This window comes from Haemaphysalis longicornis, unplaced genomic scaffold, assembly GCF_048455015.1.
Source record: "Haemaphysalis longicornis isolate Haplotype H1 unplaced genomic scaffold, Haemaphysalis longicornis Haplotype H1 scaffold_12, whole genome shotgun sequence".
Lineage (NCBI taxonomy): Eukaryota > Metazoa > Arthropoda > Arachnida > Ixodida > Ixodidae > Haemaphysalis > Haemaphysalis longicornis.
In genome coordinates, this window is record NW_027526225.1 from 51104742 (window position 1) to 51171378 (window position 66637).

General features: G+C 48.2%; 2 protein-coding genes and 2 long non-coding RNA genes across 4 annotated transcripts; 2 read left to right on the forward strand and 2 right to left on the reverse strand.

The window, feature by feature from the left end:
• Positions 1–431: 431 nt before the first annotated feature.
• Prp38 (pre-mRNA processing factor 38) lies at positions 432–29208 on the reverse strand. Its single transcript, XM_077693253.1, has 6 exons — positions 29015–29208; positions 28787–28946; positions 22741–22862; positions 14029–14114; positions 11478–11594; positions 432–1088 (listed from the first exon to the last, which is right to left on the reverse strand). Exons 1-6 carry the CDS (start codon positions 29142–29144, stop codon positions 483–485), a joined length of 1221 nt encoding a protein of 406 aa, XP_077549379.1. The 5' UTR covers positions 29145–29208; the 3' UTR covers positions 432–482.
• A 144-nt stretch (positions 29209–29352) lies between these two features.
• LOC144161965 (uncharacterized) lies at positions 29353–32484 on the forward strand. Its single transcript, XR_013320549.1, has 2 exons — positions 29353–29477; positions 32337–32484. It is a non-coding gene; the product is annotated as an uncharacterized LOC144161965 (long non-coding RNA).
• A 1294-nt stretch (positions 32485–33778) lies between these two features.
• Positions 33779–37065, reverse strand: LOC144162637 (uncharacterized). The gene is made up of 2 exons (XR_013320732.1): positions 36843–37065; positions 33779–34356 (listed from the first exon to the last, which is right to left on the reverse strand). It is a non-coding gene; the product is annotated as an uncharacterized LOC144162637 (long non-coding RNA).
• Positions 37066–38650: 1585 nt separating this feature from the next.
• Positions 38651–44615, forward strand: LOC144162638 (uncharacterized). The gene is made up of 2 exons (XM_077693255.1): positions 38651–40575; positions 43658–44615. Exons 1-2 carry the CDS (start codon positions 38921–38923, stop codon positions 43959–43961), a joined length of 1959 nt encoding a protein of 652 aa, XP_077549381.1. The 5' UTR covers positions 38651–38920; the 3' UTR covers positions 43962–44615.
• Positions 44616–66637: the final 22022 nt, after the last annotated feature.

Sequence of the window (66637 nt, forward strand, 5' to 3'; positions counted from 1 at the left end):
ATATCCCACTGTCATATCTATTGGCGGTGGCTTTATGTATTGACACAAAAGTAGCTGGTAAATCATCACTATTTACGTTTTCCTAATATCTCGCCTAATCATTTAAAGTTTGCTTTGAAATATCACTGCTGTTATTGGGAGACAGCAGCATTTAAAATTTTTGTTTGTAACTTGATTTGATTGTCGCTTTCAACTACTAAATCTTTTTTTCTCACTCAATTGATAACCGGTTCGCAAACTGGTTCAAGCTGCCGAACTGCTTCGCGATCCGCTTCAGTTATGGTTCGGGTTCAGGCGAATTCATTTTGTTCCGGTTCAGTTTCGGTTCGACAAAACCAAATTATTTTCGTTTGACACACTGTCTTCTAAAGTGAGCACAAGCATAAAAGCCCTCCCTGAAATTTATACTAACGAAACAAAACAAACAAAGCTTTTTGGCATGCACACACATTTCCAGAACTTTACTGTCAACAGAAAACAAGTCACTTGTTCGACTTCCTCTTCTCCCCTTGGTCTCGGTGCCGGCGACTGTGGTGGTCTCGACTCTCTTTCTCCCTATAGTCTTTGTCCTTTTCCCTGTAGTCCTTGTCCTTATCTCGGTAGTCCTTATCCTTCTCCCGATAGTCCTTATCCTTCTCCCGGTAATCCTTGTCACGGAAATCCTTTTCCCTATAATCCTTGTCCCTATGGTCCCGGTACTCCTTCTCCCGATAGTCCCTATAGTCCTTGTCCCTTGCTTCTCTGAAGTCCCTGCCTTCCCCACCCCTAAAGTCCCTAGAGTCCCTGAAGTCCCGCTGCTCCCTGAAGTCCCTCTGTTCCCGAAAGTCACGCTGTTCGCGAAAGTCCCTCTGTTCCCGAAAGTCACGCTGCTCACGGAAGTCCCGCTGCTCCCGTAAGTCCCGTGTGTCACGAAAGTCCCTAGCTTCCCTAAAGTCCCTGCCCTCTCGGAAGTCGCGGTGGTCCTTTGGCGGAGCCTTGTCGCGGTGCAGTTCCCGGGTGTGCGTTGAGCGACTGCTTTTGCTGCTGGGAGCCAACGCGTGCTGTGACTGTGATGACCGGTGACGGTCCTTCTTTGCATCCACAGGTGCCTGTAATCATAAAAGTGTGTTTCATTAAAATTCTGTCCAAAACTCACTCACCAGTTTGGGTTGCTCGTTCCGAATCAGCTTAAAGGAGCTATGAAGAGAAAACAAAAGTTTGTTTTATTCGAAAGATTAGGTGTTTCATAGTACCCCAAGCGCTTTCCCGGAAGCAAATGATGCTTTATTCACTGAGAAATAAGGCAATTTAAGCCAAAATTTTAAATCTCCCGCTAAAATTGCACATTTCATCACGTGAACAATGGCGTCATATGAGCCGGTCCATGAAACAGATACTTAGTATGTCGACTCCATATCGCACCCACACGCGGGAGTCGACCGAGACGGCGGCCATTTTAAAAATACTAGTAAAACCTAGTGCACCCGCAGCCCTAGTCATGGAATCGCCTGATCCGAAGAACAAAACTCTCGCCGAGGAGCTCGGGCTTGCATTTAACAACCTCACACCACTTGAACGCTCAATGCTTCTAAGTGCACGAGCGGCAAGAGTTGTGGGATACGCGGTGGACGGGAAAGCGACCATTCCGCGATAGCCACAACAGACGAACGCCCAGCCGTCGGCACCGCTGCCTCGTCAGCCCCGTCGCGACGACTGGTACGTATGTGCCATATTTTCAATTTCAGTAGCAGTATCGCTTACGCCAGTTGGCCGGTGTCGTGTATGGAAAGCCGTTCGCTCGAGCTCTCTGCTCCGACCAGAAAGATTCGAGCGTCAATGCGCGATGTGTATGGCAATTTTTTTCCCCAAGGTCAGAGCGCTTCGGCGGCGATTTGACGAAGTCGGCGACGAGCGCCAGCATGTCCGGGTCCCTGCCGTAATCACTTCCTCGGAAATGAAGCGAGCACACTCGTACTTCCTTTAGCTCTCTTTCTCTCCGTTTGCAAAGTTCACAAAACGTAGCCACTTGCTTAGCCGAGGTTCGTCGTTGGGCAGCACATGAAAGGAGATCTCACCGGCGGGGATGTCGCACTCCCTCGACGATTTTCCCGTACTACATGGGCATTTCAAAACACAGCAACGAAATTTCATTGTAAAGTACTCGAACAAACTGAAGTTTTCAGTGGTTGTAAACTGTAAAACGAGCTCATAACGACAGCAGCAAGCCAACACGACCTCCATACCGAAACCTGTGCGACGAGTGGCACTATCTCGTTGCTGCTCTGTGTTCCTTACTCCACTTGTTTCTATTTTTACCTTTGCTGGTTGGCGATATGACGGCCAACCTCCTGTGAAGGGATTACGATACCAAGCAAGGTCGCGGCTGTGCGTGCTGGGACGGTTCGTTGGCCCCGAAGAGCCTTGAACCCGAAAATTCGTCTGCGCGACGGTGGCGACGGCGAGATGTCGAGTTCGGCTGGCGGTAGTTTCGTACGCATTGGCATACACGCTTGCGTGTTCATTCGGAACTTCAACCGTTTACTCCACCGTTCTTTGTTATAAAAAGAATGTGCAGTATGTTTCACGGGCATTTAGCTCACTATGCAAACTGTAAGCCCTGCCTAACGTGCGTTTGCTTTTGCCGGCCTCCGCCAATCGCAGAGCATTCTCGAATGACATCATCGGTTCTGTTGCGGAAAATGAGCTGGTTGGTCGCATGGTCATTTCCTTTTTTCCTAATTATGTAGCTTATTTGAGCGAAGTTTGCGTTATAAGTGGTGTCGTTATGGTTCTAACGAGGCAATCTTTCGAATGAACCAAGCTTGTGTTTTCTCTTCATGGCTCCTTTAACAAGCAGACCCAAATGTGAGGCACGTTGTCACAATACGCTCATAAAAAAGAACAGCTCAGGAAATACAGTACAACATTAGTGATGCACTCACAACTGGTGCAAATTTCGATGCGACACGAATACAATATTTCAAAAAATTTGGCGGCCTAACCACTTCGCACACAATGGACCGAATTTATGGTGTTTCAGCTAATGTGTTTATACAGAATTACACTGCCTTCTTTTTCATGCGTATGAGCAATTCAGACAACCATCGTTCAATGTAGCTAAGTAATCCCACATCCACAAGGGCACGGTGACCCACTAAACATCACTGGAAAGCATCAGATCACAGTCCTCTTATCCCACTGTTACCTCCAATCAGAAAATCAGCCCATATCAGACTGCCCGCATAGCACCCCCCCCCCTTCCGTCAAAGCTATCCATCTCTCACAACTTTCTTTAGGGCCACAGCTGCCTCCTGCAGAAATAAAGCTCAGTCGTAACCCCTCATGAGCACCAACAATTGCCCCACAGCCAGCCATTGGGCCGCTACAAAATTCCTTTCGCTTTAACAACAGGCTGTACACAAACAAAAAGCGAAGCTGATTACTTCCTCAAACACTTGCAAGCACACCAACAGATTTTGTGAACTTTTTTGTCAATTTTGTGAACTTTTTTGTCAGTCTTTCTTCAAGCAGTTGACAGTTTGTTCTTGTTTTTGTGGCCGTGTGTCACATTGTCTGGCAGCGCCTCTTGTGCCTAATACAGCTGAATAATACTTCATTGGCTACAGGAGCAAAACCCACATTTCTGAAACACAATAACAAGAGCCGAATTCCTCCAAGCTTAGCAACATAAAGCACAAAAGCCGACAACCACAGATAGACTTAGGTCAACGAAGGTTAGATTCTCAGCATGCACTGCACCCATTTACCCTTACACAAGTGCTAATGAGATTTTAGGTGCGGAGTACCTTAGGGCCGCACAATGTCTGTCCGCGCCCGTCCACATAGCATTTACTATCGCAAAAAATCACACAGGTGCCGGCAGGATTCGAGCCTGTGTCTGGTAGACCAGACAGAGTTAGTTTCAGTCGTCTTACCCACTGGGCTACGACCGTGAGTTAGTACCCGAGAGTCAAACGGCTTACTCCCTCACCTGCAACGGTGAGGAGTACCTTATAGGACCTCCCAATGTCCGTCCGCGTCCATCCGTGCGCACACCACCATCAAGCGAAATTCGATTTGAGCCGTGAGGTGCAGTTTTATTTAGGAAATAATCAACGGGCGACTCACGGCTCAAATTGAATGACTGTCGGGGCGCAAATCGGATGTCACTCGGGGCGCAACTTGGATGTCATTTCGAGTCCCCGTACTCCACACCCTTGCCATCATCCACGGAGTGGAGATGTTGCCATTGTTTTGTTTGGTTTCTTGATGCAAAATGTTGTAACCGACTCCTACTTATGCCTACACGACAGTCCCAAAAATAAAAAAAAAATGGAAGGAGAACGTAATTTAAACGCATGACTGACAGAAAGGTGTGGCTGTTACAATAGTATTTCTTGATTATTCGAAACTTTCAAATACTCACGCAAATAACACAGTATCCGACCCGTGTTTGAGCAAGAAAGCACTACAGTCAAGCCTACTTATAACGGTACCATTTATAACAATACATCGGATATAACAATCAACAACTATGGCACCTTCAACTTTTGTATGCGTTCTATGGTAAAATAAACCGGTTATTACACTGCTCCAGTGCCGCGATATCGGATATAACGACTGAATCCGGTTACAGCATGCACTGAGAATGCGAGCTGCCGCCAGCTCTGTGTGGAAACCGCGATGCGATGCGCCTTGCGTCCAGTCTACCCCTCAGAAAACGAGGCGACTGCGCCACTTACAAGGAAGCAAAGGAAGGACTTCCCCGGCAATTGGATATTGTTATAAGTGGACTTGACCGTACTTGAAAATTTATTTTGAAGTTCAGAAATTCCCATGAACATTTATTTCAATAAACTCGGATGCATAAATTTACGCCTCGTCGGAAGCAAGAAGCACTTCACTAACACACATGCTGTGCAAGTTCTATGAAGGAACAGTCAACCACTTTTTGTGGAGTGTGTTTCCTCCAGCTCATCTGAAAGCCAGCGTTTTATACAGTGAGATATCAACAAGAAATTGCCAAATAAACTGGCAGCTATAATTTCAATTTGGCACTAAACCATCTGAAATCTGAAAGGTGGTGCCACGTAGTGTCCAAACGCGACACTAGCGTCCATATACAAACAGCTTCGTCAGTTTCAATGCACGATTCAAAAATCGCACAAAGGAGTAGGAAAGACTGAATTTTATGACTGCTTTAGCTGGGGACAAGTTTTTAGAGGGGACTCACCTTCACACTCACTGATCACAATCCTATGGGACTCATGACCCACGGCCTTAAAAACCATCATGTATCGGTACAAAAAGTTTTGCAGACACAAAAAAAAAGTTCCAACGGTCTAGTTCTTTTGCCTTCCTTTATATATATATCCCTTCTGTACTGAGACAAGAAATAAACAAGAAATGCATTTCAATTTACTTAGTTTTTTCACTGGATGGTGCTAGCTGTCAAGCAAGCAAAAGTTTTATTTCTTTATTTCAATACAGAAATGACATACCATATTTTCGTGCGTATAACCCGCACCAAAAAATGCCGAAACTTCAGTGGCAAAGTAGGGGTGCGAATAATACGCAGGGTTTTTCCGTCAGTGCAGCACGACAATGCATGTTGTGCCGTGAAGATGACCTTGTGTACAACAGTGAGGACCGCAGCTCAAGTTATACCTCTAGCGAGAGCGGTGGCACTCAGTGAATTGTGACTTTCGCCTTGCTATCAGTGTATTCTACTTGCTAAATATACGCTTTTTTTGTCAACATAGTATGTGATGTGTTGCTTGAGCAGTGGCCTTGGGGCAGCCTTTCCTGTATAAAATGTGCGGGCAATACGCGAGGAATTCTTTTTTCGTTTTCCAGCGGGCTGAAAGTGGGATTGAGGATTATATGCAGGGGCGGGTTATACGCGCGAAAATACGGTATACCCAAAATAAGCAAACTAGGCCGTTGTGAACATCGATATGTATTTGCAAAGCTTTTCGTATTGGTGCATGATGGTTTTAAAGTCCATCAGTCACGAAGTAGCAAGTTTCATAGGACTTAACAGGTGAGTCCCCCCTTAAAACATCTCTTTTCGTCTCGTGTGCAGCTATAAGTGTGTTGCTGCATGACCCACTGTCATGGTTGCCAGCATTCATTTCGGCAGCATGCGTAGGGCTGGTAGACGAAAAAATTCTTCTTTCAAACGTTTCAGGGCCCTATCAGGAAAACCGTTTCGGTTCAAGGTGCTTCAGTTGATTCCCTTTCCTTTTGGATAGAGAGTTTTCACTCCACAAAAAACAGTTGTCAGTCCCATCAAACGGGTTAGAGCTAGCGGGGTACCAAACGTATCACCCTTCGAGTTCTTGCACTCAACAGCCACTAACACGCACCAGCTATTCCCAATAACGGCAGCTGGCTTTCCCACAGTGCACCGGTGACACGCAGATAAACAACGAGGAAGGTGCTTTTGGGGAGTGCCTTTTATTTTTTTGGCACAGGGCCAATTCTACCCTGGTGCTTCCCTTTTTGCATCCTGACAACTTTCTCCTGCTCAAGCTGTCGACCTCAACACTCTTAAAGGGGCCCTGAAAGGCATTTTGAGCACACTAAATGAAGTAGCGCAATCGTTAGATTGGGTCGTCAAGGTCATCTGGGCCAAGTATTACTCCTTTACGCGCAGCGGAAAGCTCACACTTTTGTTGCAAAGTTTGTCGCTTTTTTCTCACCCTTTCCTTCGTGTTTTTGGACGCCGCCATCTTCACATGTCTACATCATCGATTCCCAGATGTTCGTCATGAGCTAGACATCCTGCTATTGGGCGGCTTTTTCACGCACTTCCGGCAAAGAGATGAGTCGTCTGCTCAGCGTCGACTCGCCGGCTGATCTGCCAGCGTAGTGCCGGAGTGCTTGGACATTTTACGACAAACGAAACAAGTGTAAACAAACGCTTAACCGTTTGTATTGAATGCAACACGGCCATAACACGACGTGGATTTTATCTTACGTGAGTACGTCCCATAATAAAGAAAGCGTTGAAGCCCCGTGGCACTTCTTTCGTGCAATCGCAGAGAACGCCCTAAGCCGAATGCCCAGGTTTGACGGATACATTTTTTTCCACTTCAAAACAATCCAGAGATGCGTTTCGAACGAACACAACGTCACAACATGCGTTGCAAGTCTGAACCGCGATTGACAGACGATGGGCTGCCTCCTCCTGCCCCTCGTAAATTCGGCACTCACCTCGCGCGCGGTTTGCGGGGACGAACAGCAAGTCACTTAACTCTGGCGCGCAAGCCGAGATGGCTTTTAGCCACGCACACTGCACATACCCCATGCGAGGTTGAGTCGTACGTCGCTCGAGAAAGATAATCCAGGCCATGGGAAGCACTATCCACCCGCAGAAGCACAACGTCGCATTTCATCGCGAAACAAAGGCATCCACAACACACACACCATCGCCTCCTGTAATGCCAAACGCATCTCGCACTTCCAAATGAGAGTGAGTAGTATGCCTGCAGTGCCCATATGCCGCGAGGTGGGGCCCCAAGCTGAACCGGGATCACGCAACCGTAACTGACCTCTGGGGCGGTTTGTGCCTTGTTGCCAAGGCAACCGATGTTTGAGATCGTCAAAGAAAGGCGCTCGCTCCAGCGCTAGAAAGCTCAGAGCCGCGCCGGAGCATGTTTAGCCAACGTTGCCGCTCTCCACCACGCGTCGCCACAAGCTGAACTGGTCACATGATTGAAGCGTTTTGTGCACGGGTTCTGTATCGGCTTAAAATGTCTTTTTCACATGGCGCCGGCAGGAATTACCACCACCGCAAAATAAGACCCGGCACCAGCGGGGCCACATCTGATACGGCGCTTTTTGGATAAACAGTGCGCGGTGCATGAAAGGGACCGAGCGCAAGATCCTCCCCAGCGGCTGCGAGTTCGCCGCCGATTAAAAGTCACGTGCTGCATTGCAGCAACGCACACCGCGAAAGGGCAAGGCCAGGCCACCGCACACATGCGGCCAGATTTTTCGTTCGCTTATCCATCCTTGAGCGGAGTGCGGAATTCATGGTGTCAACAAAACGTGCCCGTAGCAGACGGCAGTCGGAGGAGTGTAATGCGGAAGTACGTCACCGCTGACTAGCGCAGCATCATGGGAGGCAGTGCTCGCGCGCCGTCAACAGTTGAAAAGAGGAGGAAACGCGGCGCGACGATAATGCGCGGTTTTTGATTTACGATTTCTCAGCTAATACTCATCGCTTTAACAAAATTCCTGCGGGAGGAGATTGCTAATACATTGTCTTATTTGGTTACATGTAGATCCATGCATCGGCGGAAGGTATTTCAGGACCCCTTTAAGATCAGAAAGCACAGCTATGTAGTAACATAGTCTCTGTTTGTCTAATCAAATGACCCCAAAATATTTTTTTACTCGCAATGTTCCTTTTTTTTTTATTTTACCTAATCCATCAAAATGACGGCCATCTTGACTAGCACTGAACTCCTAGACACCACGACGAAGCTTCCTTGACAAAAAGGCGTTGACACCGTGCACCGAAGAGTTATTCTGACCGACCAACTGACGACCCTGGCTTATGAAATACCCCTCGCCTTCCTGAAGAATACCGTTTCAGTTCACTAGAAAGGCTGTTTTGTCCTGATAACAATAACACGAATTTTATCGCAAACTTCAGACAAGTAATGGAGATATTAACAAAAACGTGTGAAGCGGCGACGACTCGCCGGACACTTTCCGGCCATTTTTCTATGACGTCACAGAATCGTCTGTGCGGTTGTCAGCTGCCAACCTAAGCCACCGCTACGAAACATGACTGGGTGATTGTAGCGGGGCCTCTAGTTTCGTATGATTGCATCACTTGATTGCTAACATTCAATCAACACACTAATACGTGTTTCCAGTGACCGCCCACAACACGCGACTCCTGCCCATATTTTACGTCAATATGGTGTGAAATTTGGTAGTTATTCAGTATTTCTTACGTTTTCTCTTTCATTGCGACACGTCTTTTATGGCTAGAATGGAGCTGAGTAAGCTACCACAGTCAAGCTCTTCCAAACTGAATAGAGCTGTATTTTGTCTTCCTGGCCCATTGAGGATTTTTGTGCATACAACATAAGTGTGTTTTGAAATTTAAATATCATAGTACAGGGAAAAAGATACATGGGCAGAGGGCTAGCACGAGCTCATGCGCGAGAGTTTATAAATCAAGCTTGTTCTTCATGACCTTGCGTTGCCCCATACACAGTTTTCTTTTTTAGAGCCAAGATGAATGCTTACAGAACTGCCATTGATGTTTCTTTTTCGTAAGGGAGTCGCGTTGGTCATGCAGCTTGTCAGACTATATAGTTGCACCCTACTGACGCTACTCCTCTGAAGAATTTGCGGTTGAGGTCACCACATAACGTGAAAGTTAACATACAAAATATGTCATTGATAAAACAGACGGCAGCAGGAAATTTTCTTTGCATTGTTTTATACCGCGAGGAAATTTTGCAAGCCATTTAAAATTACCCTCATCTTTTCCTACTGAAGCATGCCCGACAAATTGTACGTGGTGCTGCATTTCTTACTTAAAATCACAAAATATTCACTTCAATCCGCAAGTATTCAACAAAAGTTATTCCCTCTGAAAGCAAAAATTCCTATTCGCACACTTCTACCATAGTCTAAAACTATAGTCTGGTATTTTCCTTCAGCAATTTTTGTTATAAGAAGAGCAACTGTTGTGAGCAACATGTTGCCTCACCTACGTGGCTACTTTTACCGTATTTACTCGCGTAATCCTCGCACTCGCGTAATCCTCGCACCCCTAATGTGAGCCACCAAAACTTGGATTTTTTGGTTCCTCGCATAATCCTCGCACCCCCAACTTTGCAGCGGCGAAAGCTGCCCGCTCGCGAAACCCGCATGGTGCACGCACTCTCCAACGCGCGCCCTCCCCCGCCGCCTCTCCGTTCGGCGGAGAGCGCTGTGTACCCAAGGCCATCCAGGCGCCCTAACACGCTACTCGCACTGTACTTGAGCCGGTTTCGCGTGCGCGCAACTAGACTAGTCGCCATGGGGAAGAGCGCCAGCTACACTGCCGCTTTCAAATTGAAAGCGATAGAGTACGCGATCGAACACGGCAACCGCGCCGCAGGCAGGCACTTCGGCGTCACCGACTTCAACGTGCGTTACCGTCGAGCTTCACAAGTAGGGCACGCACATGACGACGACGAGATAGGGCGCGCGCCAGAAAGCAAAGGCGGCAATTTCATGATCGCTGATCGACGGGATACTGTTTACGTTGTAAATTATAAAATAAAAAGAAATATCTGCTGTTGGCAACACTGAGCTTACATATACAAAAACCGACCGCTACATTTAGCGGGATTGGCAGAAGGCAAATTGGCAACACTGTGCACTGCATTTATCCCCCGCATAATTCTCGCACCCCTAACTTCGCATTGACTTTTCCGAAAAAAAAGTGCGAGGATTATGCGAGTAAATACGGTATTCCACCCTAGCCTGATGATAAAATTTAAAAAATTTATGGTTGCCACAGACGATCATGTTCCTGCCCTGCCATTGCGATGGTCTGGTGGGCAGCACAGAACTTCCAGCTACTAATAGCATGGCTCGCAACGTGGCTTCTTGTGGACCCTCGACGGCAAATGCAACAACACGGCAGCATTTATTTTCTTGCTCAGTATGCACACGGGCCTTACACATTACTCACACAAAAACCCATTTTATTAGTTATACTTTTACACCACTAAAAAAAATCCTTAGCTGTTTTTTTAAGAAAAATTACGGTTCTTGCAGCCACAAACAACTTTCAAGCTTGTTCACAGGTGCCATGTGAAGTAAAGCTCAACTACCCCTCTGTCAAAACAACAATGATTGGGGAGGGTGACGCTTTCCAAAATCAAGTCAGCACCACACGAACCAGCCCAGAAGCAAGCCGACCCATATCACACCACCTTACAACACACATCGAACATTTCTTATCGGGACGGTTCATTGCACTACAACTATGCTCTCTGGCGCTTTACTGATATGGCATTCCATGGGCATTCCATGGGGCAAACCATTGTCGTCATTAGATGAAATGTGCATGGATTAGACAGAAAAATTATGCACCCCTCAGTCATTACTGCGCAAGAAAATAAATGCTGGCTCTCCAAATCCAAACTGGCCCTGTCGGAATGGTGCAATCAGATAGACATTGGCCTTATAGTGCGAGGGACCCAGGTTTGATTCTTTCCAAGGGAAGTGTTTTAATTTAGTTTTCCTCGCTGCACCCACAATCATCATCACCGTCAGAGAAAGTTGGCTTTCCTGCACTGTGTTTTGGGTGGACTACAGGTGACATCAGTGTACAGCTAAAGGCATTTGCATTGAAAAGAAAACACTTCTCACTGAAACACAGCTCGCTTCATTTACACTAGTGCCAAACAACTTCCCTCTACTGTACATTAGTGTGAAACTCTGTGGCATGCAGAGGGAGGGAGAGAGAGCCCTGCCTTGGGGGGTGCCGGCTCCTCGACGTCCTCCTCGGCCGACTCGACGTCGTCCAGGTCGTCCTCAAGAGCGCTCACTCGCGGCTCCAGCTCCCCATTCTCTTCCAGCACTTGCCGCTTCTGCAAGCCCACAAGGATACGGACAAAGTCACACCACCAGCTCAGAGGCACTCAACCAGTAACCCGCCCAATGCATTATGTTCGATACGCCCGTCACGGTGGCTCAGTGACTAAGGCGTTGTAGTGGATGCTGTCCAGATGGAGGCAGAGTCCTTCAATGCCTTTCTGGTCATGAAACTTCGCCGTCACGCTATGGGAGAGCTTAGTTCGCTGCCGCGCCTCGACACTGGTGTTGATAGGAGGGCAGCCGGGGGCGTGGTCAGAGCGCGTTTGGCAGGGAACGGACCACGGGGTAAGATAAAACAGACGCTCGCCGCCTTATCAGCAGTGCGCTTTCGCTTTACGTGTCGTGGGCCGCGCAAATGGACTTATCATTTTGTGAGTGGCGAAAAAATTTGGTGCGAACGGGCATGCTGCTACTGCGTTCCTGCCTACCGGCCTGGCTACAAAGCAGCGGCGGCCGCCCGATGCCCTCCGATCTGCAGTAGCACCACTCACGGTAGCCTCTGACCCCGTACGAAACTTGGCCGGGAGTTTCATGACCGGAGAAGCATTGAAGTACTCTGACAGAGGCAAAAAGCGAGACCGCCCGTGTGCTGGGATTTCGGCGCAGGAGATACCCAGGAGGCCAATATTAATCCGGAGCCCTCCGCTAAGGCATGCCTCACAGCCCTGGTGTATCTTTGGCAAGTTATACGCTACAATCACTCATTTTTGATATGAGCCGAGATAGAAATTGAAACTGAAAGCACAAGAACCGATTGGTGGTGCTCTCCGAACACCAAGGAGGGTTTTTGCACCTTAAAGCTTCGCATTCCTTTGCATATGGGCATGTGCTTACTAATGCGGCGTCATGCTTTCTTTGCCTCGACAAGAAACAGCTTTTTTTTTACTCTGAACAATGACCTTGACGTTCCTGCAAAAGCATGCCTTTGACACCGTTTTGAATGCATTTTTCTTATTACCATCGTAAAAACAACTCCAATGTGTATTGTTAATGGAAGTCTGGCACTTCCAGTAATGCACATACACCTTGCCAGAAATGGGCCCAATGTTTCCTTTGCAATGAATAATTGGACATATTCGACGTGCCCTTAGTTATAGTAGTTTGGAATGGCTCTGCTTAGAGCCACTAGATGAGGTTTCACAGTATCGGCACTCTTTTCTGTCATTGTTCTATGCTGCCCGCAGCGGCCATTGGTCGAACTCCGTCACGTGACGTTTGTTTACCCCGAGAAGACACAAGGGCGCTGACATTTTGGTGCCTCTGTGTTGCCGCGCCCACGCTCTTCGATAATTCATGATTTTCGGAGCGCAATGTGGCTGTATGACACGTTGAGGGTGAGTTTTCAAGCCCCCAGACAGAGTAGTGATGCCGTGCTGCTCTGTACTAAACTGTTTAAACCAGCGGGAAGAAGGGAAACGCCTGCATCGCTTCCCGCTGGGAAAGAACGACAGTGGCTCAGCGTAACCTACAGCCACTTAAAAAGCGCAGCTTAATTAGTGGCTCGGCGTAACCTTCAGCCACTAAATAAGCTACGCTGGCGTAACCGAGCCTGATCCTCTCGCACCGGCGCGCTGTCTCTAAATCCTCGAAAAGTAAACACAGCTGTCATGGTTGACAAGCGGCGCCCGGACCAATACAGCCCGCCAATGTCAGCCGGAATACGGCGCATAAAGCTGGCCACCCCGGCGTCAGGCCCCAAAATGGCTGCCGCCGTGCGTCAGTGTCGTTACTCTTAAGCGCAACTCCTTTAGTGGCTCTAGTTCTGCTCATACATACTTCACGCCCAAGTATTCCTTTGCTCTGGCCAGGCAGCTGAATCAAATGAGACAAAACCGACAGGCTGGAATTATCGCTTTTAGGTCTTTCCACTGCCTTAAGTTTTCCTTATGGCTAGTTCCAAATACGTGCTGGGCTTTTTTTGCGCGTTTTTTCCACGGGTTTTGCACTAGCAATGCACTACAATGGTTTGCAGGACATGTGGACACTTCATTAGGGTTATCTTATGCATATCCAATAACATGTTTTACTGAATGACCACGGAGCAACACCTAATTACCAAAATAAATAACCTGCTAAGGATGTCCAGGTGTTTGGAAAACATTTGAGTTAGATATTCTTCCAAACAATGCACCACACAAAGAGGCAGCTGGCAGCTAACACACAAGTAGCGAGACTCCCTTCGCTGTTTTGGTCGCACCTGACTCACGACGGCCAACAACATGACTGCGCAACTGAAATAAGACCAAGCAATGCAAATGAACAAACATGTGCTTCATTTGTTGTCTAAGATTTACCTGGCATGTTCTACAGGTTCGTTATTTTTTAATAGACGACAAGAGATGCCCTCCAAAATTTTTCTTACACAGGTTGTCTCGGGAGTGGCAGTGAAAGGTTTAAGTGGCGTTTAAAATCAGAAGCCGCCCTCACCTGTATCCGGGGCAGAATGATGTCGGCCACCCGTTCCTCCCGCAAGAGCTCGTCAATCAGCTCGTCCATGTGCACCACCGTGTAGGCTGCAACAGGGGAGGCGATAGTACGAACCCCTTGGGGGTGACGGCATCCTTCCAGCGGTACGAATGAAAACGAGACCGGAACGTGCACCGAAAACAGTTACTAGGCGCACTGAAGCCTGCTTGCGTACTTTGCATGCGAAAGCCCTATGCCGTTCCCTGGTGATACTTATCAAAGACTTCTTCACTGCTACACTGTGTTTGCACTCTTTCATCCCATTCTAGTGTAAGAATTACTTTGACAGGCCGACTGGCGACACTTCACACCCCACCTTCCTCGGAGTCAGAGCTCTCCCTGGCTGGTGGGCACCTGTTGTACATGCACTAGGCCACCCCTCGTTCCACTGATTGCAATGTGGTGATGGGGTGCGGAGGTCCTGCATCCTGCCCCGGAGACCCACGTTCAAATACCACACACTCAAATTTGCTTATTCAATCCACACAGTTGCAGCTGCTTTCTGCGCCAGACAACAAAATTAATGCCACAAAAATGTTGCTTTCCCCCCAAAATGCGGCGCTTAAGGCTTTTGTTAATAAAATTACCCTTTTCCAGCTGCGCTTCATTTCACAAAACGGCAGCAGCTCAGGGCCTATTCGAGTCAGTGGTGCAAAGTGCTATGGCGAAGCGTTTCTTCAACGAGACCCAGCACTTGCGAGACTTCAAACGTCACAAACACATTCTACGCATTTGGTGGAAACTGCCCAAAGAGTGCCTGCCAAGACAGTAGTGGTATTTAAATCAAGTCGAACTATGCGTATGTTAGCCACACTAAAAAGCACTTGTCATAACAAAGTCAGTTTGCTTGAAGTGTGCCTAAAGCGTAGCTTCCTTCGCCTCACTGTCACGACGGTGTCCATGCACACCACAAAACGCATTGCACTAATGCCAACTTTCTATGACGACGACAATGATTCTGGGTGCTGTGAAAGATGGTTGAAACGCAAAGCTTTCTCTGGTCGAAAGCCAATGTCTTCAAAGACCAAAGCCAAAGTACGAAATCCCAATCGTTACGCCCAAAACACACTGCAGGAAAGACAGCTAACACTTTACGCAGTGGTTTTGCACTGGAGTACAAATTGCAGAAATCTGCTATATCTAGCATCCCGAAATTTTCTGTGTGTCATCACACCCGACGTCGGCAAATGATTAAAGATGATGCTGGGACGAAAGCGGCCACGGGTTTTCACGAAGGCCCATTACGCGCCTCAAGAAAGAGAGAGTCCCCCCCCCACCTAGCTTGTCTGACAACACCGGTTGAACATGAAGCTTTGTTCACGTAAAATCAAATGGTGAAGGATCAAAGCCAAAGCTCAACTAGTCAAAAACCCGTTTCCGAGTCAAAGACAAAATGCAGCTAACAACCAAGGAAGCTTCACGACAAAGCTTCCCTCACCATTAGGAGGAGGGGTGCATGATTTTTTGTTTTTTCTTTTCAGAGACTGAAACAAGACGGATTTGATTGAGCCCTTTTATACTGGCTTAGTCACAGTAACACCACAGCAGACCGCAATAAGCGTGAGGAAAACAGCTGGTGACCCAAAAGCTAGCAAGAAAGGGCTCTGACCCATTCCTTTCATTCGTCCTTAAAAAAGAAAAACAGACTAGCGTTTCAAATGGCTCTGAGACGCTACGAAGGCACGTGGATTAATTTACGAAGGCTGTGGTTGTTTCCTGCGGGCCGTAATTTTCCACACACACAGGGTAAGCCCTTTGCCCCCGCGCAATGCGAACCCTGCTTTCAGTAGCAAGTGCCCATGTTGTCCCCTGCCACCTTTCAGCACCGTCATAGGGTTTCCTTATTACAGTGGAGCTGTCTATGGCTACGTTACAGGGGAAAAAGAAAAGTGTCCATAGGAATTAACAATGCACGATGTCACGGGACATATGTGCACAAGGCCCCATGGCTCCCTGCCGACGACAAGGGAGCAGCTGGCACGCAACCGGTGCAGGCTCTGTCATGGCCGCTTGTAATAACTGTGAATGGATCGTCCATCACCAACCATGGTTCATGTCCTGCCTCCGCATAGCAATATATTTGTTTATTACAAGTACCTCAATCGCCCATTGGGCATTGTTGTAGGGGGGTTACAGTAGAAAATAGAATACAAACAGCAAACTATAACAGAACTAAAATCATGTGTAACATTATACACGATAAATCTAAACACTTGCAGTACAGCATTGTAGCAAAAGTACAAAACACAGGATTATACAACGGAAGCAGTAATTATACACATCAAAAATCAAACAAAAGAAGTGCAAAGCAAACGTTAAATATATGGCTGGATATGTATAAAGCTACTTAGCATGAGTGCACCTAATAGCTGTTGCTTTGTGGTTCCTACTTAGGGCTACTGGTGTGACATTTTGGCCAATATTTTTTTTTGCCAGCTTGAAGGGCCCCCGGAGCGATGTGTTAGATAGTGTCTCTCACATCTAAGCACATGCCCATCATCACCGGTTTCCCGTTTATGCGCGCATGAACTGCCAGGCTTCGTGCCCTGTGCGGTTCAGGGGTTCTGTGCTTGGGCACCTGAGCTGCACTCTCCCGCCTGCAAGTGAAGACTCCCGCTACAGCCACTATGGCAGCCCAGCAGACTTTCTATTTCACCAAATTCTCAGCCCCCCCCCCCCTTCCCCCATGCAGGTGAACCCCGTCACTGGGCACAACAACATGTGCAGTGCATCCTTCCCTTCTCGTCTCCTTTTGGATCAAACAGCAGCCCCACTTTTGTGTGCTAGGGTAAAGCTCGATCCCTTCCCAGTTTCATTCAGTTCAAAAAAGTAGGCCCAGTCGGAAATCACAAACAAACGTGTTTTGTCGCGTGCCCTCATTGCATCGCACAGTGCAACGGCACTGAACTTCTCCATAAACAACATTTTCGAAGCATGCAGTACCTGCAATACACACCACGCACATTCCCCTTAACAGCCAGAGAAATGTTCTGCAAATTTTTCAGGCAACTGCAGCTCCGCCGCACCCAATCTGCACGTATAGGAGCATTTTTCCGCAACACCAGTGTCGTGGAGTGTTGCAGTGACATATAAGACATACCGTATAAATCGGTATATAGGTCGAGTTTCCTCAAAAAGAATCCGCACAAAAGTCACCCCCGTCTTATATAGCAGCCATTGGAAGAATGTAAATTGTTGTCTGGCAACAATGTGCAAGCGTAATCCATCGCCATTGCCTTTTGTGTCGGACTGCTCTCCTGGAATATACTGGCTAGTGTGCGGAGCGCGCGCATTCTCTACGGGAGAGGGTGGCTCCGCCGGCGATGACTGCGCGCAGAGGCCGCAAGGGGCGCTGCTCGGCGAGAGGGTGCATGAAAGCCGCCAAGCTCCTCTGTCGCGGCGGCGTATTCGGCAGCCCACGCTTTGGTCGGCGGCGTGTAAGCACTGCCGAAGTAAACAGGTAGTCCTTTTTCAGAAACTGTTCGCCCATCCTTACTGTAAATAAGCTACCAATCGCCTGGCTATTTTGTGATTTCATCCAGAAACCCAAATTTAAGCTCTCCTAAGGCAGTATATGGTATATGCCGACTGAGCGGGAAATTTAATTTGAATGGTTTATTAATAAAATATTCTGAACCTGCGGGGAGCTAAATCTGTTAGAAAAAGTGGCGCTTTCAGGAAATGAGATGGATACGAACATCACAAAAATATTTTAATAATGAAACATAGTTCACTGTTAAACAGGTAACAGATTTACATTTTTGCAGGCACTATATATATTTATAACAGAAAAAAACACATTCCTATTGCATGCGGCTCTTTTCCTCTTAAATGACTAAATAAATAAACAAAATTTTCTATACCTTACGCGCGTTTCGACGAAATCCAACCTTGAAATCGGGCATGTGTACGTATTAGCATGCTTTCTGTTTTTATTCGTGTTTTAGGAATAGATAAAAAGTTCTGCACGTTTCTACAAGCGTTTCCGTTTCACTTGCTAGTTTGATGATGATATCCTCACCATTGACGCTTTTAAGAATCTCTGTCCCCACGCTGAGCAGCGACAAATCGCCGAGGCAGCTGTCAGTCACCACTGATAAAAGCGGTTTTTGATCAATTTCAGCTGGCTGAATGACCTTCGCAAGTGAAATTCATTACCGACAAGCACAAAAAAATGTAACAGCAACATAAACATCTGGGAATGAACCTTCAAAGTTTTCACGGATTTGAAGTTTCGCCATGTCTGTCACAGAAGAGCAGCCTTCGTTGCTCGCATATGAAATAAACTGCCCAAGCTTATCGGAAAATATGTGCCAGCCAGACTCAGACGGATACTTTTTGCAATGTCCATGTCCAGTGCCTGCAGGCTCCTCGAACTGGGGAAAAGCAGTTCCAATCTTTACAGCAAACTGCGAGGATACTTCGGTGTACGACATTTGAACGAAGTTGCTACAATGGTTTAAGTAATGTATTGCTTGCACACACACACACACACACACACACACACACACACACACACACACACACACACACGCACACGCACACAACTAGCAAGTGAAGGCGGGCCTGGATTAAACGTTACATCAATGAGAACGCTGCCAGAAGACTTGAGATGTCCTCGAAAAGCTTCCAGCCCGATTGGTTTTATGTTAAGGGCCTGAACAAGGAAAGAGAAGGTCAAAGGCAGCGACAAAAACACCTAAAGTTGAAACGCTGCCAGTAGTGTGAAGTGTGTATAGTTCTCATTTGACTCCTTCCTTGAGTACCTAATTTGTTTGTTCGAGATACCCACACTTTTTTCATATTACCGTTCTTTGGCTTGCAGTTAGTAGTTGAGCGCGTCTCTTTCTGTGTAGAACTATGTATAAGTGCATGTGTATATGTATGCGTAGACAAATATATTTATTTTTGTTTATTTTCCGACGACAGAGAGTTCTCTCAATTGTGCTGTAATTCTTTGTTGTTCTTTTTTTTTTGCTCACAACATTTCTCATACTCCCTTCCTAATTGCTTTATAATTTTTTTCCTATTCCCATATTTGTAAGAACTATTTGCTCTGTTCGATTGCATGCATAGACAAGAGTGCTGAAATTTACGTTGCTGAGTGTTTAGAGGGCTGAGGACCTCCGTCAGGCCACCTGTGCCTGACGGAGGTTTTTTTTAATGTTCTATTTTCAATTATTGTGTTCAGTGTTCTGTAAATAAAGTACTTCGTTTCATGTCTGCAGTAAATTTATTGCACATTTGCACAGATTTTTGTTTTCATATTTTTTGTCATTTTTATAGTTTCCAGATTGCCTAGATCTAATTCATACACTTGCCAGTGGCCCGACTCATTGAGACAGAGCACTTAAACAGTGGTGTGAAAAAAAGGCTTTGGCTGAAAAAGCTTGTTTTTTAGGATGCAAAAAGACAAACAGGTTAAATGGTTGACCTGTTTTGGCATACACCAGCCTCTACATGCTGCATTGAACACAGTGCTTCAGTTCTTAACATCACACTGAGCTATCTGCTAAGTAGGTTAGTTGAATCACGAGGAAACTTCTGGAATTGGTTAACGTGTAATAAATCGTGGTTTATATTGTTGGTCAGGCCCTTTGTGAAAGATAATTTAAAGTAGCAGATACAACAATGTTTTTAATTTACTGCCTGGTGAAGCACAATAGCTGCTTTGAGATTTCGAACGCCAATATTATTGTCATTACGACAGGAGTTCTGAAATATAATTCATGTTCTGTGTAGTTATTTAATGCCGCAATAGGTGAATTGTAGGTTGTTAATTATGTCTTCGGCAACGACTGCAGCCTTTGGAGACATTTACAAATATCCATGTTCATTTTAAACAAATCGAAAGTGTCGCTTTAAATGTCGCTGCCATAATGTTTTCTATTTCACCTCAGATATTGCCGCACATGTTATCTTATCTCCTTTGATTGAGAGAGTGTCGCAAACTAACGTCACCAGCCCAGAATAAGCAGCGCAGCGCAGAATCTCAAACGTTGCTTTAGTGTCCGGTTATTTGCTTGACATACTTGCCATTACTATTTTGTTTTCACTTCATCTCTGGCAGAATGCAGGCCATGTGGTAAGGGGTTTCAAACTTCCTGTGATATTTCTGCTCTCAGAAGCAAAATAAATAAAAAATCGGTTGGGTGGTTACTGACAAGTAAAGTTTTTTGAGGGCGGGAGGAGACGGCGAAGTTTACGCCACACATTTATCTACATTGGGTTTAGCAAAATGCGTGCATTCTAAAAGTACTCGCGTAGTTCTTATATAGCATGGCGTTTTGTAACGAACGCTCCAAACACACGAAAAAAGTAAACGCCCGCTTCGCGCTACTCGGCTAACTTGAAGCTTCCCAGCGCTTGGGGAGCACGCGGAACGCTGCGCGGGCTGGCGCGGACGGCGCGCACATGCACCCTCTCGCACAGCAGCGCCTCAAGCGGGCGCCGCCGCCAGTCATCACGGTCGGGGCCACCTCCGCGCCCGCCCTCAGCACACTAGCCAGTATATTCTAGGCACTGTACTATCACTATCAAGCCTTTAAATTGCTCTTCTCTTTTCTCTAGTTTTCCGTCTTTTACTCGTCTTGCGCGCGTGTGTGCGTGCATTTCTGTACGTGTCTGCTCCGAGATGAGCGGCGGAAGTCGACGCCAGTTCACCGCTGCGCTTAAGCTGAAAGCGATTGAGTCGCCGAGCAGAATGGGAATATGGCGGCGCAATGCCAGTTTTTCCTTTCAAAGAAAAGTGTGCGGTACTGGAGGAGCCAGAAAGCTAAGCTGTGCGCGTGCAACCCCCGGAACAGATCGTTCCGTGGACGTCAAGCGGTGCACCCCACATTGGAAAACAACGTGTGGCGGACTTCATTCGGGAACTTCGCTCACGATCGCTGCCGGTTACAGCGTAGGCCATCCACGGACCGGCTCTGCGAACTGTACAATGAGTGGATAGCCGCCGACAACGAAAAGACATCTACGGGCCGGCTGCGAAGACCATCCCTCGTGACCGTGTCAAGCTGGGTGTCCTTCTCTTGGCAGTTGCTGCCCGACGACATGGTTGCACGAGCGTTTAGTAAGTGCTCCATCAGCAACGCGCTCGACGGCACTGAAGATGACGGTGAAAAGCAGTCATCCTCGGACGACTCTGACAGCTCGGACAAGTGACTTCGGCAAGCATAGTGAGTGGCACTGACGGGCGGGCGTTGAAAATAAATATGGACTTTGTGTGTGCGCTTCTGTGCCGAATTCATTTTTTGTCAACTTTTCCCACCTCAAGATAGGGGGTCGACCTATATTCCATTTTATACGGTAACATGCATGTGGTGTTAACAGAAGCCATGTATAATCCCTTTCCTCGCATGGTTTTTTAGATGCAACGCTGAGAGGAGCATCTCTTGCCGGCGGCCTTGTCCTGCGTCCGTCGTCGTTGTCCGCGTTCGCACAGCTGCGTCTCTTCTCCGCTCACCCCCTCTCCGATAGCGAACACTCTCGCCCAACATCTGCGGGCGCGTGGCGCAGCGCACTCTCACTCCGCCGGTGGGAGGCGCGGCGCTGTGCGCATGTGCAGCGCCCTCTCTGTCCGCAGTCTCCTCTCCTTCGGGCGCGCTGCGCATATAAGCGGAGTGCCGCGCTCCGGCCGGTCTCTCAGTCGACAGTCGTCCGCGCTACGCTTGCTCTCTCTCGCATTACCCGACGATTGCTCACGCAATTCGAGTAATTGACCCAACGGAAACGCACAATGGAACCCCCTTCAGCGTCGCATCACACCAGGGTTCCAGCGAGGGGAGGTGGGCGTAATTTTTTTTTGGTCCTCCACTGAGTGCAAGGACGTGTTTCTATGCACCCTATGTCTCGGTGCACTTTGCTCCACAGACTACCAACGACCGAGCTTCCAATCTCATCCTTACAGAGCACTCTATTTCTGTATCGATTGTCGAGTGAAGCTCACCTGCAAGTTCACATCTCGTGTCTGGCCTCCCTGCCTCAGCTCTTCCCTCCCAAACGCACCACAGTACACACTCCGTGTTTACGTGAAACGGACCTCTCTCAGAACGATGTCTTTGACTATGCTCCAAATAACTTCTTCGTACCATCTTTTTTTCTGGCCATTCTTCCATCCCATGCTCTATTCACGTGAAACGGACCTCACTCAGAACGATGTCTTTGACTATGCTCCAAATAACTTCTTCGTACTATCTTTTTTTCTGGCCATCCTTCCATCCCATGCTCTAAATGGAGTAGACCGTCACTTCCCATTCAATCTTTCATTCTCCTCACCAACAAATTATCACTGCTTCCAATTGGCTCTCACCCCTGACGACCCAGAAGGGCCAATGCTTGTGTCAGTGGTTCACAAGCCTGGGTCTGTGGGCAGTTCACGAATCTGCAGAGCCCTTCCCTTGTATTGTTGGCAATGCTACACATAGCCAACAATACAAGGAAGTGGATTAGCCGCATGGAAAGCCGGCTTTGGAGCTACAAATCAAACACTGCAGGCAACAGGCGGAGTCGTGTAACCACCGCACCAACTCTAAAAAAGGAGGACGTTAATTGGGAGGAAATGTTCCAGGTTGACTCAAAAGGAGTGAAATGAGAGCATTGCCTCGCTAGCTTCAATCTGTGCACGCCACTTTTTCGAGAGCAATGGAGGAAAAGGGGGAGGAGGGTACTGACAGCCGTCACGGTTCTGCCGTCGCAGCTTGCGGTAGTCGTTGTACAGCGGCTCGAGGTACTTGTAGCAGTCCAGCGAACTGCCCACCAGACGCATGTAGTTGGCACCCAGTGCCCGCACATACCTGCGGCGAGAGACCATCATTAGCACGACCAGGCATCCCGCACAAGGCACCGGGAACAATCAGAGCTACTTGATGAATGCAAGTTTCAAAACTCCCCGTAGGCCCCAGGTATCAAAAGCCAGGCCGCAGTTAGCCCCAGAGACAAGCAAAGGGCAAGTTGACTAGTCTGTCATCGGTCAGTAAAAAGCTGAAGCGGTAGTCAAGCACTCGTGGCTGCTGCCGTAAATCATAAAAGAAAAACAACTGGGGAAACACAAGTAAATATTACCTAAGGTATGTTTTCTCATTCCGAAAGCAAGCGTTGTTCTATTAAAGGGACCCTGCAACACTCTTTGAGTAGTGCAAGTAAACCTGCGCGACGTTTAGATTACACTGCCAGGAATACCTGAGCCAAATATTACACGTGCACGTGAAGCGGTGAGCGCGCAAATCGATGTGAAAGACGCGGAAAAACCAACCGCTCTCTCTTCAGTTGTCCTCATTATGCAACCCCTGGCATGGCCTAAGGGACGTCACATAGGCCATGGCTGCCCGATCGGCTGTCACTGGTCAACTTCGCGGCTAGATTCTCCCATTTCCGTCGTCGTCATCGCTGTGTACGAACCTCTTCTATGCCTGAACCTGTAGGCACAGTTTTGCCGTTTCTTTTGTGATTTGAGTGTGCGCGAAGTTTGAGTGATGAGCTCAATACTTCCCTTTCAACGGGACCACTCGACTGAAACCGTTTATTGCTTCAAAAACGCCCTACCAGCCCGAGCACGCACTTGCGAGCAGGCACCCATGCCTGCTTTTTTGTGGCACCAGACCGGAAATAGGCCCCTCCGCGTTGCGGAGAAAAGGAGAAAACTACCCGGCATGTGATATATCGAAGGCTGCCGAAGAGAACGCCGCGAGCCGCCCCCCTATCCGGGAGAGAGCACGCAGCTTTCGTCGCGTTGTACGCGGTCGAGTTGAGAGGGAACGATTATGCGCGATTTCTCATCGCGCGTAGTTTCGTTAATTGTGAACGGATTTTCATAATTCTTGCGGGAGGAGATTTCTGGGACAATAGACTTTATCCCAAAATACATTACTAGTAGTCAATGGCAAGTGTTGCAGGGTCCCTTTAAGTTTTGTTATTAAGTAAATGTTCAGCAAAGTCCAGTTTCTGTCTCCTAGGTGACACTAGCCCCTCAGCTTCCACAAAGCAGCAGCCACCGTGCCACCCTGATTCTGAAGCGGAGTTTTGCAACTGGTGTATATTGAACAGTTCTGGAGAATTATGGTAAAGGTGCTGTGAATGCAAATTACAACTTTTTTAGCTCACTCCAGAGCCAAAAAACAGTTCGTTTAATGGGAAAGAGATAAGCAATGTTCGAAAGCTTACATTTCGCGCTGCACAATGTCAGCAGCAACACAATATAAGCAGAATGCTAACAACGCAGTTATCAGTGATGATGACGACGACATTGTTACTTACGTTTTCTTTTTAAACACAATACAACCTTTCATATAAGAATTTGATTCTCAGGCAATTCAGGTTGTGCATTTCTTTTACATTTCCCCCCCCCCCCCCCCCCCCCCCCCCCCCCCATTTGCAGAATGCCTCAAGGACTTCTGGAGGCAGAAAGCCCTGAGTGAACCATTCTGGCCCTCCAAGAACTGCTATGTCAGAAAAAAAGATCACTAAAATTGAAGACGTAGCAAAAAGGTATGTTTTTTTTTAAGAGCTTGCTTGGTTTAGTGCATTAGTTGCAACATGCTGATTTCTGATGAGGGGCAATTTGTCGCTGTGAATGGCTGACACATGTCCACGGTGTCCTTGTTTACACTGCCCCTTTTTTGTAGCAAAAGCTACACTGGCCGAGGTTGAGCAGTTTCGCGTGTGCAGTGAAGGTCTGTTCTGCACAAGCGCGAGGGACATTGGATTGGATTAAAGTGGATTGTGTTGCGTCATAGCCGCAGCAGACGCACTGGCACCGGCGCGTGCCCAGGTGTGAGCCTGAATTGCGCAGTAGCCAAGTCTGACGCTGCACCGGAGCCGCTTGATAGCCGTTTGGCGTGGCTCCGGGAGAGCCGTGCTGAGCATGCGCGAGGAGCAATGACTGGACAGGACTGGACTGTATTAGTATGGTCCCTAGAAATACTTGCTAGTCTGCCGTCCGGCGGCCGCGAAGGGGGCTCCTCCGTGATGCATGCAGCGGCGGCGCTGCACGCAGTCGGAGCGCGGCCGGCCAGTGTCGGCGTGGGGAGCAGTGCTACAGTGTAGCAGTGCAGCGGACGGCGCTTCGCTGTGCTGCATTCGTAGGTATGGGCGCTTTCAGCCGATTTTCGTCCCGCATTTTCGTCCTCTACAAAACAGATTAGCCAAATAAATTGGTTCCTACGAATACGAAGAGTTTGTTGTTACCGAAGCATGAATTAATGCCAATACGTTTTTTGCGAATTAAGAACGATCGAGCCGCTAAACCATGGAATCGTGTCACTGCGCTCTATCCTCGATATCCTCTTCAAGGGAAAAGGTTTCGACACATTCTGGGGGGCATCGGAAACACTGTCGGCACGGAATCTTTTGCTAGCTGGGGCACATCACGCGGTATTTCGACTAAGTTACTTAACAAAGAAGCGTTTTTGTGTATGCCCCCACCGTACACTGCCGTGGATATATAATTGATTGATTGTAGGTTTTAATGCGCCGACGCAACGCAGGCGATGAGGCGCGCGCCGCAGTGGAGGGCTCCGGATTAATTTTTACCACCTGGGGATCTTTAATATGCGCCGAAATCACGTACACACGGGCGTTTTTGCTTTTCGCCTCCATCAGAAAAGCGGCCGCCACGGCCCGGAATCGAACCCGCGACCTCGTGGATATATAGCGCGTGAAAATATTTGTGTTGTGTGTGGGCGCTTCATAATTTTTTTTTTTTTAGGCGCTTTGGAACCATCCTCACTTCTCTTTGCTTGGGAGTCAAATACAGTATTCCCTCGTTATGACGAGATCGCTTTATTCGAAATATCGCTTTATTCGAAATTTCTTATGGTCCCAACCCAAACGCATGCTTTTTAGGCCGCATTACTCGAAGCGCTCGAAGAGCCTGACCGGCTTGTCGAGCGGAGGCGTCGTCCATTGCGCGCCAGCGGCGACCCATCGGCAAGTCAGGAGGTCAACATGGCCGGTCAACGCAAGCTGGTCTTTCCCCGGGCGATTTTATAGAGCCAGTTCATGCTCGATTTGCGTCAACCGACTTTAGACAAACGGTCCAACTGCGTGGTACGATCCTTAAATTTTGTTCCTATTGGTGTGGGCGCGACGGTGTGCGAACACCGACACTCGAACCGTAGAATTAGCAGTGTCGTTGACGAGGGAACGCCGAAAAGCGCTTGTTTTGCAAACTCCACGGCTGCACACCGCGAGGAAAATTTGCCCAGTGATCATGCTAAGTCTCTAGAGCGAAAACCGTCAGTTTTCATGATTACGCTGTGTGCCCAGAGTGAGCGGGTAATCGTTTTTTGAGCGCAAGAAGCACAACCCTAGACTCTATAGCCACGGCATTTGCGGCGGTTTCCAGCGCGAAATTCGCGTATCATTCCGTGACGCCCGCACGCCTCCCTATAAATTGGCCACATCCACTGACACTTTTATGGGCGACGACCACGGCCTCATGTATTGCTGGTCAAATCGGAGATGGGGTTGCTCGTGCCCGACAAAAACTTCAAACAGCCAAAACTCACTTCGCTTTTTGCACCCGAATAAATAGTTGTTCTTCTCTGAATACATTGTGTTTTGGTTCCTTGCAGTTGTGGTGCAATTAAAGCTCAATTGCTTAAGCTCTTCTCGAGCGGTTGCTTATATCGAAATACCGCTTATAACAAATTTTTCCGCCGTCCTGCTGACTTCGTTATAACGAGGGATTACTTATATGCTTTGAAGCTTGAACGGAATCTGACCAATTTGCATCGTTCATTAACTAGGCCCCATCGCACGTCGAACGCTGCCTCCTCAGTTGGGAATATCTGTTAAATGTAAATGCCGAATAAAAGTAATAGGAATGTACGCCCGCATATGATGTTTTTGGCACTTTCAATCAACAGACAGAAACTGTGGTACTAGCTTCTATTTTGCGCGCCTGTAATTTTTGTGAATTCCACGATTTGGAAAATTCGCTACCTTGAAGAGTGCGGGAAACTTTTTCATAGATCAGGCTGCCAAACAGTAACTGCGCTTGCATTCTTCATTACACAGGGCTTTCTTTTTCTTTTATCGCCCGCATACTCGGGAGTGAATCACGAGACGCACGCAGGGAAAGCAACAAGGGAGAACATCTGTGTTATGGCCAATCATTTTACTTGCGGCTGTTTGAAATTAAAAACATAAGCTCTTAAGGCTTATTTATTTCAATGACCATATGCCTTGGGGAAGTAGGAGGGCTCGGCCAGAAGTATTTAGGAATGGGTTTTTTGGTAAAGCATTTCCCTGCAGCTTTTTTTTTTCTTCTTTTTTCTCGAGTCAGCCAGGACGGGTACATGCAGACCTCCTTCAATACATGACGTTCGGGGATAACCACGTAGTTTTCACAATTAGCACAAACACTGCGTGTGGCGCCGCCGGGCTCTCCTGGAACGGATCTCACTGTCTCAACAATGCGCGAAATAATGGTTCCAGCGGTTGTAGCGAAACGGCTAATCTCGTTGCTGCGGTTTCATCCTTCTGTCTCACTCGCGAAGGTAAGCGTCCGCAAATAGCCTAGGCTCCGTAGCCCGATTCGCGAAAAATTTGGGCCGGCGAAATTAAAAGGTCCTATAGTAGTTATATCGCAGCTTCAATTGTGAGCTGATGTACCCCTAGCCGCTGGATTTCACCGCTCTAACTGGCCGTCAAACCCCCATGCGCGCCCGCTCTCCGCGACAGTAGCGCGCGGCACTGGACGGCCGGCGGCCGCTCTCGCTCCCGCCGCTCGGGCGCTCCGATTGCTGGCAGCGCCCTCTGCGCAGCGCTGTGCGTGCATCAGCGGCGCGGACACGCCTCCCCATAGAGAAGGCGCGCGGACGGCAGACTAGCAAGATTTCTAGGGACCCTAGTATTAGACTGAATTGGACTGGACTGGACTTGACTGGATTGGACTGGATTGCTAAACTTTAGCTCACGTTACATATATCCTAAGCTAAGCCACTACTAATTTTTGTATCATGGAGGACCCAGCCGACTGGCAATCCTGGACGAAGGTGGTAAGATGAGCAACATCACCCAAGTGCTTCTCATTTGTGAGGAGGCGTGAAATAAACATAGGCGCAATCACATAATGTTCAATATTCCACTTGCCTCTGCTTGAAAGCAAGCTTGTATGCATTGCTGGGCAAAAATCTGAATGGGACCTCAATGGTTCTGCGGGGTGCAATGGGACCCAATTGGATTTTTTGTCAGACCAAGAAGGTTCAACAGTCCAACTGATTCTTGTTGGGGAATCCCAACGGGAATGAAAACTTAATCAGACTTAGGCCCAATTCAATCCCATTAGAAAACCCAAGGGTCTTTTTTGACTGGAAAGCGAGGCCGCAACGAATACGCCTATTCCGTTTCTAATAGTGGTGCCATGCCACGAGCCGCACAAGAGGTATATGGCGAAAGCATATTTGATTGTTTGCGTAGGCTAAGGCAGCAAAGGCACAGCCGAAGTGCAAGGGGTAGCAAGGGTGCCGAAGAGGTAGCACGTAGACAACGCTGGTTAAGGGCAGACACGATGAAAATGTCATGTTTCCGGGGCCTCCTTTAGGCCACTGATAACCTGCACAGCCTGATTGAGACAGAGCACTCCGACACGCTACACGCTTCGATCACCGCCTTGTTGCGAACCATAGCAACAAACTATACCCCGCCGTATCATTAGTTCAAAGTGGAAACGACAAACATGCTTCGTGCCACAGCCACGAAACGAATCGCGCCTTACTTGAACTCGTCTTGTCGAATGAATTCAACCACAATATCCTTCTCGGGCTGGATTTGCAGCATTTTCAGCAGCAGACAGAGGAACGGGGTTGGTTTGACGTTGCCGCCGAAGACGCCGCCGATGAAGCGCAGCTCCATCGCCTTGTCGACCAACAGCTCGGCTGCGAACGAACACGAAGACAGGGCGTGACACAGACGACGGAACGAATATGCGGTTGTTGAAACACACCTGTCAGGGCGAAGCATTCTTCCTTCCAGTACCGGGAGTCGTAGATTCGGGATCTGATGATCTTTTCTACCAAATACTGGGGGTTTGTGCCGCGCACGGAGTGCGCATCTTTGACTGTGCGGTTCGCCATTTTGTTTGACGGCGGCTTCGTCTTTTCGCATCAGTCCGCTGCCTTTGTAGGGCGCTCGGGTTGGCAGCGATGGACGCACCAGCGTCTGGGACGAGAGCTTCGCCGCTGCGACATTCCACAATAAAACACAATAAAAACAATGTAGTCTACTCTCGCTACCAGACCACTGCTCGGTCGTGATCTCTGCGCCCTCAAGTGTACTTTTTTTTTTCTTTTTCTTTTTTTTTGTCTCTCGCGCGAATCGGCGTGATGGCGGCTGTGTTGTAGCGTAGGTGCGGTTGTCGTTTTTCAGCAGCGGCCGGTTAACCAACGGATCGCCAGCGATGCGACATGGTGAGTGTGGTGAATACATACGACCCGTTTGTTACGATTCAATGCTTTTAATACCTCTACGCTTCCTTCTTTGCTGTCCCGTCCCGAGACTGTTGTCGCGAGGTTTCACATTCAATCGAAGAGCCCCAATAATATTCCATGTCCTGCTTCTTCCGCACAATGCATCACATTCGTTGTGGTGTTGGTCAAGGGTGGCGAATACGGTCATCCGGCACTGGGGACAGGTGGAGATCCCGTTGGGTAAATCCATTTTCTAGTGATGTGGGGTGTGAGAGCTGCGTTGGCCCTAGCTTTGTTGACGAATACTTCCGCAGAGCGAGGCATCGGGGGAGCCAGGTAGCCAGGAGGGGTAACGGAAGAAAGACGGCACTTCTGTGCCTGGCGTGCGTGATAAAAAAAACAATTCACAATTACTGCTTTTTTTTTTTTTTTTTTGAAACTTACCCACATATTCAGGGCTGTTCTGCACAGCTCTGGTGTAATGTGGAAAAGCCATCCATGCCAGTGGTGTAACTCTTCCTATTGCTGGATTCCTTACCATCTTCGAAACCCAGCCGAAGCAGCAGCCATTGCATTGGCTCTTCCTCCTGTATTAGCGTACTCACAAACTTGGAGGCAGCATGCGGGTGCTTTTCCTTGGGACTTTCACAGCGACCATTTCCTTTCAGTGGCCCTAGACTGTCATTGTCCCTGCCCATGCATCTCTTCATTGGAATAATGTGGCACGTGCTCTGTGACCTTGCATTCAAGGCATTTACACCCTGCTCCAAGACTGTCCCATCCTGTACCTTTTCTCAAAGTTAAGAATGTTTACCTCTGCCGGGCCTCCCACCTCTCTCCCCCCCACCCCCCACTCTTTTTCCATGGCAGATGGGTGCATCTAAAACGATCGTAAACCCACGCTCACTATCACCACCTTTGCGCAAACTTCACAGGATTTCATCTAACACAACAATTGCTGTTACTACCTCAATACCCCCTCACACTACACCCCACCTGGCATGGCTCTCCCACAAACTCCCTCTCCCCCTCCTCAAAGCAGTGGAAGGGCTTGCTGCACAGCAACTTGCTCAGACAGTGAGTTGATGATCCCCCAGGGCAGTACAGCTGTGAATGCACGCAGCCTACCACCTATGGGACGAATAACCACCCACTGCTTCTTTTTCCGTTTCCCCTTCCCCTTATTTTAATAACTGTTTTCAACAATGCTGCAAATGTGCTTGGAACTTAGCAATAGAGTAAACACCAATTATGCAGTGTTAATATTTGCAAACTACCCTCACCAAAATAATTTTTTCTTAAAGGCCAACTGCACTAAAATTTCAACCTCTTGAAAACGATATTCCTGTATGGTCTTCTGAAAAAGAAAGCTAGTTGAAAATACAACAGCTGAAATACTTGCGTGGAAGCCGCAAGCGGTCAGCAAAAATCGTCGATTTTGAAACCAAAATCGAGAAGAGCGCAGCCATTGGAGTGATGTTGCGGCTGTCCAGCGCGCAAGTTCTGCGTGCTCATGGGGCAGCAAATAGGTGAAGTGATCACAGCAGAGCTTGACTGGTTCTCCAGTTGCGTGGCTGGCTGGAGAAAGAAGCCCCCGTCGGCTGGAGCATAACAGGCACATCATGGCTGTTTGTGATGCGCTGGCAGGTGTAGCGTGGTCTGACGCGGAGCTTTCTTCCGACTGATTAACGAAGCGTTTCGCGGGGCCACCACTAGTGTCCCAGCTGATTTGGTGGTACCAACGCCGCCTGTATGATTATTGCCTAACACGTGAGCGAAAAAATGGCCAAACAGCCACTCTCCTGTTGCTCTCTCCTACCCTTCCCCGCTCCGTAGCCTTCCTTTGTGCTTTCATGTCTGCCCGCCAGCACCGCTTCTCGGAAACTATGCAAAATATTTAAAGTTTGTTTAGGGTTCCCCAGGTGGCGCTCCTACGCCTTGTTTTTCACCATGCCTGTCTGTCTTGGTCTGTCCCTGATAAAACCGCCTTTGCCTCGGAGCAAAATCACTTGTGCTGCCGCAGGCTGGTGCCAGCTTTGCGCTCTTATCTACTTGAATCACGGGCCCCGAAATTTTCTGAGTGGGGCATACCCCCCTCTGTCCCCTCCGCATTTCGGTCTTGTTTTCTCCCCGCTGTTCGCACTCTGCATCGGTATGCACTTTTAAAATTGAGGACTGTACTGTAGAGGCGTCCAGACGGCGTGGCGGAACCCTCAGCTGCTTATCCTTTTTTTTCTGTAATCTTCTAAACTTTACAAGCACGTGATATTTTTCGAAAGTAATGGTGGAAGCGAGCGCCTGAATGAAAAATGTGCAGGCAATTTTTTCCTCCCTAAATCGTCCAGAGAGAAAAAAACATCAGTAAAATAATGGCTGCACCTTCCTAAAATATAGTTTTTCTGTTCACTATTTATCTATCTGACAATTAATATGTTTTTACACATATATTTCAGTTCCTCCTCCGTCAGTTATCTTTGGAAAAATGCAGCAAGTATAAAGCAAGCAACATGTTGAACGAGATCCCCAGCGCGCCCCAGAACTATCACCCCGACGCGCCTAAGATGTGACCGAAACGGCTCTTGAAACCCAACAGGCAAGCGTCATAAAAGTGGGTGCAGCGTTTGCGACTCCAGAGCAGTGACGTAAGGAGAAATGTCCGCCGGCGCGCACCACATAGCAGATGAGTGGCTGAACTAAGCGTCCCTACCCTTCCTATTGAAAAGCACGCGACGTGTCAAGCAATGTTTATACAGGCGGCGTTGGGTGGTACTTATTACAAATTGATAAATCTGGCCGAGCTGAAATGTGAGTACCGTTGGCCTTTAATGAGTAACCCTGACCATTCCTTGATTTTTCCAGGTGCCATTCTGTCACGGGGCATGGTGGACAATTCCCATGGCTGACCATTGATGACAATTACGAGGGAGAAGCTGCATGGGGGCGAAGCCAGCACTGACTCTCATGGCCATTTTGTAAATGATGTAAATAGATCGCTCATAACCTTCAACCATGGTTCGTCTTATCTGCTGTGCCACAACATTACAGTTCTTTGCTAAGTTTCGCAGTTGCTACAAATCCTGTTGTAGAGCAAACCTTTTATTCACGTTAAAGAGGCCATTAGGACAAAATACCAGTTTCACTCACAACATTGGGTGTCTTATAGAGCCCCGACTGCTTGCCAAGCAGCGAATAATGCTTTATTCATTAAGAGATTACACAATTTAAGCCAAAGTTTCAATCCTCTCGCTAAATATGTCTCTTGTGATGTCAGCGATGATGTATCCAGGGCAGGCATTTGAAATGAATGTTGAGCACGTTAACTAGGGCTGCAGCAGATGGGGAAACCTTGCCTTGCATCCGACAAGGATGCAACATCTTGCGGTGACAGGCCTCCGTGTAGGCGATGCAACTGCATACACTACATGGATACATGGGCCTCATCATCAGTCTCTCTTGGACTTCTGCGAAGTGAACATTTTCATGTTCAATTAACTTTCGTCATCATCAACTCCTACTCCCTCATCTATGCCCTGTGGCAAAATAAATGCCTTATAATTTCATTTCTTCGTTTACCGCTGGTCCTCTAGATGGCGCATGAATACCACTCAGACCTTAACTCAGGCCCACTGTCCATACTCACTTTGTTTTTGAGCGTATGTGCATCTGGCTTGTATTTCTGGCTTGTCTTTGTTACAGCATGTAGTAATCGTTTCGTGAAATATAGGGTATGCTCAAGAAATAGGGTCATGCAAGACGATGTCGCTTACGCCAATCGGCCAGTGTTCTGAGAAAACTCCAAAGCGCCATACTGCTGAGCAGCTCCAACAAGCATAGTGTGCACAGCACAACAGTGCACAGTGGTACTTTTGTTTAGTTTACATAATTTTTTCAAGTTCCATTGTTCACCCGATTCTTACTATTATAAAATGAAAAAAAAAAAAAAAAAACTTGTTTTTCAAGCTCATAAGCCCTACCTAACAGCTTGCACTTGCTGGCCTCAGCCAGTTGCACTGCGTCCCATAATGTGTGCCAGTGTCATACTAATGAGGCAGTCATTCCAATGAATCAAACATTCATTTTTTCTTCTTGGACTAACAGGGATTTACTTTTTCGTGGCATTTACAGTGAAACCTCATAAGAACTGAAAGGTAGCTTTGTTATAGGTAGTCTACTAATAGTAACGTGATGAAAACAAATAACTTGCAACTCCTGTTGTATCCCTTACTTCATTATGGCTCATTTTGTTGCCTCGCATGACCTGTCACACTTGCTGAGGAAGTGACACGGCAACACCAAAATGGTCAGAAATGGAAAGACATTTATTCTGCACTTCAGCCAGACAAATGATGACTAGCCGTGGATCACGGCATGTGTAACTTTGCCTATGTAATTTGCTTGTGCACAACTGCTCATCCGTTATACTGCTCCTTGCGCGTCGTTTCAAATTGTGGTAACCGGACAACGGTGGCGGTGGTCAATCCCACGGGATATGTCCCAGGGGAAGACGAAGATGTGGCATGACATGGCCTGGATTAGAACATGGCCAACAGTGCTGGACTAGGTGTGCACAGCGTGACCTGCTGATGATCGGACCTTGGGGGAACGGGACTTCCAGTAAAGGTGTGGTTTTCCAGGGACCCCATGTCTTTCTTGGGAACCACAGTCGGGTGAAAGGACCCTGGTACTAGAAAATAATGCCCTGCCATTACCTCAATGTGATGAATTTTGATCGGCCCATAAATCTCAAAGAAGTTTTCTGGTAACACAGGTAACCATTCAACAGAAGTATTTTGTTATTAAAGCGTACAAATTTATTGCTCCATTTTTCTGCACATCCAAAGATGGCCCAGTGTGTCGCAGTCACCGTGGCCATGGTCAGCTGCAAAAGAAGCAAAGTTTCACTTCAGATGACGGTCAGCTGAACTCTGAATTACATGCAGTAGCTACAGGGCCGTACCCAGAGGGGGAGTTTGGGGGTTTGAACCCCTCCCGAAATCGTTTCCAAGCAGCATGTAAGCAATACTTACTGTTGTTTCGGGAAAACTACCTCCTTCCCAAAATCCATACCCCCCCCCCGACCAAAAAAAAAATCTGGCTATGGTCCTGAGTAGCTATAATGGGAATCACAAGTTGGGTGCCACATGAAGACAGCACCAAAGAATGGTTGATAAACCGGAAGGATAAGCAGTCTAATTTCGGGTTTAACACACCAAATAACACTTTCACCTGCATGCCTACCCTTGAGTTTACATTACAACTGATTTGCATGACTCAACACTCGCACACACACACACACGCACTACTTCTCAAGCAGCTCTTAGGTGCAGCATCCGGTGGCGAATACTCCAAGCAACAAAAAAAGCTCAGATTTGTTTCTACGAAACGGAAGCCTAATCATGCTGCACCCGGAAAAATGGCCAAGCCAACAATAACTGAGCAGAAGGCTGTAGAAGATGTTCTCCAAGCTGCGGGTAGGTCTGATGGCCAGCACACAGCATTTGATCACACGTACTAAAGGGAGCACTAGTACCAGAGGCCTTCATACTAAAAAACTGAACCCTAAAATTTCTGCTATGAACAGCAGCATGTTTAATTTATTTGCATGAAAGGAAAACAATGCAAACTTATTTACCTTTTTACGTTATTTTTTCTTCACCTGGTACAATGCTTGAACAATTGTTTGTGGGGTTTGTGCCAAAGCTACACCTTCGCTAAAGGCACACTGTAGTGGAGGGCTCGGGATTAATTTTGACCACCTGGGGATCTTTAGCGTGCACCGAATCTTGACCGTACGGGCGTTTTTGCTTTCCGCCTCCATCCGAAATGCAGCCGCCATGGCCGGGAATCGAACCCGCGTCCTTGGGCTCAGCAGCACAACACCATAGCCACTGCAGTGGGTCCCATGATGCCTGAATGGTTTGCCCAATCTCAGCTCCACCCGCTGCAGTCGATCAAGCGATCGGCACAGTAGGGAGGTAGTTTTTATGCCGATTAGCAAACTTCAACAATTAAAAAATAAAAAGTAGAAGCAGCAAATACTCAAGACTGCATAAGACAGGTGTATCGGTGTGTATCACTTGCACCATCAGGCAGAGAAATTGAATTGAAATTCAATTTTGTAGATGGCGCATGGGTTGACGGGTGTCTGAGCGTGCAGAATTAATCACACGTGATTACCCCTTTATTTGTTCTTTTTCTTTCTGCACAGTTTTATTTGTCCTTAGCTTGTTTTTAAAAAGAGTGTCTGCAGTTGTAGTAGCGCACTTGCGTTGTCCTTTCACAGCCCCTGTCCATTTTATTGCCCTCCACTGTTCGAGCAATGGAATATCAACTAGGCCAACCTGTCACATTAAATCAGTTTTGGTGAGACTGCCCTTGTACTTTCAAAAATGTTGCGGGTACCTTAAAGTCACTTGTCAAAAATGATAGCCAACTTGAACAGTTTTCCTTTCCCTCTTTGTCACTCCTTTATCCCTAGCTCCTTAACCACCGGTGATATAGTATGTACAAAGAGCAACACACTTATCTATCACACAACTGTCGTACTTCTAGCCTCATCCTTCCTCGCCCGAAAACAATATAAAGAAAACTACTATGGCATTCTTAAATCTTACCGACCACTTTTGGCCTCACAGTTTTTGTAAAAGATTGTTTCCGCCGTTTTCAGAGGCTCGCTGTTACAGACAAGTGTGTGGCACATGCACTGTACTCTGTTTTGTTGTGTGCTGGGTATAGCAACGCCCCAACATTATTTCCGAGTAAGAGCCAAAGGGGTTGCGAAGTCTTTCATCGCGTGACAATCCCTAGGCTTGACTTTAGCCGTACGAGTGCATACTAAACTAATGCCGCGACAATATGCCCTGCGAGAGACTGAAAAAAGCTGCGAGAGAAAGTGAGACGAAACAGGGTCGCGAACAATGTACAAAGCAACGTTTGTACCTTTCAGTTAAGGAACACAGATTGCGAGAATGTGGTTTTAACGTGATGAATGGCGATCGCTATAGCTCGTCAATTTTCTTGGTGCAAACATTTTGCTGTAATTAAATGCCAAGGCAGCCAGTTGTCGCATCCGCGTCGCTGGCTCCCTCCCTACCTAATGTGTGCTGCGTTTTCATTCGTTTGCATTCAGGTTGAGCAACCAGCTTGTCTGCGAAACACCAAAGACTGGCACTATTAACAGCTAATGTCAACGGATTCTAACAGTCACTAGATGCTGCGGTAAATTTACAATGTTCGTCCGTTTAATTTGTCCTCGCGGATCGAGTGTGAAACCTCGCGACAACAGTCTCGGGGCGGGACAGCAAAGAAGGAAGCGTAGAGGTATTAAAAGCATTGAATCGTAACAAACTGGTCGTATGTACTCACCACACTCACCATGTCGCATCGCTGGCGATTCGTTGGTTAACCCGCCGCTGCTGAAAAGCGACGACCGCACATACGCGACACGAAGCCGCCATGCCGGGAAAGACAAAAAAAAAAAAGAAAGAAAAAAATACGCTTGAGGGCGCAGAGATCAACCACCGAGCAGTGGTCTGGTAGCGAGAGTAGAGTACGTTGTTTTTATTGTGTTTTATTGTGGAATGTCGCAGCGGCGAAGCTCTCGTGCCTCTGGGCGTCTGCTACGGCGCAACATCGGAAAATTTTCGCGAAATTGTCGACTCTCATGAATCTCACGGGAGAATTTGGGTTAGTTTCACCCCCCGTTTGTCTTTAGTAATTTTTCGCTGAACTATATATCCTTGTATGCGTGCAGAGATGGTGCAGAGTTACTCAATATCCAATAACTCTGCATGCGACGCGAACATGAAAGGCATAGCCGAAGAAAGCCATGTTGCAAGCCAAGCCAAGACTGTCAGCAAAGTGCTCGTAATCACGTTCTTATTTCTGTTTCTGTAGCTGCAGCGGCAGATTTGAGACCTTTCTTGCGAACCACCTTTGTGGTTGTTGGTGCCGTTTTTACGTTTTCCGTCACACCGTCACTGCAGAGTGCAGTAATGTTCTGTTGTGAAAGTGAACGACGGTGGGGGGGATAACCGAGATAAGGCATCGTACTTTCACATTTGGTGGAAAAATGGCGTTTCGATCCGAAGAAGGTAATTCATGAAACGTGCTTCGTTGAAATGTGAATCGTCTCGCCGACGGTGACGTGCATTGCGCTGTTTTCTGACAGTACGAATTCCGAGCGCTCCGTCGACATGGGCCCCCATTTCAGAACCACTGCCCTAACTTGCCGTACAGCAAACGTTTGAGGGAGCATAGCGTTACCGTGTTTACGTGTGTTTCCGGGAGTCGACTACGCATGCGCGAGAGCTACCGCGAACGGTAACTGCTTGATGCTTGGCACAGCCGTTAAAAGTATTCTTGGTTGATGTTGTCTGTTACATTTTTTTTTTATACATAATGATCAGGAGCAGGACAAGCCACTATTTTTCTCGAATGCGCGAGCAAAATGGCCATCCCTACTTGTGCTAAGCCTCGCCCGCTTTAAATAGTTCAGAAAAGTTTCTGAGCTCGGAAGGTGCTTTTACGCTTCCGAAATTCTGCTGGGCAAGGCAGTGTAGGTTATTCAGTAATTTACTACAAATTTTAGTCGTTTCTTGACGACATATTTAGTGCGAGCATAAATTCGTTTACTTGATTCCCTCTCTGCTCAGTGAATGGCGCCACCTTTTTTAAAGCTCTTCACGTGATGGCTACAGTAATGTCATAACAACTGAAGTTATTGTGAATGCTTCATCCGAAAAATGAAACGTTCAAGCAACTTTAGGCGAAAGCAAATAGATGTGAGCAACAAAATTTTGTGGGATTTGCTTTGAGACGAATTCATCGGATTTCGTTACCTGTGCCGCCGTGGTTGGAATACGCAAACTGCCAACAGTGGGCAAAGCGTGTCCTACCGTTTTCAGCGGTAAATGGAAAATCCGGCTTACGGTAACGCAAACATTGAAACAATATGCTAAAACTCTCTAGTGTTTCCACTCCTGGTGCAGATTTTTAATGAGTGCACGCTTTCAGGAAGTCGCCCTTTTGTTTCTCTGCGGTGAAACACAGCTGCCGTGAAGCAGGAGGCGATATATTAGCTGCAGAGAGATCTGAAATGGCCTTGGCAAGTTGTGGCCGTTAACCAGTGAGAGGCGCAATTCTGAACGTGCCAGAAATACACATATAGTTATTGTTTTACTTGTTTCTTCACTGCAGACTCTGGGAGCTCCTCAGAACACTCACTGACCACTTGGGAGTTGCCGGGCGAAAATTGGGAATGTGCAAGACCCAATTCCTCGGCCAACCTGGACAGCCCAAACGGATGGTTTACCAGTGCAAGCCTTATTTGCCAGCTTCCCTGCACGGCAACCGAGGGCACCACTTGTCAGATCGTGGCACACCTGTCGGCCTGGAACAAGGTTCTCTGGCTGGTCGCCTGGCAGCTTAGAGAGACGCCAGGGATGGCCGGGAAACTCTCCCTAGTGTCATTAGATGAATCGGGCATGAGGGAATGCTCGCCACAAGAGCAGTGCCAGGCTATGCAGCATGCGTGCTGGCTTCTCCAGACCCACAGCTGTGTGGCGCACGTCGAATTGCATGACGTTCCCTTCATTTCCAATCTTTCCCTTGTCGAGCTCCTGGTAGATGCCATTCGAGCAAGTGAGTTTATCACAAGTGTGAAGCTTGCGTATTTGTCTTGCCGCCTTGATAAAGATCTAGCCTCCGCCATTCTCTCTCTGCCACATCTGCTGGAGCTCGAGTGTGGAGTCGACACAGAGGCCATGATGGTCATGCTTCCTACTTTTCTGCAAGGTTCGATGTCTCTTACAGCCCTGAGGCTTCCAGATGCATACATCAATTCTTCGATCTTGGAGGACTTTTTCAGGGCAGTTGGGCAAAGCTTGTCCTTGAAAGAACTTGTGCTTCCGAGGCTTGTCGTTGCCGATGCCCCACCCACCGCACAGGCAGCGCTCACGGAATGTCTGAAGAACAGTACCTCGTTGACAAGCTTGACTGTGGAACTGTGTAACTGGGCAGATAATGTGTCGCCGGTCAGTTGCATTCTGGAAGGCCTCGTTGAGAACCGGAGTGTTCTTGCTGTGGACGTAACGTGTCGTGAAATTGGCCAAGGTGACGTCCAGCTCATGTCTAAGATCTTTGAGCACAACAGCGTTCTGCAGAGCTTTAGAATAGCATCGGATTTTGGGTTCTATTCAGCGGGAGCTCCTGCTAAGGTTGACTCTGACCACTGCCTCAAGGCACTCGTTGGAAATCGCACCCTTGAGCAGGTCACCCTGCGCATTGAAGTTTGGGATGAGGGCCAGTGGAAGGAGTTGTTTGAGGCACTGCCAAGCAAGAGGAACCTCCGGAAGGTGACCATTGAAGCTTCCAACTGGGCATTTCTTCCTCTCTTGGGGAAGCTCTGTGTTGCCCTCAAAGGGACGGCTGCAGAGGAGAAGGTTTCCTTTAACTGCCCCTTTGACTGCCGCTTTCATGATGAGAGCTTTATGTGCGAGGCATTTTCAAGTGTCACATTATCTGCCCCTGGTGAATACAGGGAAGCAGCTTGTGGGCTTCTAGATCGCATGCCGTCGCTTGGCCACATAACATCGATGCACCTGCACCTTCGCAAGTATGATCACCCGGATCCAGTTCTGTTCTCAGCTCTTGGCACGTTTTTAGGAGCGACTCGCAGTCTTAAGACCCTCACTTTAAGCGCACGGGGAGACGACTCGCTGTATTACTGGCAGGAATCCCTGATGCAAGGCCTGGCTTTGAATACAAGCCTGAGGAAATTGGGAATCAAAGTACAGCGAGTTTCGGGGGACTTCTCAGTGTTTGCCAATCCTCTAGCAGCCACTATCAACACAAGCAAGAACATCTGCAGGGTTGACTTGCACACTGTAAACTCGCGTGACGCAAAACCCACCTTCTTGCAGAGACTTTCCATAGGAATCGCAGACAACTACAACCTCCTCGGCGTCACCCTGCCAGCTACGGCTTCATGGAAAAAGGCAAAGACGTTGTTCCGGTTCAAAGTTTTGGACACAACAAGGCGCAACTGTGGCTTGCTGACCGCTGCTGCCGACTTTGCCAGGGGAGCACGACATGACAGGTACGTACCCCCTGGCCCAGATAGGCTCGGGACTGCGGTTGAGTTAAACCAGACTTTAAGGCGAAATCCTTTAGTGAAAAACTGTCGTTTTCCGGTCAAGAATACGGCCGCCACTGCAACGAGCAAGGGTCTTCACTGGAGAAGACTGACCACAGTGTTATCCCCGCATGTTGCGAGCAGCAGAGCAAGTTTGCGCTGTTGTTTATTCTATTGACTCTATTATTTTGAGCGGGGCCTGAATGAGCTCGTCGTTTTGGCCAATGTTTTCGTACGCCATTTTCGCAAGTGTGACAGACGGTCTCTAGCGGATGACGCTTTGCACGCCGAGCTTCTCGAAGCGCGGCCTCTTCCTTGGCCGTGCGAACAATCTGCGGCCGGGTCGTGTGGAATCAGTGATCAACTACAGCAGCCTTGACAGTCAAGTCTGTGGTACACAGCGCATGCGCACAACCGCACGAGGAAGAGCGAACGAGGGGCGTACGCTGCAGTGATGTGCCTCTCGTTCTGAGCTAGTGTTGCCATGATACGGCGAACACTGGAGCTTTGTTGTGGCCGATGTCGGCCACAACCTGGCTTGTTTAAATCTCCTTAAAGGGGCCCTCAAGACAAAATGCAAGTTTGGTTCATTCAAAAGATTGCCTCGTTAGAATTCACGCTTTTATCGTGAACTTCGCTCAAATAAGCTGTATAATTAGGAAAAAAGGGAATGGCCATGCGACCCACTAGCTCATTTCCCGCACCAGAACCTGTGATGTCGTACCAGACAGCTCTGCGATTGGCGGAGGCCCGAAAAAGCAAACGCAAGTTAGGCAGAGCTTATAAGCTTGCCGAGCGAGCTATTTGCACCTAAATTTAGAGAACGTTCTTTTTACATCAGTAAGAATGGTAGTGCAAGTTACGAAAGCACACGTAAACATAGAAGTACCGATGCGTACTGCTGTTGGTACTGCGCACACTATGCTTGGTTTAGATGCACAGCAGTGCGGGGCTTCGGGGTTGTCTCAGACGACACCGGCCAATTGACGCAAGCGACGGTGTCTTACGTGACCATATTTGTCGAGCAGGCGCCATGTTTCACAAAACGATTATTTTCTCCATGAACAAAAACAAGCCAGGTTTAATTACCGTCACAAAGAAACTAGAGGCAGAAAACGGCTTGCTGCGGTGTGGCGGCGGCATCTAGGTTGGCTAACAGTAAGAAAGACTCAGCTCCGCACCAAGTTTAGCAAAAGGACCTGTTCTTATGATGTCATTGCAGACGTCGTTCAAACACTCGTTTTGGCGCGAGAATCAAAATTTTAGCTGAAATTGAATTATTTCGCAGTGAATAATTAAGCATCGTTTGCCTTCCGGACAAGCACTGGGGGCACTATACAAGACAAAATCTTTCGAATAAAACAAACTTGTATTTTGTCTGCATGGCCCCTTTAAGTGGGTATACTTAGCTTGACATGTGTGCACTTGAGGCATGCGCCTAATATTTTTGCCCATATCGGCCAATCTCCCCAAGCTTATCTTGACGAACCTGCGCTCGAGGCACGCGGGCTCAAGTGGCCAACATTTTCTTGGTACATAAACTGTGGACCCTGTACACTATTTGCTCAATAACTTCGTTGTTAAAAAAGGACACATGGCACGGCAGAAAAAAAGCTGTTGAAATCGTTCACGCTGAAACAAAGAAACAAAAGTGAAGAAAGAGATGCCAATACGATGTAGCAATAAATAGTTTGTTAATAAGTATTGCCAGGTTTTCAAATTCAAAGCAAACAAGCAGACCTGAGTGCTCCCTAGAATTTTTTTGTTTTTGGAGACCGCAGTATAACAGCATTGGCTAGTGCATAATAGTGTGGCAGCATCGAGTCTTGTTGAAAATAGCTTGTTTTCATCAAAAGTCAGCATTTCTCGGGTTTTGCAGTCTTTTCTTGTTTTGTTTACAAGCAAAGTTTGTTCGAGAGTACCGATCCCTTCGCTCCGTCCTCCCGGCTGATTAGCTGGCATCTGCTTTAATGGCAGAATAGCTAACCTGCGGGCTAAATTTAGCAGATTGCTGGTACCGTACTTTCCAGTGTATAAGTCGCCATTTTTCTGAAATTTTCGTTGGTGCGTCTTATTCACCGCTGCAACTTATGTATGGAATAAACTTGGTACGTGGCGGCTGCACGTGGTCCGTGCTCGAAAAGGTGCCTGTGTGCTGCGTGATGTCAGTGCACGTTAAGAGACACAGCTCTACTACGTTCTAAATGAATGAATTATTTGTTAGCGTGTCGGAGGAAGAAGGCTTTGATGGTTTTGCCTAAACGCTGTCTGTAAGTACATGCCAACTGTGTGTATCAGTAAACCATTTTATGAAGTTAGTTCTGTCAAGACTTGGGACAGTAGATGCATGTGTCTAGCGCTGCTTACTGGGGGGTGCGTTCAGAGGCGGCGGCTGCCGCAACCATGTACTTTCGCCGCACTTTCTAACGAACTGATCCTCTACGAGTTTACCTGATTAACAAGTGCGTTTGTATACTTGTATGACTTATATACTTTTTTTTTTCGGAAAACCTGCTGTTTTAAGGGGGGGGGGGGGGGGCAACTTATACAAAAGTGCGACTTATAGGCCGGAAAATACGCTATGATCAACCTGTCAAATCAGCGCATAAACAGTGTTTGTGTTATGTCTCTGAGATTTCATTGCCACAGGAAGCGGCAGGAAGCCTGCCGCTTCCTGCGAACATGCAGTGCCACCTGCTGGTTCATTTCGAACACTTCTTCCATTGTTTTGAGCAACTGCAACAAGGGCCCCGCTGTTTGGCCTCAGTAGTCCAGTGGATAGAACCAGATGTTTTGGCATGAATTGCGTGGGTTTGAACCGCAGAAGCGGAAGAAATTATGCAAAAGCTGTGATTTTTTTTACTCTAAGATGTTCTCTCGGCTCAATTCTGTTCACCGGATTCGTGAATAAGGGCAGTTCGGTATCACTTAGGTTTGCTGAATGGCGGGGAGCAGCAAATCTTCACATTTAATTAAACTTCTACATCGCACCGAAGGTGCCCGGCCTGTGCCTATCTTGGAACAGAATACGCTGTCCCGTCCGCAGGTACTGCGCGCTGGCACTGGACCGAATGCGCGACCACCCGGAGCTGGTGGAAGAGGTGGCCAGGCTGGAGAAGGTGGACGAGGCACGAGCAGCCACCATGGTCTGTGATGGCCTCCGGAGAATGGAGGGAATGGATGACTTCATGCGATTCGCCGGGGTCGTCAAGGAACGCGTCTCTTGTCATCCGCGTGAGGACGGCCGCACGCAGTTGGACGCCTTGAACGAGTACTGCTGGAGCGCAGTGCGGCGCTACCTGAAGCTTTATGACATCGGGGACACCACCGGAACTGCCCCACCTTACTGAGGCATCCTGCACGGCTCCCTTAAAGGAGCCATGAAGACAAAATACAAGTCGAGTTTAATAGAAAGACTGCTTAGTCCCGATAACAATGATACCAATATCATCGCAATCTTCGACCAAATAACGGAGATATTAAAGAAAACGTGTGAAGCAGTCGCGACCCCCTAGCCAATTTCCCGCAACTTTTCTATGACGTCACGGAACCTTGTTTGTGTGATTAGAGGCCGCCTAACTGACCTGTCGTGACGACACATGACTGGACGTCTGTAATGGGGCCGCTAGTTCCATTTGACCGCATCACTTGAATGCTAACGTGCAGTTAACGCACTGAAAATTGTGTTTTATTGTTGGCCCGTATGACGTCATTCTTGCTCATAACACGTCACTGTGGCGCAGAATTTGAAAGTTCTTAAATACTTCTTGCTTTTTTTTCGTTAAAAAAACATCTTTTGTGGCTGTAATCGCGCTCAGTGAGATACTGAATCCTAGTTCTTTCAAATAAAACAAGGTTGTATTTTCTCTTCATGGCTCCTTTAAGCATACCTGCCCTCTTTTTTAATGAGTGTAATAATAGTTGTTTGATATAAATCTTTGATGTTTTTGTGAAATAAGTGCAGTTCAAGTTGAGCGCCCTCTTTTTTAATGAGTGTAATAGTTGTTTGATATAAATCTTCGATGTTTTTTTGTGCAATAAATGTAGTTCAAGTTGAGCGCTAGTCCTTTCTATTGAAAGTTCTTTAGTATGTACTAGAGATGAATCTGGCAGTATAGGGTATAGTGCCTAGGTGAGCTATGTTGTATAGAGCGCTCCTTCATGTACTGTTGTGGGAATTACGGAGGTCCGCCATCTTCCCTATCTCTCTCGGATCGCCGCGGAGGCGAGAGGGAGAGGTCCCTCTCTCTCCCTACGGCCGCGCATTCCCCCGTCGCGGGAGGAGGTGATGGCGGGGGGCGCTGCCGAACCCCTTACGTGACAGGTTTTGCCTGGAAGTTCCGGGTGGCCTGGTCTGGGGCCGCCGACAAAGGCAGAGCCTCTTTGGATACCAGTCATCATTGGGAGCGGCTGTAAGTACGTCTTGCTCCTTTTAGACGCAGAGCATCTCTTAGTCGACTCTCTGTCGGCCGGCGTCCGCATTCTCCTCCCAGTCCCCCTCTCCACGTCAGCTGTGATAACACCGCTCTCCTTCTCACCGCTCGGCTCGTCTCGTGCCGGCCCAGGAAGACACCGGCGACACTGTCGCTCCAGGAGACATCTCATGGTCGGGGCTATGTCCCTCCCTTGTTGCGCCGTCCACACCCAAACTGCGCATGCGCGTCTCCCCTCCAGCTGTATAAAAGCAGGTGCGCGCACTGCGCGGCGTTCAGTCTGCTCCGAGACACCGCCTGCGCCGGTTCTGTTCCGGTGTGGAACTTACACGGAACCCCCATGCTTTGCATCACCACATAGTTCCCTTCGGGGAGATGGTGTAATTTTTTTGGCCTCCCTTTGTCCGCCCTCGCGCCTGTCGCGCCTGTTTCTCCCGCCCTGGCTAAGGTGGTCTTGGCGGTAGAGAGCGACGCGCCCGACACCCCTTATTGCAGTGCAATAAACGTCGGAGTGGACGAATTCCAAGTCCTGTGTTCCTTGCTGTTCGCTGCCGCTACGCCAAGTTGGCGATCCGTGGCGGTGTTCAGCGGAGCTAGCCTTGCGGCCGAATCTCTCCGGGCTCCCGACATCAGGGACCAAGTCCAGAACCCTAGTCCTCCTACCCTCACACTAAAGACCTAGCTACCCGATAAAAGACGTCTGCCGTCACCTCATCCCAGACTGACCCGGCAGGAACAGGTTGCCCTTCATCAAGCCCAGACAAACACGCTTCTCACACCAGCTCTACTTCACCTGTACAAAAACCAAACCCACACACCCCTCCCAAACTGTGCACGCTGTAAGGTACCGCAGGATCAAACCCACATCCTGTGGGTTTGCCCAGACACCAAGACAATTAGGGCACATCACACTAGAGAGTGGCTGACTACTGCAACCAAGTTGGAGGAGCAGAGGAGCCGGGCGGACTTCATCTTGAAGGCCACCAGAAGCTGCCTGGAACGAGGCGGCTCTTAGCCACCCCGTTTCCCCTTCCCTTTTGAAATGAAATAAAGTATTATCTTTCTCTCTCTCGAGGATCAAGCTAGGCCTCCGCAAGAACCCTGGTCCCCACACTGTGTAGGAACGTTCCACTTGTCCTTGAGATGGCCTGCCACCAAGCTCAAATGTGTGGACGCAAAAAAACTTGTAAAGGGTTGTTTAAATTTGTTTTATTGACCGAAAACTGTATCTCCAAAAATTAATCTGCCGGAGATTTTTTTCAAATTTTATGCACGAAGAACAAGAAAAAAAAATTTACGTTTTATTTTTTAGGCTTCAATAACACGAACAAACGTATGTGGTTGGCCAAGTCAAGTAAGTGAGTCATGTTGGTAGTTGCTATGTCAACGCCCACTAGGGCTGCCACCTGCTCGGTTTTGGACCGGCCCGACCGGTTTTTTAATCAGCGGGCCGGTTACCGTCCATACTTGAAATCGACCGTGATTGGCCGGTTTTTTGGCCCTCGTGCCGTGATTATGTCTGTTTTGGCGTTTTATAAGCGTCAATTCAACAACTAAGATGACAAACATGTGTCGCCAAGCTGCGCAAAGACACGCAAGCAGAGAAAATACGCGGGCGAGCGCGCTTCCTGAGATGGAGGCGGACCTAAGGGAGGAACAAAACTACGAAATGCTGCCGCCGTGGTCAGCAATTGCGATTACTTTGCAGTGAGGCACATACAGAGCAATAACCAAGCTCTCAATTCACTTTCAGTACAAACGTTACGTTGATTTCTCTCTAAGAAAACGCTACAATATGTCAAAAACATGGCGTCTTTTTTACAGGGAAAGGTGGCAACCCTAGCGCCCACCACGGCCCGCGATAGCAGTGACCTCATTCTATCCCTCCTTTTAGTATATATCAGTAGGAAACTGATGTATGGATCGACCATTGGGCTAGCTGGTGATGGTTCTTGAACGGTGGGGTCGGTCCACATCCTTGTGTCCGAGTCGAGTTAGCACCATTTCATGGTGTTCCAGTCCCGTCTGTCTGTCTTTGTCTTGGGCTCAATTTAAAAAAAGAAGAGCCATCTTCGAGGAAACAAATCGAAGAAACAAACATGAGATGTGTATATCTACTCGAATTCGGTGCAACAGTTTCTGCACCTTGCGGCCGTACATTTAATGTCGCATCTGATACAAAACCATTTTAGCTATGGTCTCTGGCAATTCATGGCTGGAAAAGCAGACGAACGTGTTGAAAAAGCCTGATGGAGACACTGAAGTGAATTTATCAAAGTTCTGTTTTTGTTTGCAATTGCAGAGACTGGCTCAGATAAACACAGTTTTATCGTTTGTACAGTCGATAAAGCAATATTTAATTTATATAGCCGGAAAGAAGAAAACAATACCATGCGACATTTGTGGAAGTCGCAGTAACTGGATGTCATTGGCCAATGTCCAAGATTGGAATTCAAACCAATTTTGGTTATGTGAAGCAACATGCTTGGCATCCGACGTTACCTTTGGCTGGGCCTGCTCGGCAGGCCACATATACGCAGTACCCAAGGCTGCAACAGCGATTGCCATCCGGTGTTGTACTCAGACCACTGAATGGATCAACCTGGCTGCCCCAGAGGGAAATATTATCACGTTTTCATCGATGTATTATCAAGGACTTTTGGTGACATGTTCTTACACTTCTCCAGTTGGCCCGGAAATTCAGTTTTGCTTTTCAATCTCGTTTTGCACTTGTCCACCAACTCCTTTTTGTGTTTCAGCTCGGCTGTAGGCTCATCTGATGGTATGCAGGTGGGGTTTAATTATAACAAGACGTGCACACAAGAGAGGCAAAAACAAGAGGCGACACGATTTTCAAGGAAAGCGGGATACATTTAAGTTTAGGGGTTAAACACTTGGTACGGTTGGGACAAATGAAACAATAATGAACACAACGAACGACTTCACACTGAAGACTAAATGCCAAGTTCGTACTAGTGAAAGTGTAAGCTCTAGGACACGGTAAATGTCACTAGTGAGAATAAGTAGCTCACAGCTCTTCTGCAGGGGCATGGGCACGATATTCTCTGATAACAGCGACGTGAGGGCAAACGCGTTCACAAGAATCCCACCTCAACACAAGGCAGCAACTTGCAGCAGTGGCTACAAAACCGAGAAATAGACGAAGGGCTGGGAGATGTCGCGGAATCCTGCCCCGCGACTGCCATCTCGTCGGCTCTGATGCTCGCGTTGCAGGAGCTCCGGGAAGGAGTCGTCTCGTCCGTTCTGATCCGCTGCGGTCCTGTTGTTCTTGAGTAGGGCAGACAGACAGAAATTGAACTTATTAAGTCCGGACAGTCTAACCTAGTGGCCCAGAGAACCGTCCATACTAGACCCCGGCCGTACCTGCGGGGGTGGCCGCCGGACGTTTAGGTACTTCGCCCTAACGCAGGCCTTCTGGACAGCCCGGAGTTGAGTTGGTTGAGTGTAGTACCCTTCGCTATGGAGCGCCATGGCCCATTCTCCCTCTCTGGTGAGTTCGGCATACTCTTGTGACACCGGGCACTGTCATAGCATATGAGCTAAGTTACAGTAAGCTGCGTCGCAGAGGGGACAGTGAGGGTTGTTACAAATGAGCCCGCCGCTGGGCTTTGTTTCAATACTCCGTGGCTGTGCGGCGAAGCCTCCACTACGTGCGCCTTTCAAGCAGGCCCTCCCTGTCGGTGACTCACGCTTGCAGCAAGCTCCGACAAGCCTGGGTCTCTGGCTCTTATCTATCGGTGCGCTCAAACTGCAGTGGCGTGTCGACGCAACACGTAGAGACTTGCCCCAAGGACGCAGAATCCCCGCGTCCGCAGCGGAGAACTACTCTTTCCCCTCTCTCGGATTTGGCGTGCGCCGCTACTACCGACTGCTCACAAGACCGCTGCTCTAAATGGCACTGCAGTATCGCCGTAGCAGGGCCACGGCAGCAACGGCTTCGCTCGTGCTCGGAAGTGGTACGGAGTCCTTGGCGTCTTCGACAGAGCGGAGGCAAGCATGGACAGAAGCGAATAACGGCGAACCCAGCGAACCATGCAAGTGCGGGCAGCGAGTGGCGCGGGCTTGAATTTCGCTGACACCGCAGCCCGCCGCGCCCAATGTGGCGCTTTCAGAGCCAACCGCATGCATGCGGGGAGCTGGTGCAGAGTTGGATATGAGTAACTCTGTAGCTGGTCCACCCTGCCACGGCCGTTTTGGACGCTCTCGAGCTCGCGCGGAAGTTGCGAGCGACACCCGCGCAACCGCTGCACACCGAAGTATTGCGGGAAAGCCTGCCGCATGCCTAAGGAGATCGAAAAACCTGGCACGGGAGAGTTCGATAATCCATTGTGAGCAAAATCGCGTTCGATATAAAAGGTTTGAAATGCATGTAGTTTTTATCGGAATTTTACAAGGGTTCAATATAGGCAATAATTCGATATATCCGAGTTCGATATAAGCGGGCTTTACTGTAAGTAGCTGCTGCTGTCACAGTGTCGCACATCAAGACACGGCTGCCGATGCAGCAAGCCGAGTGCGTTTTTTTTTATTTGTCTTGTGTGCATTGTGGGCATTTAGCGAGAGTTTCTTACGCGCCAATAATGAACTCATGCTTGCAATATCGCTAATATCGGCAAGTCCGCGGCAATAACGTAGCCGTGTCCGCTTTGAAAGAGGAGGAAACTAAGGGGAGCACGATCATCGTCATATAGACTTAGCACACATACGACATAATATGGCTGCGGCAAGTTCACGGGGCGATCATTGCGCGAGAAATAAAAAAAGTCATACTTTGACGACGAACTTTCAGGGGTGCTATGATTACGCGAGTGCGATCGTTATCCGACTGTGGGTGTGTGAGGGCAGGGTGGGCCAGCGGAAGTGTTCTTCGTGTAAGTTGGTAGTGTGCGACTTAGGTGTGCCCGTGTCACTAGAGTATTACTCGTTGACAGTGAGTAACGCGTCTCGGAACTCTCTCGGGGCTTCTGGAGCTCGGCCTGTTTGATCGCCGCAGCTGACGGTTTCTCGCGCGTAATCGTTAGCGAACTCGTCTTTTCTTGGAACGTCTTTTCTTTTCTTACCTGTAGAATCCTGACCGATTTTTCGGCAATATTTCCTTTGAGGAGGGCTCTTGCCGCCGAATGGGAGCCAGTGTAGATTTGTTTTTTGAACCAGGTTTCTGTCGTGGCTAAGGCGATTTGCTCGGCCGTAGTGGCCTAATTGGTGCATAGAGGCACGCCGAGGTGACGAGGTTTCCTTTGACATACATCGCTGTCATGCCAAACCTGCGAGCGGCCATAGGCTGGCCGACGTCCACAAACAGGGCCTTGGCCCATTCTTTATTGGCGACCTGTAATGTGCACGCTCGGGCCCTGGAGCTCGCCTTCTCCCCTCGCTATATTTGGAATGTACGTTTTGAGAGAAGCGCAAGAGCTAAAAGTGCGCGTAACCTTCCCTGAAGCATCAAAGCACTTTGACGGGCTAGTTGGTGTGACATGATTGAAATAGAATTGCGCAAAAATGACGGGACGACAGAAGAAGGCACACCACACAGCGCAGACTAACGAACTAAGATTAACAAACTGAGACTAACAAACTGAGACTGACAAGATGATAGACTCCGTGAGGACAAGAATAACGTTGGCAACGCAATAAGCGGGCATCTTGGCATTCATTGCCGTGATTATACGTGTACTCCATTTTTTGAAATAAAAAAACTAAGATGCTTGCTTGGAGCCGTGACTCGCTCACGCGGGAAATAATAGAGGCGCGTGAAATCGTGCGCGCGGGTGATGTTTGCATTACTGTCGCTTCACTATCATTTTGGGGCAAAGAAATCGCGTTTCTTGATGGGGTTTAATCTGTGGGAGACGGCATATGTGTCACGGTGAAAGTGCGCGTTTTTTTTAGTTTTGTATTTTAAACTTCTCTCAGTTTCACGTGTCTACTTGGTAGTAGTAGATTTGAGCGTGGAAATTATCTCACCTTGTCAGTCTGCGCTGTGTTGTGTGTCTTCTTCCGTCGCCCCGTCCTTTTTCCGCAATTTTATTTCGATCTTCCCTGAAAGTGCGTCAAATCGATCGTCAAACCTTCAAACGCCCAACTCTCAAATTGAGAACGACCCCCTGCGACGATCTTTCGCTCACTACGAATCTAAGAACGACTTAAATGCAGTGGTGTAACTAGATTAGATAGGATGGCGCCCACGGCAAATATATTTTCGTGCCCCACATGATGGTAATGATTGCGACAAATATCATCATCATCATCATCTACATGCGAAAATGGCCATATGGACGTTTTGGGCAAGCGAATGAGCGATTACTTGAATGATTGTTCACTACAGCGCATCCATGCATCCTACCATACACCAGATGTCCGCAAGGTTTGAAAAACCACTGTGTCTATAGAGTTACGTCCAAAGGATACTAAAATTGAAAACTAAAGTTATCTCCTACGGAACTTTACGATATTATTATTTAGAGTCCCGTCCGATGAGCCCAAAAATTTTAAATTATATTCACAGCCGACAAAACTTTCAGCCAATGTGTTCAGTTATGTCCTACGGAACCCAGAATTTAAAATTAAAATTATGTGCGGCAGAACTTTATGCCAGTGTTTTGAGTTACCTCCAGCGTAACAGCCTGTAAATGAAATTGAAGTTACGTCTGACATATGCCACAGTATAACTTTAAGTGCGGAATGGAAATTAAAGCGACGTTCGACGTAAGGTAAGCACTGAAAAACGTTCACAGCTGTCGGTACTAAATACCGTCAGGTTCAAGGAAATCTACGCAACATTAATGCAAGGGTCCGTTGTACGATACGTGACGTCAAATTGGCAATAACACCAATGTTTCTGATATGCGGCGGAACCTGGCGGAATCGGTAAAGATCAGTTGAAACGCTCACGTCGTTTCGTCCCGTCATCGCAGATAGGGTGAGATTTTAGGACTAGTTTTTCATGCAATAATGGGAAAAAATTCCCCTTTGGTCGAGCTGTTTGGAGAGTGTTACTTGCAGCCGTACAATGAGGCGATATGTGGGTTAGAATTCCATTAATGTTCTCTCTTAAATTTTTTTATACGAATGCACGTACACTTCCTTTCATATCCGACATACAAAAGAAAAGGAGAAGTCGGGAATTAACCCCAGAAAGCCCAGGCACAGAAGTACATGAAGGAAAATTATGATAACTTGTTTATTGGCTTCTTTGAGCAATATGAACTCAACAAAACAATTATATTGCAGAAATGTTTAGATATTGCACAACTGCAGTCCGTATCATATTTGATACAGTGGGCTTTGCTCGTTAATGCAGGTACAGGAAGACAGGTCCTCAAGGCTTGTGGAATTCATAAAAGCAATTGCGATCTTTGTTCAGGCAAAGAGTCACCTCGCACTTGGAACAACTAACTGAACTGAACCTGTTCTCACTTGGTGGACAGTTCTTGCATCGAAGCCTTTTGTTAGTTACGAGAGGAAAGTGGCCAACACCGTCTTTCTTGACTTCATTTTGGGGCTGTTTCAGAGCGATCTTTCTTTTCTTTGGAGCAGGTGACGGCAGGCTTGGGGGACGTCCTTTTCTTGCTTTCCCACAGAGCATCAAACATTCCGAAAGCTCTGCGATGAATGTTCTCAGCTTCATTGGTTTGCTGTTCAGATGACTACATTGGCGCCGGTGGAGGTTCCACGCGTTCACAACACCGATAAATAGCGTGTGGTACAGAATGTACATGTACCAACGCCTTGATGTCATGTTGTATTTGTAAAGAGCAACTTGATAATTGTGCTGGTCGATGCCACCCATGACGCTGTTATACACAGCGACAATGGCCGGTCGTGGTACATCGACGTGTGCTTTAGCCTTGCGGTCGTATGGCTTGACTTTTTCGACAGGTTCCACTGACACAAAGTTCGAAACTAACGTCACTGCTTTTCTGTCGAACCAGCGCACAACAGAAAGACCGGTGCCATTGTCAACACGGTGATCATAGGAACCTTGTCCAAGTGATTTCATCCTAGTGATTTCACCTTGTAGCCTTCATCAGACGGCAGCTTGCTGCACATACTCAGGACTGTGTCTCCGCCAAGCCCATGCGCGTAGTTACTGTCACTCTTCCCTTGGTAAACATCAAACTGATATAGAATACCAGTTGCCCCAGCACGCCCCCACAGCTTGAACAGTTGAACAGTTGAACCATATAGGGACTAAGTGTAGAGGGACTAACAGTTGGTACCCTTGCCGTTAGTCCCAAAAAGGACTAATTCTAGTGGCAACGCAGTTAGTCCCCAAAAGGAGTAACGCCGATGCCCCGTTAGTCCTTTTTGGCTAAGAGTGTACTGGTTTGTTGGGCATATACTGTTTTAGCGTACTTCTTCCCGTAAAGGGCACCATCATTTCATCAACTGCGTTGTACTCCTCTTGCTCAATTTTCTCAAGGTTTCGCTGCAAGGCCACAATCCATGGGCGGAGCTTCCAGACTTTGTCTTGTTTTTCTTCTTCTATAACTTGCAAGTTATCTACAACATGCGGGCATGCCATTAATTTCAGGAAGCGATTTCTCGGCATGGTATCAGCTATTGGCGAATGCCTGCTGCCTTGCTCCCAGTAACATCGCACGTTCGGCATTTGGACCAGGCCCATTTTCAGGTACATACCAATGTACTGCTCCACTTCAGCTACACTTGTGTTCACAGATCTTCCGTACTTCTGGGTACTGTAGAGGTTTGTTTGTTCTACCAGCATCAGCAGCATTTGATTGATTGATTGTAGGGTTTAACGCGCCGACGCAACGCAGGCGATGAGGCGCGCCGTCGTGGAGGGCTACGGATTAATTTTGACCACCTGGGGATCTTTAACGTGCGCCGAAATCTCGCACACACGGGCGTTTTTGCTTTTCGCCTCCATCAGAAAAGCGGTCGCCGCGGCCGGGAATCGAACCCGCGACCTCGTGCTCAGCAGCGCAACGCCTTAGCCACTGAGCCACCGCGGCGGGTGAGCAGCATTTCGTCTGTAAGAAGGCGTTTGAAAAGCATTATTGGAGTTTCCAGGTCACCTGGTTCGGTAAACGTCCCCGAAAAGTCCGGATGCGCTATCTCGAACAAGGCCTTTTCCCAGTTTCTTCTAGGAGGGGAAGATGACGCGACAACAGAGCCACCGAAGTCCTCCTCCTCTTCCTCGTTACTTGAGTGACCAGGGGAATAGTTATTAGTTGCTGTCCACTCCTCGTCATCGCTGTCAGAAAGGTCGCTGAAGTCGCTCACATCGTCCCCAGGTGCGACACGCTCGAGGATGTTTCTGATAGGGCCATCTAAAAAAAAAAGAGTGTCTTGAATGAGGAGAATGCGCGACATAAAGAACAAGACACCTTCTCAATGCAAACGCAGCACGAGAACGCACGTGCACTCCAAGCACTCACGTCACAATGGCGCAAATACCAAAGTAAAAAAAAGGCTAAACAAACGCCCACTGAACGCGCATTCCAAGCACTCACGTCACAATGGCGCGAATCCCAAAGCAAAAAAAAAAAAAGACTAAAGGAACGCCCGCTGTATCACATGATACGCATAAATTCCGCACGGCGTCATGGTGGACGAAACTGCTCTGCATTACAAAAAATTGCGTCGGGAGAACAGCGGACGTACACAACAAAAAATAAATACACCCACTGCAGTCTAAAAACGATAGCTTACCTTTTCTGGAGTAGAAAGATCGGCATGGTATTTCTATGGTCCCTAGAAATATGAGCTAGTCTGCCGTCCACGCGCCTTCTCTATGGGGAGGCGTGTCCGCGCCGCTGATGCACGCACAGCGCTGCGCAGAGGGCGCTGCCAGCAATCGGAGCGCCCCGGCGGCGGGAGCGAGAGCGGCCGCCGGCCGTCCAGTGCCGCGCGCTACTGCCGCGGAGAGCGGGCGTGCATGGGGGTTTGACGGCCAGTTAGAGCGGTGAAATCCAGCGACTCGGGGTACATCAGGTCACAATTGAAGCTGCGATAGAACTACTATAGGACCTTTTAATTTCGGCGGCCCAAATTTTTCGCGAATCGGACTACGGAGCCTAGGCCATTGCGGACCCTTACATTCGCGAGTGAGACCGAAGGATGAAACCGCAGCAACGAGATTAGCCGTTTCGCTACCACCGCTGCAACCATTATTTTGCGTATTGTTGAGACAGTGAGATCCGTTCCAGGAGAGCCCGGCGGCGCCATACGCAGTGTTTGTGCTAATTGTGAAAACGTGGTTATCCCCGAACGTCATGTATTGAAGGTGGTCTGCATGTATCCGCCCTGGCTGACTCGAGAAAAAAGAAAAAAAAGCTGTAGTGAAATGCTTTACCAAAAAACCCGTTCCTAAATACTTCTGGCCGAGCCCTCCTACTTCCCCTAGGGGGGGGGGGGGGGGGGGGGGTAAAGCAAGGCATATGGTCATTGAAATAAATAAGTCTTAAGAGCTTATGTTTTTAATTTCAAACAGCCTCTAGTAAAACGATTGGCCATAACACAGATGTTCTCCCTTGTTGCTTTCCCTGCGTGCGTCTCGCGATTCACTCCGAGTATTCGGGCGATAAAAAAAGAAAAAAAGAAAGCTCTGTGTAATGAAGAATGCAAGCGCAGTTACTGTTTGGCAGCCTGATTCTAGTAAAAAAGTGTCCCGCACTCTTCAAGGTAGCGAATTTTCCAAATCGTGGAATTCACAAAAATTACAGGCGCGCAAAATAGAAGCAGAGTCCTTCAATGCTTTTACTCTGATAGAAGCTAGTACCACAGTTTCTGTCTGTTGAATGAAAGTGCCAAAAACATCATATGCATGCGTACATTCCTATTACTTTTATTCGACATTTACGTTTAACAGGGTAGTTTTAGCATAGCGGCTCCCGTACGCTACGCTAAGGTTAGCGGGTAGCTGGACCGGACTGCGCATGCGCGCGCGCGGAGTGCGAGGAGGTTGCCCCTCAGCGGAGGGAAAGAGCGGGCATGGCGAAGGCAGGCCGCGCGGAACTAATCCACCCCACCGTGACGAATTTGCTCTCCCCAGTCGCGCCCCGCTACCCACCGCCGTAGCGTTAGCGGACGGAGCACGCTATGCTAAAACTCTCTATTCCCAACTGAGGAGGCAGCGTTCGACGTGCGATGGGGCCTAATTAATGAACGATGCAAATTGGTCAGATTCCGTTCAAGCTTCAAAGCATATACAGTAATCCCTCGTTATAACGAAGTCAGCAGGACGGCGGAAAATTTTGTTATAAGCGGCATTTCGATATAAGCAACCGCTCGAGAAGAGCTTAAGCAATTGAGCTTTAATTGCACCACAACTGCAAGGAACCAAAACACAATGTATTCAGAGAAAAACAACTTTATTCGGGTGCATAAAGGGAAGTGAGTTTTGGCTGTTTCAAGTTTTTGTCGGGCACGAGCAACCCCATCTCCGATTTGACCAGCAATGCATGAGGCCGTGGTCGCCGCCCATAAAAGTGGCAGTGGCTGTGGCCAATTTATAGGGAGTCGTGCGGGCGTCACGGAATGATACGCGAATTTCGCGCTGGAAACCGCCGCAAATGCCGTGGCTATAGAGTCTAGGGTTGTGCTTGTTGCGCTCAAAAAACGATTACCCGCTCACTCTGGGCACACAGCGCAATCATGAAAACTGACGGTTTTCGCTCTAGAGGCTTAGCATGATCACTGGGCAAATTTTCCTCGAGGTATGCAGCCGTGAAGTTTCCAAAACAAGCGCTTTTCGGCGTTCCCTCGTCAACGACACTGCTAATTGTACGGTTTGAGTGTCGGTGTTCGCACACCGTCGCGCCCACGCCATTGACCAATGTCTACGAACAAAATTTAAGGACCGTACCACGCAGTTGGACCGTTTGTCTAAAGTCGGTTGACGCAAATCGAGCGTGAACTGACTCCAGAAAATCGCCCGCGAAAAGACCAGCTTGCGTTGACCGGCATGTTGACCGCCTGACTTGCGATGGGTGGCCGCCAATGGGCGACGCCTCCGCTCGACACTTCGCTCTAAGCGGGTCAGGCTCTTGGAGTGCGTCGAGTAATGTGGCCTAAAAAGCATGCGTTTGGGTTGGGACCAGAAGAAATTTCGAATAAAGCGATCTCGTTATAACGAGGGAATACTGATTTGACTCCCAAGCAAAGAGAAGTGAGGATGGTTCCAAAGCGCCTCAAAAAAATTATGAAGCGCCCACACACAACACAAATATTTTCACGCGCTATGTATCCACGAGGTCGCGGGTTCGATTCCGGGCCGTGGCGGCCGCTTTTCTGATGGAGACGAAAAACAAAAACGCCCGTGTGTACGTGATTTCGGCGCATGTTAAAGATCCCCAGGTGGTAAAAATTAATCCGGAGCCCTCCACTACGGCGCGCCTCATCGCCTGCGTTGCGTCGGTGCGTTAAACCCTACAATCAATCAATTATATATCCACAGCAGTGTACGGCGGGGGTATACACAAAAACGCTTCTTTGTTAGGTAACTTAGTCGAAATACCCCGTGATGTGCCCCAGCTAGCAAAAGATTCCGTGCCGACAGTGTTTCCGATGCCCCCCAGAATGTGTCGAAACCTTTTCCCTGGAAGAGGATATCAAGGATAGCGCGCAGTGACACTATTCCATGGTTTGGCGGCTCGATCGCAAAAAACGTACTGGCATTAATTCATGCTTCGGTAACAAACTCTTCGTATACGTAGGAACCAATTTATTTGGCTAATCTGTTTTGTAGAGGACGAAAATGCGCCCCTAAACTCGGCTGATAGCGCCCATACCTACGAATGCAGCACAGCGAAGCGCCGTCCGATGCACTGCTCCCCACGCCGACACTCGCCCAGACTGGCCGGCCGGCCGCGCTCCGACTGCGTGCAGCGCCGCCGCTGCATGCATCACGGAGGAGCCCCCTTCGCGGCCGCCGGACGGCAGACTCGCGCGCGCATCGGCGGCGGCTGCCATGTTTCAAACGTACCGCGAAGGCCCCTGGTGTCAAGATTTGGAAGCAGCCACACGCAAAAATAATTTTCAGCACGTGAAGAGTGCCGCACAGTGGTTTTCAAGGTTCCACTTTCGATTTCTTCCAGCGCAGGAAGTTTCGAATTGACCGTATCAATTTTGATACATTGGGCGTTCTGGGGTTAAAAAATAGAAGCTCTTGTCGAGGGCGGCGGAGTTACAGTTCATAGCGTCTGCGGCTCGTGCCGCAGACAAATTTTACATGTGCCAAGAGTTTTTTTACAAATACAATTAATAATTGATGAGGGTTAGAGAAGGGAATGCCTTGGTACTCTGTTATTCTTCCCAGGAAAGAAGAAATCTCAAGGAATTTAATTATTATAGCCGGTTGACTAAATAAAAATGTATTTGATGAAAGCGGCAACTATATTATGGGCAGACGGGGTGGTTGTTACGCCATTTTTAATTGCGGTGCATAGAGTCACGTTATATGCAGATGTCAGTAGAATGATAGCCATTGAAGTATAAAGCTTAAATGTTGTCTTGAAGGAAATGGTTCACCCGCATTTGTTGTCCGGAAATTACGAACATCCCCAGCTTCATTCTTTGCGTTCATAGAGTTCCCTACTAAAATACGTGCATGAGTACGAAACTATACTTTTGCGTATAAGCTCTACGGAAAATACATAGGCGGGCACGCGATACATGGTAAAGCACAAAATAAACTTTATATTAAAGTTCGGAGTTAAGTGGTGGTCTTTTGATCTGTTTCTAGTCTACTTGTCGGCAAACCTGACGCGCATTTTTTGAGGAAGCTGCTGCAAGCAAGGCTGTCTGCCCGGCTGGTGCTAACGTGCACGCTGCGACGGGGGATGAAGGAAAGTCGGCAGCGCTGCCGCCTCTGACTGTTGTACGGAACGGTGTTCCTGGAACTACAGTCTAGTCCACTTATAACAATATCCAAGTGCCAAGGAAATTCCATCGTTACAACCGATGATTGTTATATGCGGGTTGCTAAATAAAAAGACGGAGCAGAGACCAAAACATTTTATTCTCAAGCAAGCAAGGTTGTACTGCTACCTATTTGTGTAAAAGAAGCCATACTCGGTCAGCTTTGTTTGCTGCACATGAAGCTGGCGCACATCTTTATCAAGAGCATCTATAGGTGCTTCACCTAGCTGAGCGAAGGGTCCTTGGTGGAAACGAATTCCCTGAGAGACTATCATGCGTTGGGCAACTTGGGCCTCCTGCGATGATGCTACCCGAGTAGGCTGTGCAACCGCGTCGTCAGAGTTGTCACTGCCACCGCTGTCCGCAGCACGTATCCGCGCAACGATAGCCTCTTCAGTGAGGCACTCAGACGTTTGCAAAACATCGGCCCTGACGTCTGATCCGCGGAAAAACGGAGGTAGTTGAAGAGGCACCCAGTCAGATTTAAAGCAGCAGGCACGGGGATGGGGCCAAAGCGGCGGCATCGACAGGGGTGTTTGGATGGAGACAGGGGTTTCCCCAGGCATCGAATCAAGGGGGGGGTGTCTCAATGGCTCTGGGGGGAGGGGGGGGTTCATAAACTAGAAAAGCTGTTTTTTTTTTTCCCACTAGTTAAATAATAGACGTCTGTTAAAGGGAAGGTGAAGCGGTTTTAGAATTAAAAGAAAAGTTGACTAGCAGCAAGTACACATTGAATAATTCATGTGTACGAAATATTTTCGCAATACATGCAATAGAAGCGGCGCAATGAGCAAACAAAAGTGGCCCGATGCCCCGCCCCCATCTCGCCGCGCGATGCCGGAAGACCGAAGAGCGCGGGCGAAAACCGGCTGAAAAACGTCATACCTGGACTTCCGGCCGGATCGGCGCCTCGGCCATGCTCTTTTTTGTGGTTGATAGCACTCATTTGTACAATTTTCGTGTTCAGAAAGTATGCACGAACGCCAAACGAGGCATACGTTATCATGCCGTATTCCTAAGCAGAATAATGCCACGCCGGGATGCTTGATAACTTACGGAAGCGACAGCCGAGGTGGCTGTGCTTGATGACAGAGAATATACTACACTACGTTAAATACTTTGTAAACCGCTCCAATGCGTTTTTTTTTTTTATGCGACGGACGTGAATGTTCACATTAAATTCTAGATTTAGGAAGGATGGGGAATACTGCTGTACTTTGGCCGGGGATGTTTCGTTCCATTCCAGAAGCCAAGTCACATTTGTTCAGGAAATACTTGTTTCGTTAAACGCGTCGGTTTTCTTTCACTATGGGCTCAGGACAGTGTTCAAAAAAACAATTTTTTGGCGAAACTAAAACAAGGGGCCAATCCTTATAGAAGTTCTCTCCCGGCTAAGAGGTAACCAGTATTCCTACAAAGTAAAAGAACCAAGACAACCAGATTACTTATTTTGCAAGTATACATGTCACGATAAGGTGATGTTTGTCTGGAATTAAAAAAAAAACACCACTCCGAACCACCACCGTGCCATAATTTGTGTTGACTGCGGGGGCCTAATTTTTTGCCCAAGATTCCGTGTGGCTGCGTATTATAACCTGGCAAGCACTTGTTGTCACTGAACCTCAAGTGTGCTCCAGTGATAGTCGGTGATATATATAATGATGATACTAAAAAAATTAGGAGCGAAGAGTAAATATACGGCCTCTGTCCGACTAGCGCGGTAAATGCTTAAATCTAGAAATGCTGAAACAGGCCAACGATTCATTATCACAAACGTTTAGTGATTGTTACCTAAAGTAACGTAACTACAACGTAACTGCCTTGTCCGACTGGTCTGTTAATTATAACGAGGTGGCCGTAATATTGTAGCAGAATGCGCAACGCACCAGCGAAAATCAAGCCCTTCTACAGCCAATAATGCTGAGCAGGCACTAGTATGCTGCAGTGTTTTCAGAATAAATGCATGTGAAGCAGTAAGACGCCACTCATCGAAGTGCAGCTAGCAATCGCGGAGGCGCCGTAGCGCCGCTGCCGAAATGGCGCGCGCGTGTGGGTCTGTGTACGGGGATGAGTAACGGGGCTGGGGTGGGCGACAAGGAACAAAGGAAATGCGGAAGCAGAGTCTGCTTGTTGGTTTATGCTTGTACCGGCAAGATGTGTCTCGCATATACGTTTACAGCGCATGAACGCTATTTTTTCGCGCAGTGCACGTACGTGCTTTTCGCTGGTAGATTGTTTATAAAACGCCCATTAATCTTCCGCATAATTGGTTTTGTGTATAATAAGAAACAGTTAAGGCAGTACCTAATATTAACATAAGGTACAAAATCCCCCTATGCTGGTTGCCTAATTCAAAAATATTTTGATGGAACCCGCTAGTCGACGTCACAGTCACTGCTTTGGGGTTCTCTGTCGTGTAAAGCAAATTTAAGCTCCAAGATAATTGAACCAACAGCACGGGAAATTATAAAACAAACTTCCAGTCATGTGCGAAAATTAAACTGCGAGCTAAATTGCCGCAAAGGCAACCGTGCGATCGTTCGCGATGCTTCCGACAACCCGAGCGGCCGAAGGGTGTCCTCCTTTCACGTCATGACGGGCGCAACCAATCAGGGGCGTCAAAAGACGAAAAGCGCGCGTCTTTCAAACGGGGCCGCGCTTTTTGCAAGATAAATGCCACTTGGGCTCATGTACGATAAATTTCAATGTGATATTCGGAATCAGCGCGCAAGAAACTATGTAACTGTTAATCTAACTCAAATTTTTTGGAAAGCGCTTCAGCTTCCCTTTAACCAAACGCTCATCCCCGTTACGTACGTTTTTCATTTTCTATATATATAAATATATATATATATACATACACCTGAGAGGCGGTGCTTTCTATTCAATCTAAGAAAAAAACAAATTTAGAGAAATTCATTTTTTACCATGAAAGGTCCGTATTCAGTTTTTTTTTTTTAATTTCTCGCCATTTTTCAACGTATAAGGTCATTTTCGAACTTGTTACCAGGGCCAATGACGAAATTTGAGTTCTTGAAACAATGTTTAGGTAGTACACGAATTATGCAGCACTTATAGGCCTCCTGCGCTGGAGTTTTGGCGACAGGCAGCGCCCCTAGCGGCCAACGCCTCTGGGTAGTACAAAAGCAGACGACCCTCGCCGCCCTCCATGTGTTTTCAATTACAAGCCAGAGTGAAAGTTGGTTGTGTCGCTTTGTGGCGAGTTTAAATGACTGCATATTGTATGAAATAGCCCTTAAAGTAGTTGCAGAGGCTAAACAAAATAATACCCGCTAAAAGAAGCCGATTTGTCGGCTTTCTTTTAGCGAGCTTTCGTGATGGTCGCGGCGTGGGACGGGTGTACGTGGTTTAACTGTTTCACGACAGTTACAGTTTTTTCTTCTTGCGTGCGGTCGACAAAGGAAAGTTCACGAGTAGCATAAACACGGAACGCTGCTCATCCTATATCCTGAGGTAACTGCAAAAGGTTGCTTCAGCGGGAGCATGCAAGCAAACGCAAGAATTGCGCAGCCGACTCAGCTGACACTGTGGGCCTGGCACCGCCTTTGAAACGAGTGGAAATTTTGTTTCGTATTTTCGCAAACTAAATGAATCTTGCGTAACGTTTTACGCCGCACGATTTACGAACGGGAGGGTACATGTATACTAGCGAGTAGGTGGGGAAAATAGCGCCAAATAAACAAATTAAACGCTATTAAAGGACGCAAAACATGCACCAAATCACACGCCTGCTGCCTGCAGAGATGTGTACTTCTATAACACCACATAACACAGCATAACATAACACAGCCGCATACACGGCGCGGGGCCCCGAATATTTATATAGTGCAGGGGTCGTCGAATCTGAACGCCGACACGCCAGTTTTGACTTCAAATGGAGTTAGACAGCGAGGCAAGAACAGAGAATTGGCGTCTTCCAGTTGAATTGCACCCCCATCTTCACATTTATTGTCAAATAATATTAGAAATTCGCTGAATTTTTTCTCTTTGCATTCAAAGCCCCCCCTCCTCCCCCCACTTCCGATTTGCCGTCCAGCCCTCCGCCGTGTCGGCTGCATGGAACTCGGCCGTTGCTGACCCTCATTCTAGGCTATTAAGTGCGAACTGGGAATGTATACTGCAAGAGCGTAATTAAGTAAAGCGAGAGCAAACAAGGAAAGCGAGCGGTCTCTTAGTTCGCCCGACCACTTTGTTTTACGGGGGGCGCAGCAGCCAGTACGGGGGGAATCGGCTCGGAAGCCCCGGGTTGCAGCAGACGCAGCCTTTCGGAATCGCAAAACAGATTTCACGCTTCTGACGGTCGTGGCAATTTGTCACTGAGGCACGAAACAAAACGGCAAGCTAACGCTGCACCGTGTATTCGTAACTGCGACGCAAACGAGCACTGTTTAATGAAAGTGCACGCATAGTGTGCAGGTACGCAAAAGAGCGGCGCACCGCAGCAGGCGAGCCTGCGGTCCGCCGGACTCGCTGGCTTTTTAAAGCGCGATCATCAACGATTGCGTCACTCTTCTTATTGACCGATTGCCTCACTCTTCTTATTGTTTTTGAGAAGTCTCTGTCACCTAGAGTATTAGTTTAAACTAGAAATTTCACTTAAAATTTCACTTCGTACGACCATCGATCGGTGAACCTGCGAGTAGCAGACGCCGTCACGGTCCCGGCACTTTCGTCGGCGCTGTAAACGTGTTAAGCGCTGCAAAGCTTTTTCACCTAATGCCAAGTTGATCGCTGAAATAGATCGGACGCGTCGGGGATGAACTGGTGACCACGTCGCAAAATAATCGGGAGCGTCGAGTTCATTTCGCTTCTGTCAACACGGGATCCTATGGGACCCGCACAGCTTTGTACTACCCGGAAGTACTGGCCGGAAGCCGCTTGCGCAGCGCCCCCTGGGCAGCGCAGGAGGCCTATAAATCAGGCACCGATTGTACGCTCCCGATTTATTAAAACGCCAGGATTAGCTTCCGTAGCGCTTCGCCTCGCCAAATTGCCCATTTTAAATGTACATGCTGAAAGAGCTTCTGCAAAGATTACGGTTGTAAACAAAGAACGGCATCGAATCAATGAAGAAAGTAAATATATATATGTGTGTTTACTGCACTTAGTCGGCCTCAAGTCAAAGGTGGCCTCAGCCGAAGTGAGAAAGGTCCATACAAGTACTGACAAGAGTGAAATTTGGGGATTCAAGAGGGGGTGTCCAGAAAAACTAGGGGGGGTCTACACACCCCCTAGGGGGGGTGTAGGGAAATCACTGGATGGAGAACTGCTCCCCTCCCCCTCTCGCTTTCTCGTGACTCGTTTTCTGACGGGTGGACGGATGCAAGGCGCATCACGGCGCATGGTGTCGGCGTGGTTGGCGCGGAGAGCCAGCGGCAGCTCGCATTTTCGGTGCTTGCTGTAACCGGATTCAATCGTTACATCCGATATCGCGGCACTGGAGCATTGTAATAAGCGGTTTATTTTCCTGTGTAAAGCATACAGAAGCGGACGGTGCAATAGCTGTTCATCGTTTTATCCGATACATTGTTATGAACGGTATCGTTATAAGTGGACTCGACTGTAGGTCCTTTTGGGAAGAACGGAGGAACGCTACCGTTCCATTAAAGGCCGGTGGGACAGTAATGGCAACTCGTTACGCTTCCGAAGAAACATCGAGGGAACAACGGAGTTGCTTCTGTAAACGTGCCATAGTTATATGATTTGGTTGCTTTTGACGCCACAGACCGCTGCTGTGTTTGTCTTCCTATAGGCTGCCAAATTTTCCCGCCCTTCCGCGGAACGCGCTTCCTCGGAGGTCAAAGGCAGAAGAATGACCCCGCAGCGGGTCGCACCTGTCGGCAGGCTGCACCTGGTGCGCACGGCCTTGCCGCAACGGCGAGTGCAGACGCCAATGGGACACGAGCATTGGTGCCCCTTTAAATCGCGCCATAGGAATATATGTGAAAGACGAATGCCGGATTGCGGCTGGGACAGACTGCGGTGATTTCAGGACTGCCTGCGTTCTCGGAAATGGAAGGTTAGTTACCTAAAGGATGACCTGGGCAGAAACAGTTAAAAAAGGTCGCTATTCCTTCCAGTGCATATTGAGTGATCGATAAAAGTATGGTGTGTTAAAGTATGGTGTGTTTCATGAAATCAAATCAAATCAGTATGAAAGGCCCGGGTGTTCTCCTCTGTCATTATTGACTTTAGAACGCGTCGGCACGCAACACTTTATGGCCAAAGCGCGGTGCGAAAGTATTGGTCAGGTGTGTACGGTTACTTCGTCGGCATGTTCATCTGCGCCTCTCGGATTTACAAGCCGCGCAGGTGGTGGTGGGTGAGGTTTGCGACGGGAAAATGAAAGGAAATTCACTGGGGATATTTTGAGCTCGGCAGGGAGCTCACCTGCATACAACCCAGTGCAGGGGAAGGGAAGCAGACGGGGATTGATAGGATAAAGTAGAAGGTCGGGGTGCATCGTCTGCACCATGCGGGCCAGGGCAGTGCAGGCCTCGTCGAACGCGGTGACGTCTTGGGAGACTGGGGTGCCCTCCTGGTGGGCATACATAGGATTGGCGACCGCATGAGGGGCAAAAAACTACTACAGCTTGCCTGCCACTGGACTACAGTGCGTTTTGTTTTTCGTGAGTTCTCTGTTATATTGTAGCGACATCATCGCCATCGTCACCATCAGCACCACTATCATCATCATTCGCATTCTTTGACGAACACCATCAGCGGACTCGCACGTGAGGAGTTCCACGTGACACAGATGGAACACGACTCAGCAGCTGGGCGGCCGCTCGTCCTGGTTGGGCCAATGTGGAAAGCCGCATCCGCTTCACGACAGCTTCCTACAATATTTTTTATGACCAGGCCACAGAACAGGGAGCTGGGTGGTAGTAGTAGTAGTAGTAGTAAACTTTATTTGGTGAAAAGGGGTGAGGGAAAAGGGGGAGAGATCAAGGGTGGGATCCAAATTCCAGGACCCCAGAAGCTATTTGGCCATCCCTGGCCCTACTAAGCAGCGCAAGCTGCTGTGCAGGGTCCGGGCTGGACAGGGCTTCCTCCCAGGACTCTAATGAGGTTTGGTGGGTATTTTTGTCCCAAGTAATTGGGCAATTCCAGACTGTGTGGAATAGATCGGCCTTCTGGTGACACTGCTTACAGTCCTCATTATACTTTTCTGGGAACATAAGTGATAGTCTGGACTTATGTAAGTAGGTGTTTGTCTGTATTTTTCTAAGATTTCTCGCTTCTTCAGCAGTTAGGCTGGGGTGTGGCGTAGGCATTGATCTTCGGTGAAGCCTGTAGGATGCTAATTTGTCTGTGCCTTGACAGTAAGCAGGGAGGGTAGTGCTGAAAGACTTCTCCCAAAAATTCTAAAACAGAACCACACACTTGTCTGGACTCCCGCCCATCAGGGGCTAGAGGGTAACGAGGCGGCCGATTCTCTTGCGAGGACTACCATACACCGCAGAGACCCGGAACATTCGTGCGCCCTCCCTGCTTACTGTCAAGGCACAGACGCCTTGTTCAAGCCCTCATAATGAGCCGCATTGCATATAGCCTCCCCTTCCACCGGATGGACCACAAACAAGAGGAAAGGGCCGATGCCATAATAAGAACAGCTCACAAGACCGCTCTAGGCCTACCAATTTACACATCCAACGAAAAATTCC

Bases quoted from the DNA above. Each gene is read 5' to 3' on its own strand.
- Prp38 (XM_077693253.1), bottom strand. From the start codon at position 29,144: ATGGCGAACCGCACAGTCAAAGATGCGCACTCCGTGCGCGGCACAAAC. The intron at 28,947-29,014 runs GTGTGTTTCAAC...GTTCGTTCGCAG, and splicing joins AGAATGCTTCGCCCTGACAG to CCGAGCTGTTGGTCGACAAG. The intron at 14,115-22,740 runs GTCAGTACCCTC...CCCCTGTTGCAG, and splicing joins ACGGCAGAACCGTGACGGCT to CCTACACGGTGGTGCACATG.
- LOC144162638 (XM_077693255.1), top strand. From the start codon at position 38,921: ATGGCCGGGAAACTCTCCCTAGTGTCATTAGATGAATCGGGCATGAGG. The intron at 40,576-43,657 runs GTACGTACCCCC...TCCCGTCCGCAG, and splicing joins AGGGGAGCACGACATGACAG to GTACTGCGCGCTGGCACTGG.